Source organism: Lissotriton vulgaris, chromosome 2_1 (genome assembly GCF_964263255.1).
Source record: "Lissotriton vulgaris chromosome 2_1, aLisVul1.2, whole genome shotgun sequence".
NCBI classification, from domain to species: domain Eukaryota; kingdom Metazoa; phylum Chordata; class Amphibia; order Caudata; family Salamandridae; genus Lissotriton; species Lissotriton vulgaris.
The window spans coordinates 160534210-160606298 of NC_141687.1; the positions used below are offsets into that span (position 1 = coordinate 160534210).

The 72089-nt window shown below is 44.4% G+C and overlaps 2 protein-coding genes across 3 annotated transcripts; both read left to right on the forward strand.

Moving 5' to 3' along the window:
- Positions 1–12009: 12009 nt before the first annotated feature.
- Positions 12010–28224, forward strand: LOC147729748 (myeloperoxidase-like). Its single transcript, XM_086954638.1, has 6 exons — positions 12010–12049; positions 12841–12934; positions 15744–15919; positions 17352–17472; positions 26845–26974; positions 28144–28224. Exons 1-6 carry the CDS (start codon positions 12040–12042, stop codon positions 28186–28188), a joined length of 576 nt encoding a protein of 191 aa, XP_086810764.1. The 5' UTR covers positions 12010–12039; the 3' UTR covers positions 28189–28224.
- On the forward strand, positions 28173–56884 carry LOC147729749 (eosinophil peroxidase-like). 2 transcript variants are annotated; one of them, XM_086954637.1, is made up of 8 exons: positions 28173–28350; positions 31644–31959; positions 36866–37026; positions 38886–39144; positions 45732–45902; positions 51842–52079; positions 53887–54098; positions 55439–56884. In XM_086954637.1, exons 1-8 carry the CDS (start codon positions 28222–28224, stop codon positions 55459–55461), a joined length of 1509 nt encoding a protein of 502 aa, XP_086810763.1. In that variant the 5' UTR covers positions 28173–28221; the 3' UTR covers positions 55462–56884. The 2 variants fall into 2 exon arrangements, with proteins under 2 accessions (XP_086810763.1, XP_086810762.1); XM_086954636.1 differs by lacking the exon at positions 28173–28350 and having other exon boundaries at positions 31859–31959.
- Positions 56885–72089: the final 15205 nt, after the last annotated feature.

The window sequence follows — 72089 nt, forward strand, 5'->3', positions numbered from 1 at the left end:
GTACTAAAACAGTGGAAATGAGAACACCTGTCAACTGAAAAACGTGAGTTAAAAGTGGGAGGAGCATTATTTGATCCCTTAGAGTGTTAAGTAACCAAAAAGTATATAAACCACACCCGTGGGATGATTAGTTTCGTTTCAGAGAATCAATACGGGCGAAGAAACTACGAGCAAAGGTTGGGTCTGCGGAAGCATCTTGTGAATATCTTTCATTTCCTCAGAGGGAACATATTGTTAATGTATATTTAAAAATACATAAAATATTATGTCCCCTACAGAGGAGTTGGATGTATTTCGACGGAGGAAGGAAAGAATATCGAAGAGAGGTAAACTATGTGAATGGATATATGTTTGATATTTTTTAAAAAGAAAGCAAAAATATTTAAATGATTATAAAATGTAGTATGTTTAAGTTGAAATGGAATATAATAACGAGTTGACGAAAGAACCTTTACAAGAAATATAGGTTAATTAAGGAATTACTACGTGCAAGGTAATGATTAGGGACAATGGTATCATCTTGAGTTTATCTTTCATTTCACACAGAGGGATTATATTGTTAATGTATATTTTAATTTACATTCAACTTTATCATCCTTCAAGTGGAGTTGGATGACTTTCAACAGTGGATTTGAAAGAATAATAAATAATATTTTTATTAGTATGCAAGTATTTCTTAATGATTGAAAAATGTACTATAAATACACTATTGATGCAAAAAGGAAATACTTTTTAATAAACGAAAATACACTTTAGCTTCTACAGTGAAAATGGGATAAAAGTATTTATTAGGTTTCGAGCATTCCAAACCAGGCCCCACAAATCTGCGGTGGTTCATCCTTCACGGCCAGGCTGCGTGTTTAAAATCCAAACTTGTTTGCCCTGAAGCAAGGACGACATCAGCTGCAGACTGGTTCCAAGAAACCCTTTATTCGAAACCGGCGATTACACTCTGATATTCCTCTTAGTCCTGACGCGTTTCGGGGCTCTGCAAAGCCCCTTACTCATAGGATGACAATACGAAGTGCACTGTGATGCTTGTTCTGGTGCCATTAACTGCATGCTGCTAATTTGAATTTTCCCCAGTGAGCAAACAATGTCAAGCATGCTGGTACCAGTAGTTTCGTTCTCAAGCACAGTTTCTGCACAGATATTTATATACACTTCACTTGGCTTACCATATGTAAAGGTCCTTTCATATCAATAGCCAGTTTGGACCGAGCCTTATCCAGCACAGGGACTGAACTCACAGGACTAGAAACAGTAATCTCAGTTTTTATCTCTACCAACACAGGACCGACATTGCATAACAAATTGTTCTACTTACCTATCCATTCCTGGCTACCAAAAGAGTTCTCTCACTCTCCTTTTCATGGCTCACAAGCCAATAAGTCCTTCATGAACAAGCTCTACAAACCTGAACGTTATAGCCACAACCAAAGCATCCAATCAACGAGGTAATCCTTTGACAATAGACAATTCCAAAACAATATGATGGAAACAATCCAATTCAGCATTAGATATTTTACAAGTTGGCCATCCCTGATTCACATAATCCACAACCGTCCACTCTTGCTCTGAAATAGCATCATTGGTAATTGTCAAAATGGTGCTCACTCCTGCTTTCTCATCATCCATAATGACGCTCTCTTCACAGTCCTTCTAAGGCAATCTAGAAAGACAATCTGGCATTATATTCTTTATTCCAGGTGTGTATTCAATGCAGCTCCTGCAACCTAAATTGCTGCTTGGCAATTCTGGGCATGAACCTACTACCACCTTTTGGGGTAAACAAATCAACCAAAGGCTTGTTATCCATCCTAACAACCCACTCCAATATCCACAAAAACTGATGGAAATAGTCGACAACCCACCAGCAAACTAGGCCTCCATGTTCTAATACAGAATATGAGGGATCTGGCCCTTTAACCCTACGAATAGCAAAAGCAACTACTTCCTATGTAGATTCTCTTTGCAGTAACAGAACCACAGCTAATTCATGCTGACTGGCATCCATCATTATAATAATTCTAGCACACTTAGAAAGAGAAAAATGCCCAAAAGGATTGTTTATGTGCAGGAAGGTGTCCCTTCCCATGCAAAAGCAATCTTGCCTTTAATGCAGGCACCCTTGCTCTATGGAACAAGGGTGCCTGCGCTGGCGTTGGACTGCTAATTGCGTACCAGTGCAGGCAGATGCACACGAATGTGCCGTATCTTCTCAGATATGGCGCATTCCTGCCCTCCCTCTTTCACGCAGAGTATCAAGATGTCTTGCTGCGCTGCGTAAAAGTTTGAGAAATCTGTCCCTCATCATACAATGATTGATTTGTGCTACTGTCTCAGGCAGAGATTGGGGTTGTCCCTTTATGTTCCAGGACCTCTCGCAGCTGATCATCCAAAGCATTCCGCTCCATAAACCACTACTGGCCTGAGACTAGCATGTGTCCATGGGAGGGACACCCCTCAAGGTGCCTGACACCACTGCAAGTCCCTGCACCCTGCAAGAGGCCCCCTGTGAGATGGCCATCCTCATTATGGAACTGTCCACCCCACAGATGTGAGGCCTGTGTACGACCCTTGAAATGGCCCTCCTCTCACCACTCTGAGCCTCCTGCAACACGAGTCAAACTGGACTTAGGATCCGGCATCCCTCATGTGACTATTGCAAGCTACGATGAAGACCCGCCCATGGCCAACACTGACACAATGTGATTACTCTGTAAGATCCCTAGAGAGCTCTAGAGCGCATGTGCCTGGCTAAATCCAAGATTCAATTCATGTATGATTGGAGCCCTGGTTTAGGAGAAACTTAATCAAGGGGATATCGGAATTAATATAAGAGCCATAGAACTTCTTAAATTTACCAAGCCTGCTTAATATCAATAAACGTGACCTCCCTGCTTATAAAAGAAAGACCATTGCTGTAACAATCTGTTTATTATTGTGAGTGACGCATGTGCTGCTCGACCTTCCTCACACCACCCTCCAAGAGTGCACATTGACCTTGTTTCCCTTTGAGAGTCAAAGCCTATGAAGTGGGCCCTTTGCTCTCAGAGAGCTCCCAGCAGTATCTGCTTTCTGTGTATCTAGGATCAGTGCCAATGCTGCTTGCAAAAATATCCCTATCTGCCCTTTATTTGCACATGTTCTTAAAGTGGGTACCTTGTACCAGTCCACACAACCCTTATGATGTATGAGGTCAAAGATAACCTTTATTGAAAGCTATCCTAGTGGTAGCTATGGGGAGCAGCCTTCAGGCTTAATCTTGAAGGAATGAAAGCAGCTTTTTTTTTTAACCAGAATCTCACCTCCTAAATGACTAAATGAAAGGAGAACTACACAATGTTTATATAAAAAAATGTATTTATTAATATACCACTCTCTTCTAGTCTCTACACGAGACTAGGGCCCAAAGCACACAATACTGAATCAATAGAACATTTGTAATTTGCTCAATACAGTGCGGGCTCAAGGGGAGACCGAACCATATACTAAAAGAAATAGTATAACAACAACGGCTTATCCAGACACAGTACCTAGAGCACATAGAATTGCTGGGACCCCAAGGAACCACCCAGAGGATTGACACAGGGAGCCCCTGGAGGACGGTTGCAGTGAGGAAACAGGGACACGTGCTCCGTACAACTATACGGGAAATTCGAGGTTGGAAAATTACAAGTTAAGGACACTTCTAAGAGGACTTCAAACAAACCCTTTGGAACATAGGAGGTTCTAAGACCAACCCACCAGTGAGTTCTGAGGTACCCGTGTTACCTATCCCAGAGGAGCCAGGTGCATAGGTGTCAAGTGGTGTCGGAAACCTTGGTCATTTTCAATGGAGAGCTGCAAAGAAGTACTGCTGCCAGGATGGCGAAGAGTGTACGGTGGAATCCAAGCCTGGATCCAAGGTGAGAGGAACCTGAAAGCAGAGGGGACAGAGTCTGGATCACTTCTGGTGACCAGGGGCTCGGTAGTCGAATGCCCACCGATGTTATATGCTTCAGGTGCAAAGAAGGGTTGCTTGTCTCTGCAGCCACGAGGACCAGGAGACGTCTAGGATGACCAGAATCCGGAGGTGAGTTGTCCCATGAAGAATGTCGAGAGCTGAGAAGTCGATGTCTGGCTGGAGCACCAACAAGCTTTTGCAACTGCAACCCTTGCGGTCAGAGGAAACAGGTTACGGTGTGGACCAGCAAGGTCGAGGGGACTCTCCAAGCAATTATAGTCAGGGCCCATCTGGAGCAACCAGGTAGGCCCAAGAATTCACAAGGTAACCCTCGATTGGACCCACTTTCCAATGGATCAGGGATCGCGAGGAGACCTCAAGCATGTATACAAAGGACCAGCCCACAGGACACTCGGAGAGTTGAGGCCGGAAATCTTTGGTGCAAATACTACCTGGGGTCGGGACTACACAGAGTCTAAAGCACAGACTCAGGAATCATTACTATGCATATGCAACTGCAAAAATATGCTGTACACAGGGGTTTGGGTTGCACGGTCCCCACGAGGGATACTGGTCTCAGAATCACTGAGAGGGTAGATTGACCTCAGTGACATTCGGGAACCCACCTTCTGTGTTGCTGAAATCTTTGGAGTCCACTGGAGCTCCGGAGAAGCAAATCGGGTAGATGGGTTTAGGTGCCCGCTTTTGCAGGGAAGTAACTCCTTTACTCCAAGGGAGATTCTTCAGTCATGCAGCGTCATGCAGGCAGTCTAAGTACTTGGTCTCTTCTTAGCAGAATCGTGTCCAGGTAAAATCTAAAGTCCTGTGAGCAGGTAACCAACTTTTTACCCATGGGAAGGGGTTGGATAGATTCTGTGGACCCTCCTGTGGGAGGGGGAGGACAGAGGGGTGGTTACATCCATGTCCTTTATTCAGTTTTGGACCACAGCAGAAACAAATGGCTCGTAGAACTGGTTTGAGGCAGACTATGCACTGGGACACCAAATGTGCCCCCAGTGCAGACTTTCTGGCACTCAGAGAGTGCACCCACCCAGCCCCAAAACAGTAAATCATGTCTGGGAAATGGTTACACTTCCCTGTGACAGGATGACAATTGTCATGCCTTCCTCTGCGCGAGCTTGGCTCAGCAGCAGGAGGGCAGACCCGTGTCTGGGGCTGGCAGCATCCATTTTGTGCTGCCCTGGTCGAGAAGGCTGGTACCGGGTATACTGGTGACCCATATATATCCCTATAGAAGGTTGGAATCATACCTCCCACACCAGTCACTGGTGTGGAGGTATGATTCCAAAGTGTTTGACACCAAACACAACATGTTTCTAACCAGCCGTTTTAAAGATAGCATTTACCGTGAGGTTATACTGCACTTAACCCCTTCGATGCTGATGACGAGCTCAGCTCGTCATCAGCCACGGGTGACGTGTGCGGATGACGAGCTGAGCTCGTCATGTAACGCGGTTTTCAGAAAAAAGCTGCACAGCGCAAAAGTCACCGCAGCAGCGATGCGGTTAAACAAATATGTCTGGCTGCATCACAGACAACCCCGGAGAATAGTCTCCGAAGGCTGCAGAGGGGCTCTGCTCATGTAGGGGCACCGCCTCATGTAAAACCCAGCACCCTGCCTTCAGGATTGTTAAGGCCTGCCATAGGGGTGACGGATAGGTATTTAAGTGTAGTGATTTAGAGAGATATAGTGAACCTATATCTCAGTAGGTGGTGCAAGCATCATCTTACACAGTCTGCAGTAGCAGGCCTGTTGTGTCAATGTTGATGGCCTCTCATGGGTGCCATAATACATGCTGGAGCCCATTGTAGGTCTCTGGGGTACCTATGCCCTGGGTACATGGGGTTTTAAAGACGAGGGAACCCTCTAGGTAAGCAAGGACATGGGGTATCAATTATTAAAGAAACAAAGTTCCTTGACAAGGAGAATATCGATTATAATAATTATAGGCTACAATATGCACTATAATATACAAGAAAAGTCCAGCCGGACTTAAAGATTTATTCAATACTTAATTAAATTGATTTTGGAAAAAACAATGGAACAGTGGGACACAGTCCTGCATCCACAGAGCTACACGTACATTTAGACAATACAAACATATAAGGTATTTCAGGCATATAAGGAAAAGGGAGCAAAAAAGCAGTATTTACAGTGTATTTGCTTCACATCTGTGGGAAACACATCATTTTAGGCACATAATAGTGAACTGGTGTTTAGACCCACATATCATGTCGACGGCGTTTCGATCCAGTTAAAAATGGTGGATCATCATCAGGACAAGCATTGCCTGCCTGAATTTAAAGCCTGTATGGACAGGGAAAAAGGGGGACATATGACAGTACATTAATCATCTGTGTAACTCTTAGAATACCTCTAAAAATGAACTCATACCATGCTAAAGGTGCTATTTGGTCATTCTTGTGAGAGATGTGTCAGGCATCTAGTACTAGATCATCCACGGCGCATTGTGATTATTTCATGCCATGATGGGTATTAGTGTCAAGTCGTGACTATCATGTATCAATTTCAAGTGCCTAAAGCATGCCGGAGTGATGTATTGCCCATTATTTTATAGAGAGTAGTGAGTCGTCAAGGGGCCGGAAGGCGCATCAATCAATCAATCAATCAGTGACACTTATAAAGCGCGCTACATACCCGTGGGGTCTCAAGGCGCTGGGGGGGGGGGGGAGCCGCTACTGCTCGAACAGCCAGGTCTTCAGCTTCTTCCTGAAGGAGAGGTGGTCTTGGGTCAGGCGCAGGTCGGTCGGGAGGGAGTTCCAGGTCTTGGCGGCCAGGTGGGAGAAGGACCTTCCTCCTGTAGTCGCTCTTCGGATGCGGGGGACGGCGGCGAGGGCGTGGTTGGCTGATCGGAGGTGGCGTTTGGGAGCGTAGAAGTTGACTCGGCTGTTGAGGTAGCTCGGGCCTTGGTCGTGTAGGGCTTTGTGTGCGTGGGTGAGGAGGCGGAAGGTGATTCTTTTGTTGACGGGGAGCCAGTGAAGGTCTCGCAGATGTCCGGAGATGTGGCTGGTTCGTGGGATGTCGAGGATGAGTCTGGCTGAGGCGTTCTGGATCCGCTGGAGTCTCTTCTGGAGCTTGGCGGTGGTCCCGGCGTAGAGGGCGTTGCCGTAGTCCAGTCGGCTGGTGACGAGGGCCTGGGTGACGGTCTTCCTGGTCTCGGTGGGGATCCACCAGAAGATCTTCCGTAGCATGCGTAAGATGTTGAAGCATGCCGAGGAGACGTTGTTGACTTGCCTGGTCATGGAGAGGGAGGAGTCCAGGATGAAGCCCAGGTTGCGTGCATGGTCTGTCGGTTTGGGTGCGGTGCCCAGGGCGGGAGGCCACCAGGAGTCGTCCCAGGCGGAGGGAGAGGAGCCCAGGATGAGGACCTCCGTCTTGTCCGAGTTCAGTTTCAGGCGGCTGGTCGTCATCCACTCGGCTACCTCTTTCATCCCTTCGTGCAGGTTGGCTCTGGCGGCGGCGGGGTCGTTGGTCAGGGAGAGGATCAGCTGGGTGTCGTCGGCGTAGGAGATTATGCTGAGGTTGTGTTTGCGTACGATGGCCGCGAGGGGGCTCATGTAGACGTTGAAGAGGGTGGGGCTCAGAGATGATCCTTGGGGGACGCCGCAGATGACTTCGGTGGCCTCTGACTTGTACGGTGGTAGGCGGACTCTCTGTGTTCTCCCGTCGAGGAAGGAGGTGATCCACTCCAGCGCCTTGTCCTGGATTCCGACGTTGCTGAGGCGCCGTACTAGGGTGCATCGGAATAATTACATGAGCGCGAGGAGCGTGGAGTCTAATGCGCTATCCAGCTGTCACTGGTCGAGGATCTGGAGTTGATGTGGTGCCCATATTGGAAGTGGCAGGAACCTATTCGGGAAGTTGAATTGTTGGTTGGGTCATTGAGGGTCGATAGCATGGCGTTGAAGGGAAAGTGAATTGATTAGAGTGACGATATGATCGCGCAAGGCATGCAAGTGACTAAGGTGACTTCCTCACATTCCCTTATTTACAAGCATGGTTACATTTTCAATTATGGCAATGAAGAAGGAAGGAACCCAAAATTATGATCTGTAGGTTGCTAGTAACTGAGAGATAGCTAGTTATCATAAAGGTGGGTCAAGGTGGCATTAAATTCTGTGGTATACTCAATGTCTCGGAATCAAGGCGGCTGAATTTCATAGGAGTGAGGTCCAATCCTCATTTCGGTTCAAGCCGTTTTGAATACTGTCAAAGAGTAAAATCATTTTAAGTTCTTCTCTGTTGAGTAATAGTCCGATGTCACCTCCACGTGGTGGTACATGGTGTACCATATACTAGGGACTGATAAGGGCACACCAGAATCCAATCTAGAGTGTACCTAAAGTACATGCATTGCAATTTAAGGGAGAAAGCAGATAGCCTGGGCTCCTGGATAGCAGGAACCAAGTTAGACTAAGCCAAAAACAGTGTGACAAAAGCAAAAAGTGGGGGTAACCATAAGAAGCCGATACTACTTTAATACAGGAGTTACTTGGTAATCCACTCGGAGGGCAATGGTACCTGTGGGCCCAGAAGAAGAACTGTGGGAAACAACGGGGCAGAGGAGGGATACTGCCCAGGAACCAAGCGCTCCCTCCGACCCAGAGAAGATACCTCCGAGAAACAGATTTCCAATGTAAACTCATTGGAAGGGGGTGGAAACGGTATCGTTTTGCATTTTCCTTCTTTGCTGCCTCACCTCGATGTAATAATTATTTGCAACATTTCTATAGTACGATCATGAGAGTTCGGAACCTGCCACATAGCGCTGAGGCTTCAATGAGTTACAAATGCGTCATGGGCACTAGTTCAAGCAGGGAAATGCCACTCGAGCCCAAAGTGGATAGTAACAGACAGTCATAGTGCGTTCAATGGGCCCCTCACACTGGGTTCCTGTGCCACTGCACCTGCTGCACTAATGCTGACGCCACTCCTGTGAGGTGAATATGCCGTGTGCTGGGCCCACCTTGTCAGCGCGGGTGTGTTCACGTCGGCTTTGTAGTGTGTATTCACACACGTGTCGTGATCGTGTCACTAAGTCTGGTCAGTGTGTTCCTCTTTCTCTGGTCGTCGGTTTCAGGTGAAGGGGGAATGCGAGGGGGGGGGGGGGGGGGGGGCTCATCATTATGCAAGACCCCGGAAACACGGGAAAGGGGAAGGGCTGTGACCGCGGGGGTCTCTTGCCTGAGTCACGAGACACTGGGTCTATAAAAACGAAGGGAATCGTTGTCTCTGCACGGCGCCAGTCAGAGAGCACAGCAGCGGAGAGGCCACACACCGTATAGTCAACCTACCAGCAGGTAAGAGATTCGCCCTGTCTGTACCCTCCCTGTGTGAGCGAGAGCAACGGGGGTAGACTCCCCCTGTCCGTACCTTGTCCGAGAGAGGACTTAGACACGAGAGATGTAGCGCTCGTCCACCTCCACTATTGTATATTATGGTATAGACATATTTCTGTACAGCGCTGTATGCAACTCCAGCGCCGGTTCAAGGCGCCTAGGCCCTGTGCCAGGGCTGCACCAGGCTGGCACAGCATCTCTGTGGTTGGGGTGACGCGGTGCCCGCACACGCCCTGTGATTGGCACTGAATCCCGTTTTCTTCTGTGACCCTGGGTGCAGCATGCCAGCCCCTGTGTGTGCCCCCGGGGGTCAGGCTTCCCCCCCCCCCAGCTGATGGAACCAGGCCCTGTTCATCATCAGTAACGCCCATCACAGGCCACAAGTGACGGCAGGTAGGCTGCGTCACGGGAGGTCACGACCCTTCTTGGAAAGCAGCCGTGCCCCCTGCAGCGCGAGCCTTGCCAGGCACTGGGGTCAGGTGGAGCTGGTGGAGGCGGGGATGCTCGGGGTGCTGGGGACCGAGCGCCCCGCTCTTCCAGAGCCCTCCCTGTGGATGTTGATGCTGGGGGCTGCCCGGGTCGGGCAGGCCGTCTCTAACTCTGTCCCTTGTTGTCTTTCAGCCATGGGTCCCGTGAGAGCTGCCCTCCGGTTACTGCTGGCACTGGGCTTCTTGCAAACAGCAGCGTCTTCTTTCTACGGTAAGGCCTTGTCCTGCAGCCTCTGTCCCTCTTCCCTACTCGCCCCTGAGCGCTCATTCCTAAAACATGCTGGTAAAACTGTGCAGAATGAAAGGTGGAGTCGGCCCTGCCATGCTTTTAGCCTATAGTCTACAGGTTGTCCCCCGAGTTAGTGCACCCGCTTTGGAGAGTGCCCTGTGCGGCGGGTGTCAGGGGGTGAGACCGCTGCCGAGGACACTCTGGGCTCTCGACTGCTGGACGCGGGTGAGATCTGTGCGGACTGAGAGCCCCTGAGCGGAAAGGTGACAGAGTGTGAGGATAGAGGCCAGAGGCCGCTGTGACTTCGGGTAGGAGGGGACTGACTGTCAGTTACGATGAATGTTACAATGAATGTTTATTTATTCATGTATTTATTTATTTATTTATGCCTTTTTATATAGCGCGGACTTTACCCGAAGGTGTCAGTGCGCCAATGTCTCACGAGGCCGGCAGTGGCACGGTGAGATATGTCGGGTCTAGTAGTGGGTGACGCATGGGTACTAAAGGGATTGATAGTGCAGAGACAGACGGGTCAGGGTGAGATGTGGCTGCTATGAGTGGGTGGGATACGCCTGCTATGAGTGGGTGGGATACGCCTGCAATGAGTGGGTGAACTGTGGCTGCTATGAGTGGGTGAACTGTGGCTGCTATGAGTGGGTGAGCTGTGCCTGCTATGAGTGGGTGGGATACGCCTGCTATGAGTGGGTGAGCTGTGCCTGCTATGAGTGAATGAGATATGCCTGCTATGAGTGGGTGGGGTACGCCTGCTATGAGTGGGTGAGCTGTGCCTGCTATGAGTGGGTGGGATGTGTCTGCTATGAGTGGGTGAGCTGTGCCTGCTATGAGTGGGTGGGATACGCCTGCTATGAGTGGGTGAGCTGTGCCTGCTATGAGTGGGTGAGCTGTGCCTGCTATTAGTGGGTGGGATACGCCTGCTATGAGTGGGTGAGCTCTGCCTGCTATGAGTGGATGAGATATGCCTGCTATGAGTGGGTGCGATACGCCTGCTATGAGTGGGTGAGCTGTGCTTGCTATGAGTGGGTGAGCTGTGCCTGCTATGAGTGTGTGGGATACGCCTGCTATGAGTGGGTAAGCTGTGCCTGCTATGAGTGGGTGGGATACGCCTGCTATGAGTGAGTGGGATACGCCTGCTATGAGTGGGTGAACTGTGCCTGCTATGAGTGGATGAGATATGCCTGCTATGAGTGGGTGGGATACGCCTGCCATGAGTGGGTGAGCTGTGCCTGCTATCAGTGGGTGGGATACGCCTGCTATGAGTGGGTGAGCTGTGCCTGCTATGAGTGGGTGAGCTGTGCCTGCTGTGAGTGGGTGGGATATGCCTGCTGTGAGTCGGTGAGATGTGCCTGCTATGAGTGGGTGAGCTGTGCCTTCTTTGAGTGGGTGGGATACGCCTGCTATGAGAGGGTGAGCTGTGCCTGTCATGAGTGAGGGAGGTGTCTGTTATAAATGGGTGATATATGGCTGCCCTGATGTACATCAAGGGCTGATTACAACGTCTTTAATGGGACTCGCTCGACTGAGATCAAGTGGAATGGACGCGCTGCTCTTTGCATGACATTAAGTCACTCAGTTCCCAGATGCGCCTCTGAATAACGGCGCCCTGAGCTCAGCTCGCCCATGCCCTAGGCCGGCCCTGGCTGGGGCATCACGACTCATCAGTGCCCTGAGTCACGCCGAAGCGTGTACAGAGTGGCCACCGTTGACTGGTTCTCAGGTATTGCAGTCTACTCCAGAAAAGGGGGACTCTGGGAACCTCTAGTGGCGATCTGAGGTACTGCAAACTGCTACAGAAAACTTTTCGTGATGGATTCCAGAACCTATAGTAATAACATAAAATACTCCACCTGCCCCTGAAATGATTTGTTTCTGAGTCCAGGACCTCGGTTACTAACCCATGCTCCTGAAGTCTGATATTTTGTAAACACCTACAGTACTGCAGCCTGCTAGAGAAGTCCTGTTTCTTACTACAAATGACCAAAGGTACTCCAGTCTGAAACAGAAACAGGATTTGTTTTTGAATCCATGAAGACTACTGCAGTAAGAATGTATCTCTGACTCAAGTGACCACTAGTAACTACCTAAGATACTGCAGGATTCTACAGAAAGGTCTTACCTCAGATTGGAGACATCGCTAGTAACAAGCATTAGCAAAGCTAATTTTCAGTTACAAACATATGTATTGGCTTTTACAATTCTTGTTTAAAAAAACTGAGACCGGTGGGCTTTGTCAACACTTGTTACACATCTGCTGTCTGTGTCTCCTTTTCCCCTGGTTGTTTTCTTTTCTCTTTCCCATCGACCACATGTACCTTTGCCTACTTCTCACCTCACTTTTTTCCTTAAGCATTTTTTACCTTTCACTGTCTCCACACCGCCTTTTTCCTTCCAACTTCTTTTTGCTTTTTCTCCTGGCTTTGCTCTTTGCTTTGTTTCTTTAATTCTCTCTTTCTTGACCTGTCCTTTTTGATTTCAAGGAACTATGGATACATGTATTAATACACTGGAAAGGTTTACTCCCTCGAACTCTTCCCACGCCTTTGTGTATAGAATTCCACGGTAACTGTGAGAAAGCCGGTTGAAAATTGTATTCTCCTGAAAATAGCATGATACACTGGCGAATTAAAAGGCTGTACTTTGTTTTTTCATTACACAGGCTGAATTCGGGTAGGTACTGTTCGTTTCACAGCAGCACTTGCAGATAAGTGTCAGACTGTAGGCTCTTCTTATAACTGGCACCACTGTGTGTTTTAATCTGAATTTCCTCTTTGCAGATGGGCTGGAAGAGGTGGAGACTTCCTTCGTTCTCAGGTGTGCTGAAGAAGCCAAGCACCTGGTGGATGCCGCCTACAAGCACACGCGCCAAACGTGAGTCACGAAGGTTTGGGTAGTACCGGTCATATCTATAGGAACATTTCTCAAGTGTAGGAGTAACAGGGAGGTATCAAATCCCGCCATCAGGCGCAGAATGCCTGGCGGATTCCGACGTCTGACATGTCTCTTTAGGATTCTTTATTCAACTTCTGAACCTCCATCTTTCACCATCAAAGCTGACATCACTTCTGACCTGCACATTCAGCGCTGCCACTACTGCCCAAGATGCTCTTTCAGAGCTGCCACCATAACATGTTTTAGAACCTGCCCCTTCAAAATAGGCAACTACCGCTGTCTGGCCTTTAATCTCTCAACTCGTCCCTCTACAGCTGCCATCACTGTTGGAGTGAAGAGAGAATTCACCATAGATCACCACCAGACATCCTATCATTGTTGAATCTCTGAACTCTGACCTGCCCTTTCAGAGCAATCATAACTGCCAAATTCTAACTCAGCCCTTTGGAGCTTCCATCACTGCTGAATCTATCATTCCGCCATCGGAATTCCCATAAATCCACGAGATTCGCTCTATATACAACCGATTGAGATCCGCCACCTCTTATCGAGCACCACTTCCTCTTCGGCTCTCTAGTATCTGCTGGTGAAGCGTGCACCACCACTGTGTGTATGTGGGGTGGGTTTATCTACCCTGTATGTGTGTCACACCTCCCTCTCTCCGATGGTGAAGACCTCATTGCAGCTTGTGATACTACATCTGTTCTGTGTATGCGGGGTGGCTTAGTCTACCCTCCAGGTGTCACACCTCTCCTCTCTCCGATGGTGAAGCATTCATTGCTGCTGGTGATACTAAGTCTGTTCTGTGTATGCGGGGTGGGTTATACTACCCTCCCTGTGTGTCACACCTCTCCTCTCTCCGATGGTGAAGCATTCATTGCTGCTGGTGATACTAAGTCTGTTCTGTGTCTGTAGGGTGGCTTATACTACCCTGCCCTTGTGTGTCACACCTCTCCTCTCTCCGATTGTGAAGCATTCATTGCTACTGGTGATACCGTGGACCTAATCTAGTTTAGAGGACAGATTACTGTGTCACAAAGATGATTGCTATCACGTCCGCCTTATGACAAGTGTATATCCTAAGGTACTTGTAATAAGGTGGATGGGATATCCATCACATTTGTGATGGAGTACCCGCCTCCAACTCTACATCAGGACCTATGTTTGCTCTGTGTACGGGGGTAGCCATGTGTGTTGTGCCTCGTTTCTCTCTGCCGGTGAAGTATGCCACCCCTACTTTACTTCAGTTCTTGATACCCTGACGACTAACTCCACTCCTCATTCCTCACACCTAAAGAAAGAGATCATGCAGAAATTATGTAGGGACATCTTCTTCCTGAGGCCAGCTGTCCAAATTTGTAGGATTTAGTAACAGTGCACCCATTTATGACAAGACCTGCTTGCCCTCATTACGAGTGGGCACTTTGAACCAAATTTGTATTTTGAGTTTTACTGTGATTCTCCACATTATTGTTACCATGTCAAATCTGATGGAATTAGTGCCATCAAAGACACTGCACATGCAGAGTTTACAAACCACAGAGAAGGCAAAAATATGAAGTAGTACCAAATTAGCCCTCATTCCGAAGTGCGGAAATCAGAATAGTGAAGAACATAACCCCATGGTATTGATATTTTCTGGCACGACATTAGGATATGCAACACAAAAAGAGGGTCGACGGAATGCTGAACATTGTCAAACATTCACCCCTAGTCTCAGATATGAGTATAATCCATCATTATTTTGCTCACCACGCCATTCCAGTCTAGACCCAGCCATAAGCAAATCAGCATTGACCCTGCTCCTCATTGGAACAGTCCAGCCCGAACTGCCAGGCTAGAGCCTACCTGGACCGGAAAACAAGCATCCTGGAACCGGTTTTGGGTTATCACCCCTCATCAGCCAGGCTAGCTTGAAACTCAGCGCTTCGGCCTTTTTCTGGGGCTGCAAATTTGGAGTTTGATGGTATTACCCCCATAAATTCCACTGCGGTATAAGCTGCAAAAAATGATGCGGGCAAAAATAAGTCGGTGTTGTAATTATTGTAAAACTTGGCATCTTAATTCAGGCATGAACTCCTATGTGTGCACAAATCAGCATTTACAGGCCACATTACGTGGACCTTAGTATTGACTATTTCAATTTACTAAACAGGTATTGAGACGAATGGTGGTCTGTAGAAAACCAAGTAGACAAGTTATTTAGTGATACAGTCCTGTTACTACAATACACAGATGATCTACTCCCAATATTCATTCTATTGGAGGATTACTGGAGGACTGTTCAAGGGCTCTCAATGACATTCATCTTAAACTGGTTAAGAATGTGTAGACTCTTGCACATCAGAAATTCAAATTGTCAAGACTAGTCTAGAACACGTTACTCTTAGGCTAAAACTTTGTCTTTCTGTTTTGCCTGCAATAACCTCCTGTCCAAGCTCACAATTTGAAAATCTTTCCTAATGGGGAGCTGCAGCATGCGAGGAACACTGTTCTAGAGAAGTTAGTTTAATAAAACAAGAAAAAAGGGGTACACTCCGATTCAGATCTAGCAATGAAAAAAGTAACTGCACTACAGAGCTCACTTCTTTGATGAACATAAAAGTGAATCTGAACTTTAAGACATGTAGGTCCAGTCCTCAGACGCAAGGTTTGCACTGCTGCGGTGCTGCTTATGATCAGTGTGTAGCTCCAGGTCTTCATTTGCAGCACTGGCAATTGACACATTTCACTAAAAATTGAAGACACACCGAATTGACCAGACCCAAATTATATTTTCCCTTCCCAGTTTAAAGAACAAACTGAAGCAGGGGAGCCTCTCGCCCTCGGACATCATGGCTTTCTTCAAGCAGCCGGTGGCAGGCAGCAGGACCGCCATCCGGGCAGCGGATTATATGGAGACCACCTTCCAGTTGTTGAAGGAGAGAGTGGAGAACTCCTACCAGAGGCCCTTCAATATCACAGGTAAGAGACAGATGAATAACCATGGGAAGTGACTGTTCACTAACTAGCAACTAGCCAAGTGCTGCTCAGTCAAACCAACCAGAGAGGGCCCAGTGCAGCCACCGGCAGACTGTTTAGTGTAAGCACTAAAAGACTGTTTAGTATTATTTATCAGATATTATATATTATAGCTGGCAAGAGGCTGCGCTTTGCAACCAGTGAGAGACTCATCAGCGGGTTATCCAACTGTAGGACATCAGATACAACCACTGATAGTCAATCAATCAATGAATCAAGGGTTTGTTAGGTGCAACTACTCACCCGTAAGGGTCTCAAGGCGCTGGGGGTAGGGAGGGGGCAGGATCCATTGCATCAAGGAGGGGTTCGGTCGAAGAGCCAGGTTTTGAGGTTTCTTGCGAAGATTGGAACGATGTTGTCTGTCTGAGGTGGAGCGGCAGGGTGTTCCAGGCCTTGGACACGAGGAAGGAGAAGGAGTCTGTTCATTCTAAGTCTGGCCTTGATGGGCAGAGAGAGACTCAAGTCCTCTAAGTACGACCAAAGCCTATGACCAACAGAGCATGTCTCCTGAAAGCCACATTCCATTAATTCTCCATTCCCAGAGTTTAGGAAGGGGTGGTAGAGGAGGCTTTGTTGGTGGGTGGAAGTCACTCTCTCTGAAAAAGACTTTGCTTTTGAGAAGGGATCTGGGTCGCAGCCTTTATAGTCTAGTTTGGTGCGCTTGAGGCATAACAACACCAGTAAGGGCATATATTGTGTTGAGAAACCACTATTTCAATAGACAAAAGCTTTAAAATGAAGCATGTTCTGATGTTGTACTATATTTTTTAAAATTCTTTGTCAGTTGAAATCCTCACAATCTCCTCAGTAATTGTTTCTTGAAATGCACTAAAAACACATTTCTTTGGGTAGACTTTTGCCGGCTTGTTATCGTCCCGCGACCTCTTTCTTGAAATATCTATTCTACTGAAAATTAATAATTTCCATTGTGGTTGTATTTGTAATTTTCGGCATTTTTAAATTTGTAATAGATTTAAAATGTTCCCAAAGTTATTTATCCTTTTGTTTATCAGACATATATCCTTCCAATCTTATTTGGATTTTTTTTGTACAGTGCCATATTTCTCTTACATTTTCCAGAATGCACTTTGTACATTTTATACTTAAAGAAGACAAGACTATGCACAGATAAAGGAACAATTTGAGATGACCAGTAGAACAGCTCCCAATCTAACCAATTAAGGATTCTTTGGGAAAAATAATTTTGATAAAAGTGCCTGAATTAGGCAAGCATGGTAAAAAAAATTTTTTTAAACAAAATAGGATTGGAATGGTTTGGCAAATGTAGGGGGAGTTAAAAAGTATATATTCAGTAATATAGGGGTTGGGAGGATTAGTAACAATTCAATAATACTTTTGCTGTAACCGTTTGCAGATATACTCACTGCTGAACAGCTTCACTCCGTCTCCAAGGTCACTGGTTGTGCCTATCAATCAATGCCCACAGCTTGTCCGAACAGTCGATTCAGAACCATCACTGGCGAATGCAACAACAGGTAACTGTGCTCACCGTGGCTTCCTTTGACATATAATGCCTGTGGGTCACTCTGAGCTATAAGGGGCACTGGAGTTATGTAACTGTGCAGCTATGGTGTTTTTCCGCATAATTATGGATCTGCCACAACTGTTACATAATCCATCATCTGTTTCATAGTCCCAAGATTTTAACCCAAAAAATTGTTCTTAGCTCAGACAGTTCATACATTTGTGAAAATGCTGTGCCGTGTTTTTGCCGCGCAGTGTAAGGACCCTTTGCCAAAGTACACTGGTCAGCGTTCTGTTGTTAATAGCTATGTTTAGATGTACTAATGAGATGCACCCCATGCCCAGACAGTGTTAAGAAGTGTAAATATTACAAAATAATGAAGTAATACTATCCCAAAATGTACCCCATTACGCCACATAATTTGGTGTTTCTTGCCGCATAATTTCCTAAACCCAGCCATATGATTACGCCATCTTCTGCCGCATAATTCCAGCGACTCTAGATATGAGCACCTGGTCCTCAGTTGGAGACTGTCATACATTCATTCAAGTTGTGTTTAATATGCTGTAAATGGTTTGCCATACATCTAACTCTCCCCTCCAATGTAAATTAATATGACAAGAAATGAGGTGGTCACTACAGAGAATGGATTATCTGACTACTTAATTTTAAAAAGGTGCCTTTCTCAGAAATGGGAGGGTTCATATAATGTTCAGCACAATAAATTCCTTTGGACACCGAGAGCCTCCCCAAACAGGGAAGTTGCTATCAGTCCTTTCATGCAGTATAGTATAGTTAATATGTGCTTCAGGCAGGATGCTCTTAGTGGAACATGCACAGAACCAAATGTAGGCTGGAGGAATTGAGTACAGCCTGCGATAAGGTGGCACCTGTCTTCCTGAATGTCACTTGCCATTTCAGAGGAGGAGGTGTATCACCTGTTGTGTAGATTCTTAATGCTGTAAGGACATTTTTTTATATCACAAAGGCATCCTCTGAATGAATAGAAGTATCACTACATGAATGAATGCATCATTTACTGCATAGTAATTTTAAACCATTGCAACTCAAGCGGGGCTAAATATGTTTTCATCAACAGGACACATCATATTATAAAATACAGTTTAAAAAATTGTTTTTAGTAGAACATACACACAAAAGCTGGTGTCATGAAAATCATATTATATTATACACCTAAGCAGCTGCTACTTCTCACAAAATATGCACCACAAGGACGGAAGCTCCACTACAAGCTCCTGTAGCCTGGGATACATTAGGTGCACATTCTTCTCAGGGCATCCCATCCAGGAATGCAGCTGCAAGTTATGAGACCTGAATGAGAATCCAAAGAGGTTTTCAGTCCCACCGGCTCTCTGGTCACTTGTAATTGCATGAAAAGCCAATGGCTCCTTCGTCCCCATGGCCAAGCTGGATGTGAGATGAAATGCTACTGCCTTAAAGAGCCTGTGGTTCATGGAGGAAGGCTGAGGTGAGTGCTGGCACAGCCTCATGCTAAAGGAGCCGGTAGCAGGGAACAGAGCCAGTAGTGACTGGGAGAGGAGGCCTCTACTGCTCCTGCACTCACCCTGCTCCACCTACATCACTGGTGCAGCCCATCAAGAGTCAATGTTTGCCCACCTACTGCGTCTGTAATGCCGAGTTCTTAAACCTGAGCTCAAGCTTGACTGTCTCTACGACTGTCCCAAGCCGGGCACCCTCTGCCTCCTTTTAAGGGCGTGAGGCTGGACTTGATACGATTGACCTGTCTCTATTAAACCCACCATCTTGTTTTAAGTACTTCCCTCTGCTCGTCTCCTTCTGCACGTTTTCAAGCCATGAACCCATGAATCTCCCTCTGATGCTGGAAAAGAGTACCTCCAACAACCATATGAAAAATAATCTGTCCAGAAAAAAGACTACTTGTCACCTTTCCTCAAAAGAACTCAGTACTAACCCACACCAAATCTTGCAGTAAAACAGTATTTAATGAAACTGCCACACAGTGCCCTTCACTGCAATAGGGAACTATGAAATTAGCTAGAATATAGACCATGCTTTTGGACCTCATTTATTTCTAGCAGCAATAGTAAGCCCAACTGTACTCACCTTCAGCTTTATGGACATGAACGAATTCCAGCTCTTTTGCCTGGAAGCTGTGTTAGTATAAACCCTATAGTAAATTCCTCCCTCTCCCTACAACCTTACGGCCCCTCCAACGCTCTCTCTTCCCAAACCCCGTCTGATTATCTCCCAAATTCCTCCAATGCATCCTAACTCTCATGGTCCCCAAAATCCTTCTCCTCTGCTTATTCCTTAGGTAACACTCAGCCTACATTCATTTCTAGTGCACCAGTTTAATCCTGTAACCCATCAGGCCAGTCAAAGCCCCATCTCCCAGACTCAGCCCCCAGCCTGATAGGGCAATCCAAGTTTTATCTCCAAGAACTACACTTTTTCTCCCCCTTCAGATCTACAACCTCCTTTGAATTGAAGATTTAGCTCAGAGCCCACCTCATCTACCACCCCAACCAATGGCCCAGATAAATAATCCGGAAAGATAAACTATCAGTCAACCTTGCCTCAGGAGAAAACAATCCTCTCTCAATGATAGAGACATTTGAAAAGTTGTAGAAGTTTATATAGACTCTGTGAACATGCACCAATGCTAAACAGGTAAGTGACCAAACCCATTAAACTCCATCATCCCAGTTATCATAAACAATAGACCACCCCACACCTACCCGTAACCTGATTTCAATACTTAACAGTCAGCTGCACAACCCTGTGTTCATTACAAGATCAATCAATCAATCCATCAATCAATCAAGAAATTTGTATAGCGCGCTACTCACCCGGAGGGTCTCAAGGCGCTTGGGGGTGGGGGTTTCGCTACTGCTCGAACAGCCAGGTCTTGAGTTGCTTCTGAAGGAGAGGAGGTCTTGGGTAAGATGGAGGTGGATGGGGAGGGAGTTCCAAGTCTTGGCTGCCAGGTAGGAGAAGGATCTTCCTCCCATGGTGGCTCTTCGAATACGTGGAATGGCGGCGAGGGCGTGGCTGGTCGATCGTAGCTGGCGGGTGGGAGTGTAGAAGGTCAGGCGGTTGTTGAGGTACCTGGGGCCCGAGTCGTGGAGGGCCTTGTGTGCGTGGGTGAGGAGACGGAACGTGATTCTCTTGCTGACGGGGAGCCAGTGCAGGTCTCTCAGGTGTCCGGAGATGTGTCTGTGTCGGGGGATGTCCAGGACACTCTATTCTTTAATGCATGCTGCACATCTGTTGTAGTAAAGAACTGTATGTAGATTTCTAACACCATCTTGAATTTCAACCTTGAAAACCTAGTCATAACTGGAATAGGGCTCCCCGAGTCCTTCAACATCCTTTTCCCCTAGCAGTATTTCTCTAAACGGTGTAACTGAGAGCACAGGTATGGTGGTGGAGTAGTTATTATTCATAAGATCACATTAGGCTTCTGAAAACTTCCTGCTGTTTTGTATGACATCTTCCAATGCCCATCAAATGAGATCTTCACTCATAAGGCATTTACTCTCAGACAAAATGTCATCTACCACCCCCTAGTAAAGATAACACATTTATTGAAGAGTGCATAGACTTCATTATGTTTCAACTGTTGTTTCCTGAGGCCAGCATCTTCCTCTGTTATTTCATCTGTATTAGAGTGACATCCAAGACCAATCTGTCAATCTATTGCCTTCTTTCCTTGTTGACAGTATTTTCATACAAAGCTTTTAAAAATCCTCATAGCTTAAGGCCTACCTTCTTGATCTGCTCATCTCAAAGGATATACCTTTGTCTGCCAAAGACCTCATACTAGTGTACTGGTCTGACCATTTTCAGATTTAATTCACTCTGGCCTTTGGCCACCAGAAAAGCTAATGACAACCGGAACAAGAGACAATGTGGTTTCCTGACACCAAAACCATAAACATTACAGCTCTTGTCAAAAGCGCTAGATGGAATATTTCCTCATGTGGTTCTCAGAAAGACTTTAATAACATTACAGAGGAATACTGTGGCAACAATTGATGGACAGAATGCTGGCATGGTGAGCAAAAGAACAATGAATTTACTCCAGAACTGTGATTGGGGGTGAGTGTCTGAAAAGTTTCAGCACCCCATCCATCATCTCCTTGTGTTTGTTTTGTTCACCCTCACCGTACTGGGTATGCCCAGACATGGTTCCCGGGCTCACTGTGCCACTGGATTCAAGCTAGCCTGGTTGATTAAGAGTGATTTCTCTGTTAGAATTGGGGGTATATAGTTGGCAGAGGAAGATACCTTGGTCCAAGTAGGGACCTTGCTTCCTAGTCAGGGTAAGGGCGATACACTTCTAACATAAACCCTGCTCACCCCCTTGGTAGCTTGGCCAGAGCAGACCGGCTTATCTCAGAGGCAGTGGATGAAGCATTTTTGAATACATTGAGGAATACAGTGAAAACATTACAAATGGACAATACCAGTTTATAAAAATAAGTAATCTTTATCTCAATCAAAACAAGATCAAACAACAAAAATCCACCATACAATACTCTTAAAATTAGTTACTGTGTAAAATAACCTTCAAAAGGCAGGAAAAACATGAAAAAACAGTTCCTCCGACTTAGTAGCTCTGTGCGGGCTACCACGATACTAAATACAGCAAAGTCTAACAATTCCTGCCAACCACATCGACACAGGTTAGCAAAAGCGTCAACAGACTCGGAGATAGTACTTTTTGTTGTTGCGGCAGACACAATGGTACGAGCCATTCCTGGGCAACCATCCCAGTTGCGATGTGAGATGGAAGCGTTGCATTTTGTGATGTCCTCATGACTCGGTGCAGGCAATGACTCATTGATAGAGTCGGTGAGACCAATACTTACGTTGCAGGGTGAGGTGGTGGTGATGCAGTGTTGGCAGGTCATGATGCGGCGACAGAGCCGGTCAACGTTCGAGTCGGGCAGCGACTGAGTCAAAGATGTCAGTGCAGCGTGTAGCGAAGTGTTGCAGAGTGTGCTGCCCACAAGACGCGGTGCAAGCAGCGGCTCATTGACAGAGTCGGTGAGACCAGAGTTACATTGCGAAACGAGGCAGTGTTCTCTGCGGTGTCTTCAGGACACGGCTCCTGCGACAAACTTGGTGACATAGTCAGTTACCCTTTTCTTTTCCAGGGAACTGAAACCAGCGGTTCCTGAAATGGTCCCCTGAAGTTTGGTGAGGTCTTTGATGTTCCTGAGACCTCGTGAAAAAAGGGCAAGCTCAATCCAAGCCCTTGGAGATCTTTCTCAAGCATGGGACACAGCAAACAGCAAAGTCCTTTCTCATTTCCTTAGTAGCAAGCAGCCACTGCAGGCCAACCCCAGACAGCAAACAGCACAGGGACAATATTCCTCCTCAGCTTCTCCGGCTCTTCTCCTTTGCAAAGGTTCCTCTTGATTTCCAGAAGTAATCTCAAGTTCTGGGGTCTGGTCCCCAATATTTATACTACAAAATTCTTTGTTCTCAGTTGCAGAAAAGCCCTGTGCTTGGTCAAAACCGGTTCTGTCCTCTTTGGTGCAACTTCCTGGCAGGAGGTGTATACAGCATTGTCCTTGGCAGACCAGGCCTATTCAGATGAAAGGAAATCTCCTCCCCTTACTCTAAAGGCAGCCTAGCCCTGACTCATCAGGCTCTCTGGAGCCACTACTCCCCTCCAGCCCCTGTCATCCAAAAGCCAGACATGCAATACACAAACCTAGCAGAGACACACTGGATGGCTAAGCAAGAAAATGCCTACTTTCCAAAAGTGGTATTTTGAAACACAGAATGTAAAAATCACCCTAACTAAAAGATGCATTTTAATATTTCGAGTTCAGGCGTATCAAACTTTATATTCCCTCCTTGTTCCCAGGGGTAGTTATGTTTATAAGATGTTATAAACAAACTCCCCATTCTATCCTATGGAAACAGGTAGCCTTGCAACAGAGAAAAACAAAACTGGCAGTAATTCACTAAAAGGACAGGCCAAACACACCAAGGCATGTCCTACATTTTCCATACAGTGCACCCTAACAACAGGGGTACCGTGGGCCTACCTTGTGATTGACTAACATGTAGGAAAATGGAAGGTTAGGGCCTTGCAAGTGGGAACACTTTCTAAGTAGACAGGGCAGTACTAGACAATGGCTGGCCAGAGTTACATTTACAGGCTGCTTATGTGGGTGGCACAATCAGTGCTGCAGACCACTACCAGCATTTGATTTACAGGCCCCGGGTACACACAGTGCACTGTACTAGGGACTGACTAGTAAATCAAATCAGCCAATCATGGAAACACCAATCAATAACAACAATTTACAAAGGGAGCACTGGCACTTTGGCACTGAACAGCAGTGGCAAAGTGCCCTAAGCATCCAGACAAGCAAAAACAAATTCCAACATACTGCAAAAACACAGAAGGCAAAGGGAACAATTCAGGGGGTCCCACCCAATGGTGCCAGGTCTAACACTCCCAAAAGGTCTTAGGGTGCTTGTCTCTGGTCCAGTGAGGACCTGACTTGACAGTTTGAGCTGGACTGTTCCCATGAAAAGCAGGGTCAAGACTGATTTGCACATGGCTGGGTCTACACTGGGGTGGCATGGTGAGCAAAAGAACAGAGAATTTATGCCAGATCTCTTGACTGGGGGTGAATGTTTAATTTTTTCTACATTCCATCATTTGTGTGTCTTTTAGGGCTGGCACAAGAAGATGTGCATCTCTCATTTTCAGTTATAAGTCCCCTCTCATTAATTTTGTTTCTTAATGTTGTTATGTTCTTTAAGAAGAGATGAACAGAGGACATGGACCCAAGTATTTGGACTGATCTATACTTTATAGGGGATACCCTCTTTACTCCTGGGCGAGGTCGTGTGATCTTGTTCTCACCAAGCAAAGTCCCAAACTGAAATGCCCTGTTTTCCACACTTTCAACCCTTCTCCAATCCTCATGAAGGAAGTGGTGCCCATTGTCCATTTGGCAACCCCATGTGTCCTTCCAATATAACCGATGACTCCAAGAATCACTTAATGCTTCCCTTCCAAGTGATATAACAGTCAAAAACCCACCCTCCGTCCCCACTGCCCATGCTTCGAAAGACAAGTGTGAAGACTGTTTCCTTCTTTGCAAAGAAAATAAATTCTGTTGAGGTCTCTCTTTTACCCGGTCTGTTGACCGTGATGACCAAGACCAAAAGCTCACCTGTAAGGCACAACCTTGCTTGTCTGATGTTGATGCAATATCGATCTCAGAGCTACTCAAAACTAAACTGCCAAGTCACTTTAATGCTCTGTGCAAGGATCCATTAGTAATGATTTTGTCAAAGAGCTGCTACCCTTCTGGACGACTTTAGTGAATTTTTCAGCTATGCGAGATACCTTCCCAGATTGACTGAAAGTGGGATATACTCCTGCCTTCTGAAAAAGGCCTGTGCAGACTCCAGGAACTTGAACAACTACTGGCCTGCCATAAATGTTTCCTTTCTAGGCCATATGAGACAAGGCTGGGTAGTCTCACAACTTTCTTTTGATAGCCAGACAAACAACCTCCTGGACTACTTTCAATCAGGCAGGGCTGCATCCCATAGACCTTAATACAACAAGTACTTGACGACACACTCTGTTTCCTCAAATAGAGCAGCCCCTGCCATTATCTTCTTCTATACCTTTCAGATGCCTTTGATACAGGTAATATCCTGAAAGAATAAATGGGCACTAAGGCAACAATTCTAAATTGGATTACCTTTTATTTCTCCAACCCCTTCCAAGCAAATAAAACAGTGAGTTCCATATCATGTGAAGTTAACCTCAGGAATTAATATTGTCTCATACTTTGTTTATCTAGAGACTCTTCGAGAAATCCTCAGTAATGTTCGTATACTTTATCACCAATATGCTGATGATAATTAGAGCCTTATCAAAATTTCCTCCTCAACTAACACCTAGTTGCTTACCAACACCCTGTCCAGCATTCAAAAGCAGCTGTCCATCCACAACCTAAAACTCACCCAACTAAAACAGAATTTTTAAAAATCTTACCGCAAATATTCCTGTGTACCTGTCCAAGATCGGATTAAATCTTGTTCTTCCTAGGTTGCATACTAGTGATTGTGGACAGTGAAATGAATAGGATTCATATTTGACAATCGGCTTAATCTACAATCTCATATCTGGACGATGGCTACAAACTCACGCTACCACCTTAGATTACTTTGGGATATCAGACAGGGCATCCCTAACTAAGACTTTACGTCCCTAGTCAGGACACTAGTTCTCTCCAGATTGGACTTTGGGAACATCTTTCTAACTGATTTTCACTGAAGTTCACCTGGTCTCCCTCAGACCTATTCTTAACAGTGCCTCTTCGATTAGTTTAGGTTACAAAAACGGTGATCACATCTCTCTTATCCTTCTCACTTGTGAATGGTTCCACATTGGAGAAAGGGCACAATTTAAGACTGTCTGCCTTACTCAGAGAGTCCTTCACAACTCCAAAGCCTCCTATCAGGCTAAGAAACTAAACATCTCTAGTGTACAACTGTGGTCAAGGAATGTTGAATCCCTCCTACTCAAACTCCTGAAAAAGAAGAGTATTGCATGAGGCAGTCCTTCTTCAGTATTTCTACTAGCACTGCAACTCTCTCATCCAACTCAACACATAGCCCCCATGCAGGGTTACATTAAAAGAGGAACTTAAAACCCTTCTCCTCTTCCAAAGACACTTTGGTCACTGACTGCTCTTAACACCACCACCCAATGTCCATTGCCTCTTCTTGACTGTATTGTTCTCCGGTGTAAAAAGTTTCTATTGTTTGTCCACATTAGTTAGAATTCTCTTGTACAGCGCTCTAATTTCCTTGGGCCACATTTGCGCTATAGGATATTGCAAAATAAATAAAAAATTAATGTATAATCCATAAATTTAACAAAAGAACTTAACAGCGGTGCATCACTCTCTTTCAAACAATTATCCAAGGCCTCCTTAGAGCAATGGGTCTCGATCCCTAATAATAGTCGTTATAAATATTTTCTTCTGGAGTTCTAATGAAGACTTACTTTTTTAGTGTTTGTCTGTCCAGTTCCTTTTTTTCTTCTTTCTTTCTAACTTAGGATCCCATTTTGTGGTTACTAAGCGCTCAGTAATGGAATTGCAGTTGGTGTTCCCTGACATTCTGTTGCATTCTGTTCAATTAATTTCAACATAACACCATTTTATTGCTATGTCTCAAAACTTTCAGTTCAAAAACTGTTCTTCACAGCAGCATTTGATTGGTGGGTATTTCAATATGGTTGACCATGCAATGTTTAACACCAAGATTATTAGCAGAGCCTAATCCCAGCATTCGTTACATTTGTCTTGCATTTTCGTTGTAGGAGGAATCCGCTTCTCGGTGCTTCAAACAGGGGGTTTGCTCGTTGGCTTCCTGCGGAGTATGAAGATGGACGTTCCCTCCCCAAAGGATGGACAGAGAACAGAAGAATAAATGGATTCACACTCCCTCTGGTAGGGTATGAGAGGCTGAGAATATGGTGAAGTAGGAGGGGCTTCTGCTCTGTGATATGACTGATGGTAGAACCCGTGGCTAAGAAGGGAGTTGCCTATCTACCATACGATAGAAGGGCTGTACAAACCACGTTGTGTAGTAGGGTTCACCAATTCAGACAGATTACTTCTTGAATATATCAGGTGCCACATATGCTCCAAGGGAAAGTAGTCAGTAAAATGTAGATAGGACACCCAACTTTGAGCAAAGATTGTTTGTTAATGCTCCCGATCCTACTGACTCTCACAGCGTACATTCCACGCACAACACTCACATCATTCCACGTATGCATCATCACTTAAGCAGTGTACCTCCATGACAACGCACATACAAATATCAAGTGTCATTACTTTGCTGGTGATTATTGCTACATTTATATCCTGATTCATTACATGATTCATTACATTGGGTACATCTTTATTCCACATATCAGTACAAGTAAGTATGTATAAATAATGAAAACATAGTAAAAAGGTAAAAAGGAGATAAATAGTATTAATATTAAATGATTTAAATTTGATTAAATGTCAATTTAAGTGAATACATAAAATATTAAGTTGAAATAAAATGTTTTAAGACTCCAGCACACTTCCTGAAAACAAGGGAATGTTTTTAAAGGAGAGGATGGGTGTCCACACACCCAGCAGAGAAGGTAGTGTTCTCACTTTGAGAGCGTAACAGTTCTAGCCATGCTAGAAATTGGAAGGCGGTCTCACTTCCAAAGAATTAGAAAGTGGTCTTTTTCGCAGAAATAGAATGTTAAGTCTTATTGGTTGTGGAAGAATATGTCTCACTTCAAAAACATGTGTGTGGGGGCATCTCATTAGAGAAGGTGGCTCACTCTTCCAGAAGAAGAGATGATAATCAATTTTTCAGGAGAGGAGTTTGTCGTCTCACTTTCACAGAAAGTGTGGGGTCTCCAGTCTAAAGGAAGAAAGGAAAACGTCATTGCGATAGGAAATGACAATGATCTCTTTTCCGGATTAGGAAGGAGGGGCCTTTTAACTGTAGGCAGAGGGCTGATCTCATTTTTAGAGGAAGATGGGATAGTCTGAAGAATAAAGAATGTGTTTAAGCAAGTTGAGTGTATATAAGGAAGACCATCATCTTTCTCTGTTCTTTATTGCAGGCACGTGCAGTTTCAAACCAGATTGTCCAGTTTCCAAATAATTAAATCACACTGGATAATGAGCGGTCACTCACCTTCATGCAGTTTGGTCAGTGGACAGACCATGACCTGAGCCTTTATCCAGAGACTCCAGCCAGAACCACCTTTGTTGAGGGCCTGGACTGTGACCACACCTGTGTCAAGGCACCACCTTGCTTCCCACTGATGGTATTATGCAGACCCTTGTTTACTGTACCATATCTGTTCACATGATAGGAATCGGCTTCCTCTAGTGCATGGGTACTCACAAACCTTCTGTCGGGGTCAAAATTACAGTGTGGTTTGTGGCCGAGAGCCGCACCCGTAGGGGTTGGGTCAGTGGGGGCATGGTCAGTTGGGGTGAAGGGGGGGCTAGAGTAAAAAAATCAAACCTGTTTCAAAACATTAGACAATGAGACAATGCTGTATTTCAAAAGCAGATGTAACTACAAAGAGCACATTTTGATAATATATTTTTATTAGCAGACAATAGCAATCTTAAGAGCCATTGAACAGCTTCATATACACTTTGACCCCAATTCCATCACAGCCTCTCTCTCTGTCAGTCAGTCTACCTCTCTCTCTGTCAGTCAGTCTCTCTGTCTCAGTCAGTCAGTCTCTCTTTCAGTCAGTCTCTCTCTCTGTCAGTCTGTCTCTCTCTGTCAGTCAGTCTATCTCAGTCAGTTAGTCTCTCTCAGTCAGTCAGTCTCTCTCTCTCGCTCTCTCTCTCTCTCAGTCAGTCTCTCTCTCTCTCTCTCTCTCTCTCTCTCTCTGAGTCAGTCAGTTTAGTCAGTCAGTCAGTCTCTCTCTCAGTCAGTCTCTCTCTCAGTTACTCTCTGTCAGTTAGTCTCTCTCTCTCTCCCTATCAGTCTCTCTCTCTCCCAGTCAGTCTCTCTCTCTCTTCATGTCAGTCTCTCTCTCTCTCTCTGTCAGTCTCTCTCTCTATCAGTCTCCCTCTCGCTCTTAGTCAACCAGTCTGTCTCTCTCTTAGTCAGTCTCTCTCTCTCGTAGTTTGTCAGTCTTTCTCAGTCAGTCTCTCTGTCAGTCTCTCTGTGTCTCTCTCTCTTTCAGTCAGTCTTTCTCTCCCTCAGTCAGTCTGTCTATCCCTAAGTCAGTCAGTCTCTCTCCCTCAGTCAGTCTCTCTTGCTCTCTTTCAGTCAGTCAGTCTCTCTGTCAGTTAGTCTCTCTCTCTCTCTCTGTCAGTCAGTCTCTTAGTCAGCCAGTCAGTATGTCAGTCTCTCTCCCAGTCAGTCTCTCTCCCAGTCAGTCTCTCTCTCAGTCAGTCTCTCTCTTAGGCAGTCTCTCTGTCAGTCAGTCAGTCTCTCTATCTCTCTGTCAGCCAGTTTCTCTCTGTCAGTCAGGATCTCTCTCAGTAAGTCTCCCTCTCAGCCAGTCTGTCTCTAAGTCTCCCTCTCAGCCAATCTCTCTCACTGTTAGTCTCTCTCTCTCAACCAGCCAGTCTCTTGGTTAGTCAGTCAGTCAGTCTCAGTCAGTCAGTCTCTCTCTCTCTACTCTCTCCACTCTCTCTCTCCAATCCCACTCTCTCTCTCCACTTCCTCTCTCTCTTCACTCTCTCTCGCCCTCACTCTCTCTCCACTTTCTCTCTCTCTCTGGGGGGCCATGGGTACCGCGGGCCGTACGGTGAGTACCAGGTCTCTAGCTGCTCTCCTTCTATGCTTGATGCAATCAATTAACAATTGAATTAGTAAAGTAAATTATTCTATAAGCGAGCCAATAGTGCAGTGGTTGAATGAAACATTAAGGCCGTCATCTACAAGACAGCTGTAATAGAACAACCCCCAAACAAAATAGTTTTCAATCTGAAGAGGGTCAGGGTCTTGCACTTCATTCTCTCTCTCCAAATGGCTAAAATGAGGTCAAACAATTTCTCAGGATTTCTCAGAACCAGGTCCATAATTCTGTAGCGCTACTTGAAAAGTTCTGGATCTCCTTCACTCTGAATCTGTTGAGAGAATATGCAAACATTCTTCTTCTTAAAACATATTTAAGGTTATGACATACTAGGGTTCTAATGAATTGGTAATACATGATCTGGCTGCATAATCTTCACTGTTTTAATATGAACCCAATTGTTGCATTGTTCTTTAAAGCACTCCGATATCATCGCGGGAGATTGCTTACATTTACAAAGTGTTTGTAGAAAATACAAAATATTTATTAAGAGAGTCTAGATTTTATTTTGAAGTAAGAAAATGAAGATTCCCAGCCTTCAAATCGCAACCTGGCATGATAAATCATGAGTGCCCAACCTATAATCTGAGGGTGTGATTGTTGGTAGGTATTCACAAATATACATATAGTGACTGTAAACAGAACTAATTTACTTACTTTATAGATATCCTGAAAATGTGCACTGATCCAGCCATTCTGGATTTATTTCCGACAGTCCAGCTATAGTTTATCTGTCAGATACTTCCCGCTTGTAATTATAAGGGCCATCTGACCGTTTTTTCCAATGAGCAACAACAGTAACCACCACTATGTCCTCACCACCAGTAACATTCCAATGGTGCTCCATCAAAGGAACCTTGAGATGTGACTTTCCAATTGTCTATCAAAGACCTTCCAAACATTCAATGCCAATAACCGATCAATACAACCATCAGTATATTGCCACCTGGGACAACCTATCAGTAGACCCTGAAATGTCTCATACCATAATCAAAATCAAAAAATCTCTGAATCGCCCATTTAACAAAACAACATTTAAATGTAGCCTACGAGGCTAATAAAGATTTTTAAAAGATTGACTAAATACATAAATTAATACATAAATAAATGCTATCTAGGATGTCAATGTCTTCTTCTTTATTACTCAAACCATAGAACTACCTCAGAGCTTTCCGAGCTCTGCTTTTAATGTTTCTTACAAAAATTCCCATACAAGTTGTACATCAACTTTCTCTTACTGATGCCCCTATATCTCCTGTAGCCTAATCAAAAAACACCAGCCTACTATATCTCTGCCTTTTAAAATCCATCCATGGAGGTTTATGATCACCACATTCAAAGCTGTATCTATAGAACCCATACAAGATCTCTACCTCTTCTTTCCCATAGAGACATGTTTAAATAGTTCCCTGGAATAATATATACAAAGAACCAACACCCACACCTACGTATAAAAAGTATCCTCTGAGGTTCAGAGTCTTCTTATTCAATCCACGCAACCCAAAAAATACCTCTACCTTGTAAGACGTTTCTATATCTCCACTGACAATAACCACACTCCTATACCACTGCCCTATCTCTACCTCCAACAACTCATCAGGTAAGCTCTATCCTAGATAAACCATTCAAGTACCTACCAAATATCGGGTTCCTTCAAAGTGTCATTTATACCCAGATCGCAACTGACTTTGTGCATTTACCTTAAAATGTCAACTAGTCCTATGACAAATTGCCATCATATCATATATCAGAATAACAGACTATCTTCTCCTGTGATGTTTTTAATGCAGATTCCACCCAATGATCCAAGGATTGCAAACAGAAGTGACTGCATTCCTTTATTCCGCTCGGCTCCAGCTTGCAACGAAGGATCACCTGTCCGAGAACAGATTAACATTTTGACATCATTTATTGATGGAAGCCAAGTGTATGGAAGTGACATGGCATTGGCAACCAGACTTAGGGATACGACAAACCAGTTTGGTCTGTTGGCTATTAACCAGAGATTTACTGATAACGGACGCGAGCATCTTCCCTTTAACACCATGGGAGAAGACTTCTGCGTCCAAACCAACAGATCTTCGGGCATTCCATGTTTCTTGAGTGGTGAGTAGCATCGTTTCTGCCTATAGTGGATTTGTATACTCAATTTTACGTCCAAGATTTCTGAAAGCTTTAAAGTGTATCTTTATGTACTTGAAAATAGTGTACTGAATTTCAGAGAGCAACAAAGCACGATTGCCTGTTCTGACAATTGAACGTGTGTCGTTTTAATGTTATTGAGCACCAGAAATGCAAGGTCTCCTTACCAACTCTAATTCCCATTACTCAGAGGCATAAACTTTTCTGCCAGCTGCCATAAGCTTACCATATCTTGGGGCCTCCATGGGGTGATCAATGCACAATCAGTCCTGGATCTTCTTACTTATTTCATTCTTCGAGACTATTTGTCTTTATTTATTTCTTTGCTATTTTTAGATTGTCCAAAATTTCAACTGATGTTAGAGTGAGAGAAAAATAGAGAAGGTATAAATGTGAAATGAAGAAAATAAACAGGAGTGATGTGTGAGAATGCAAAAACAAAATGAGCTTTGGGAAACAGCCAACGTTTAGGAAAACCTTTGACTGTGGTAACAAGAGCTAACAGTTTCATGGCTGGCAATTCAAGAAGGAATCACTTTCTTTGCAATTTATTATCTACTGATATGAGAACAAACGGATGAATGAATACACTTACATATCATAAAGTACTAAAGTAAAAAAAAAAAAACTTTTTGAGTGTGGAGCCAACCATGTTGTTGCCAATAGTCAAATTTATTGTTGGCCAATTTGGTTTCCTGTTGCACTGTGGTTTCTTTATGAACTGCCCATGATAGATCAGTGGGCCCTGGAGAGGACTTTAACCTGCACTCTTCGGTGACTGTCGGCGACTGCAGAAATGTTATAATCTGTCTCATGTGTTTCTTTCTAACCAAACCTTGTAAAACTGGATAGACAGAAATAACTGGATCTTTCTGTTGGTGTTAACTGCCATAACTGTGATACCATGAAACTAGCACCTATAGTAATGATGACCTGCTCAACAATTACACAAAATCAGTAAATCAGTACTGACCTACAGTGACCTAGTCAATCCGATCAGTTAATGACAGCAATTAATCTTACTACCCACCAAGAAGTCAGAGGCTCTCAAACAAGACAGGTGGGGTCCACATGGAAAACTAAGGAACAGGTACTGTGATGCACAGCTTTTTGGCACCAATAAGGACGTTCACTTTCGCATGTTAGGCGATAACAACCTGCTTTCCAACCCAAGCCATACTAGCTCAGACATAAACCATACCCAGTGGGTCTAATATATCTTTAATCTCCCAGAGGGCGATTTAATAAGTAATAGTTAGTTATACAATGGCAAGCATATCCTATCTGTCAATACTGTCATGATACCGCTTTAGGAGCTGAATGTGTGCTCCTTTAATATACCTGTGATGCTTGAACTGTATGTAGTTGAGGATGGTGAGTACCCACCTCAAATAATTACCACAATCCTTGTCAAGGTGAACTCTTAAAGTCTCTAAACTAACCTTAGCTCAACCCCCTGCTAGCTAGAGCACAGAGCAGACAGGCTTAACATAGAGGCAATGTGTAAATTATGTGTGCAGTATTCAAACAGTAATTAAGTAAAAAACAACACAAAAGAAATCCCAAACTAATTTAGAAAAAGAGCGAATTTAATAAATAAAATGACACAGAATTGACAAAACCCAATAAATAGAACCAGAGTTAGTCATTTTTTAATTCAGAATTTTAAATTTGTGCTAAAAACAGTTATATGCCAACTGCAGTCATCTGGTTGCACATGTTCGGGTCAAGGGTAAGCTTTAAGGTTGAAAGTGATGGAAAACAGATGAGATACAAGGACCGAATTTGTCCCAATCAAAAAGTTACCTTCGCACTTTAATGGACCAAAACGGCTTCAGCAGGGCAAGTCAGCAGGCTGTGGCCGAAGCCCATAGTTTTTGTGAAAACTTTGACTAAGGAGGGAAAGTGAAGAGTGGGAAAAGTTCAGGTTTTGCATTGAAATAGCTCTTGAGGTCGATCGAATACTGGTGGCAGCTTGGTTCAGTGACTCTTTTTGCCTTTGAACATGCAAACATTTCTAGAGCTGGGATTTCCTCAGTGGGAAAAGCTGCAGGCTGTAGTTGCAGAGGATTGGACATCGGGCAATGTTGGCTCGACGGCGGTACCACTGAATCGCTGCTGCGGAGGAGAACACATCAGGACTGCAGCAAACTCACCCCAGCTGCAATGCACCCACTGTTGATCAGCTTGGCAGGTTGTTTCCAGTCCCACGCTGGTTCTCAGGGCAAAAAGATAGCAAAACGTTTCTTAGTCCCAGGTTTCAGCAAACCTTAGAAGGAGTACTCTTTGACACCAGCCAAGTGTCCAGGACCACAAGGATAGCACTTGCTGATCAATACTCACTTCAACAGAAGGGTCCAGGGTATGGTAATTTGGAACTGGTGAGCTGGATATGCAGGAAAAGGCATCTAGAAGCTTGTGTATTCCTATAGCCCAAACAGGAGGTCAGCTTTATGAACCTTGGAATCCGCTTCCTTGTTCTGGGTACATGAAATAGAGCAAGTTCAGCCTACAATGCTGCTCTATGGTCCCAGACGCAAGACCCAGTCCTCTTCTGTTCTTCCACAGGCTCAGAGGTGATCTGGGGAGGGTACTGTGGATGTCACATTTATGACTGGCACCAACCTGTGGTTGGGGCAACTCCTAGGCACTTCCTAAATAAAGGAGTAGTAGTTCCCAGGGGTGACCCTATCCAGTTTTGTCATAAGGAACAAAGGTCCCTAAACAGAAATAGAAAAATGTACCACATAGGGAATATATATATAATGCCTAGGAGCTGTCCAATCAACTTTTAAAATGTAATTTTTTTAATTCATGAAATAAAAAATAATCTGTACGGTTGGTTACCCCCACGGGGCGCACTTATACAGTTATAAAAAAACACACACACAGGCAAAAAAAGTGACTGACAAAAAATACGCAACTCTGTAAAACAGATCACTCCTTCTCTGTGTAGTGAGCAGATACAGCGAAGCCAAGGCGGGCCTTGAATTCACGGTATGTCCAGGGATTAATTTATTTATTGGCTATCAATCACGCTTACTGGTTCCAGTGATTCATACTGGTGTTTTCACATTCACAACAAATTACTTTCATGTAGATTTCCCGATATCAACCGTGTGGGAACTTAATTGGTGAAGGGGAGTACACTCTACTGGAATATCCCTGCAAGTCTGTATTGGCCGATGTGACGCCTTAGCATGCTGCCGATGTATGATACATAAGATCTTTCCTACGGTTCTCATATTGATTTATTTTCTTGTCATCTTGGTTTATGTATCCAGGCAAACAATGTATTGTCCTGGGGCTGATCCCTAGATTTGAGTGGTATGAAACGTTGTCGACCTAATCACTCTAACCAGCCTGATTATGAAGAATGAATTAATGGGTGCAGCAGCATTGTGTTTTATGGAGTTGTGTCTTTAATTCTTTTGTCTGCATTTGTGTTTTTGATACCTTTGAAAGTTCACCCTATAAAGGTAACTACCGCTCCAGATTATTTTTTATTTTATGTATTATTAAGATGATGTTTTAAAAGTTGTTTGGATGGTTCCTGCACATTATTTATAACTTCCTTGCATTATATTTTTGTATTTCTGTTTATGGACCTTTGTTCACTATAACATAATGCTACTCTTGGTCCTTACACTTGGTCCTTACACATCCTTCGGTTTTCATTTGTCTGCAAAACAACCTACCTACGACCTACCTATTTTTGTAGCACTTCCTTTCTGGTCTACTACAAACAATCCCACAGTGCCCTTATGCCCTAAATCAAACATGGCAGAACATTTCTTCCCCTGCTGAGAGCTACCTGTGCCCTCCTAGAGGTGTGGCTATGGAAATGGCCAACCCTTCCCCTGTGGTTCTGAGGCAGCTCCCTCTCCTGTAGGGATTGGGACCAGCCTTACTAGAGGACCAATCCAGGGTGGTCTGGCCTAGGTGTGATCTACATCTACCTTAGATAGGGTAGGTCGACCTTTAAGTCCACCAAGTGCCTGGGCACATTTTCCAAGCTATCCTGTCAAGGAGAGGAGAACGCCTACCCTCACCCAAACCACCGGTCTTTGTATTGGGATCAATTCACGGCTCACTGCCAGGGAGCCATCAGCAGCCAGGTGACAGTGGAATACTTACAGAGAGGCCTTAGATGCTTCAGTATAACTATTTAAAAGAGTCTATGGAATTGTTTTTTGCTGTTAGGAAACCAAAAATCAGCATTAAAATGTGTAATAATGTATCCCAGTGCTTCTCTATGGAAGGAGCTAGCATTGCCACAATGAAAATAGCTTTTAGGCTGTTTCACCATAAGGACATGTGGGACAGTAAACCTTTATCTGTCCTAATTTTAAATACCATGCATTATGTCTTTATGGGCACTAAGCCCTACCTCAGGGCTGACTTATTAGTATTTCAAATGAAGGTTTAGGTCCGTCCAAAGGGTATACGTTTATTGGTCGAATTGGCAGTTTTAAAACTGCTTTGCCAGAGCTAGGCCTGGGGTCGGGACTGCTGCAACACTGCCATGGGCAGCACAATAAGTGCTGCAGTACACCAGGGATATTTAACTTACAGGCTCTGGATAAATTTTGGAGGGACCAAAAGGTAAGTAAAATATGCAAATTAGGGGTATGCCACTATTATCATGTTGAAAGAGGTAACACAGGCACTTTATTCCACTGGTTAGCCAGGGCAAAGTGCACAGAGTTCTGTAGCCAGCAAAAACAGCCAATGCAACAATCTGAGGGAATACCCAAAGGATGGGTATCCACATGCAGCCTTAGATGTGAAAATAATACTTTGCTCTGAATTATAGTTGTTAAATGACAGGACTGCTAATCTTGTCTGTAATGCTTTTCTTTACATCAAGGTGATCCCAGGACGAGTGAGCAGCCAGGCCTCACAGCCTTCCACACAATTTTCATGCGAGAACACAACCGTGTGGCCAGGGAGCTGCGGGGGATGAACCCTCGATGGACAGGAGAAACTCTCTATCAGGAAGCCAGAAAAGTTGTAGGAGGCATTCTCCAGGTATTCCAGAAAGTACATTTGTATGACTAAATTTGAAACCGTTAAATGTGTGTTGTTAAGACCAAAAACAATCACCTATGCAGAAGTAGCACATATAATGTGCCTGAAAGTAGCATGAAAACCATGGCCTGACTATGCCTAATAGTAGTGTCTGGCAGTTTTATGCACCCACATTGTCAGTCCCCACCAGAGAAGGATTTTATGATACTTTGTATAGTCCATTGTACTGACCACAGTGTTAGCTGCACCAGCTTTAGTGTCAACCTCAGCAGATATATTTCACAGTACGATGTGACAAAATGTACTTCTGCAAAAGGTGTAAGGGAGAAGAATGGAAGCGTTTTATGTATTAACTGGTGCATTTGTAGTGTAGTATCCCGGATGAGTTATTCGTAATTGTGCAAAAGCAGGACTGACCAACACGGAAAGCTAAACCGTACTACATGGTACATCCACCTTTAAAGCCTGTTGAAGTGTAGTTTTCTTGTTGGACAGTCCTATTTGTGACGGAGTCAAAGAGCGAATTAAATCCTTTCCAAGCGGGATGGAAGCCTCCTCGTACAAACACAAGTGCAACAATGGGAATGATCTAGTATTGAGTACATTGACCTGGGTAACAATGTTAGTGAAACAGTGCAGGGTAAACTCTACACACTGTGAAGCAGTCAGAGTACATTGTAACACAGAGTGATCTATTCCTGGTGAAACTATACTATAGTTTACAAGAGTGAGAGTGATCCACTGCTGGTGATACAGTATTGACTGTCTAATTTTCAGAGTTATCTGTCTAACAGTGAGAGTGGTTCTGGCTTTAGATACCATCCTGGATTGAGTCGCAGTGAAAGTGATCTTGTGCTCGTGATACTATATTAAGTAACACTGAGAGGCATCATATGGTGTTGATATTGTACTGTGGAACAGCTGCCGATGCTGCACCCTATATTAGTGAGAGGTCCTGTGCTAGTTACACTATACTATGTAAAAATGAGAGTGAACCTGTGCTGGTGATACTACACTGTGTAACAATGAGAGTGAACCTGCGCTGGTGATACTACACTGTGTGACAATGAGAGTGAAACTGTGGTAGTGAGAATATAGTGTATAACAATGAGACTGAACCTGTGCTGGTGATACAATACTGTGTAACAATGAGAGTGAACCTGTGCTGGTGATACAATACTGTGTAACAATGAGAGTGAACCTGTGCTGGTGATACTACACTGTGTAACAATGAGAGTGAAACTGTGGTAGTGAGAATATAGTGTATAACAATAAGAGTGAACCTGTGCTGGGGATACAATACTGTGTAACAATGAGAGTGAACCTGTGCTGGTGATAGTATTCCGTGTAACAATGTTACTGAACCTATACTGGTGATACTACACTGTGTAACAATGAGAGTGAAACTGTGATAGTGAGAATATAGTGTATATCAATGAGAGTAAGCCTGTGCTGGTGATACTATCCTGTGCAATAGGGAGAGTGATTCTGTGCTGATGACACTATGCTGTGTAACATTGTGAGTGCACAAAGCACGCCAGACCACGAGAACACAAAAGTTGATTCTCAATTAGCTTGTCCTCATTGGACAGCAGCGGCTGTCAATAACCTAGGCACTCTGACTCTGTACCAAAGGCCTAAAGGGTTCAGTTATAGCTACCCTAATGCATAAACTACCACAGCATCTTTCTATTTTTATGCAGAAAAAGATCACCAGACCCTTCTAGTCTTTCCATGTGTATATTTCTGCAACACTGTAGGCACAATACAGTCTCAGATTAGTTAAAAGCCTCGCATCCCCTATTGGCTGTTTGTTTTTATAAATTTAAAATATCCTTGTAATGTTTTTTTTCTTCCAGAAAATAACCTATAAAGATTACATCCCCCTTTTGATGGGCAATGAAGCAGCTGCACGAATTATTGGTACCTACCGGGGATACAACGAGTCCGTGGACCCACGAGTAGCAAATGTGTTCACCCTCGCCTACCGCTTTGCTCATGCCTCCATCCAGCCCACGATCTACCGCCTGGAGGATGGGTACCGCCCGCTGACTGGGGCAGCTTCTGAAGTTCCACTCCACATGACTTTCTTCAACAGCTGGAGGATCGTGAGAGAAGGTAAGACAGTACCCCTTCTTTCTTGCCAAAACAGCACGTGCAACTCCTCCATATGCACAGCATACTGCAAGGAGGTAAAGGACAGAGGGTTGCACAGAAAATCTACTTGAAGGCTGCCCACCATATGTCCATGGAGAGTCATGAACAGGCAGTGATGTGTTATTTTGCTGGGGCTACACCTATCAATTATAAGTCATTACCAACTTAGTAATGTTGACAAAAACAGTAGCGGAGGCACAGCACTGAAACTGAGGTTTCTAAACAAAAACAGCCACAGGAATAAAATGTGTGATAAAGCATCTAGTAGGGTGGGAAGGAAACTCTTAGACTCATCTTACATGGACACTCCCTGTTACAATAGTCTTCAATGAGGGGTGGCCATCTCTGGATATGATCTTACAAACACAATGAGCCAAATGTACAGGACAGTGACAATGAAGGCTCTGTCCAATTGGCGTCAGGAGCTTAGCTGCTCAATTTAGAGCTCAGTTTACGGCACATCCACTTCCATCCCCACCACTGAGCCAGTCAAGCTAACTCTGTCAAAAATTGTCATAGTTCAGCGCCCTTGACAGATCAGATGCACCACTAAGTGTTGCAGAGCCAGCATCATGAAGGATTGCTCTTTAAAAGGCTAGTGAACTATCATGAAAAGATAATTAAACTGTTGAAAACATTCATGGAAATTTACCTGAATGTTAGGGAGACAACGTGTCTGGGCACTGACTCCTTGCCTTACTTTTGTGGGGTAAATTTCCAGAATCCATATCAAAATACCATCATCCTAGAAAGGTATTGATGCAAAGTCCACCAGTCATTTACTCCCAAATATGCCTCATCCTGATAGAATGTCTAAATATTGGGTATTATGTTATGAATATCAATTACTAACATATTGTAACATAGCGTAAAGGTGAGCATATATATGGAAGAATAGATTTACTATTTGTTTTTAACTGAGTTTTTCATAGTTAAGGAAGACGTAAAAATCTAGTCACAGCTCAACAGGTGATCTGCAAAATAGAATGTTTAACAGACATTTCTTGCGTGCAACCAAGGGTTCAGTCAATACATCAGAGATGTTACGTAACTGTGTAACTCATGAGCGCACCCTATTATTTAGGATTCTCAATGTGTTGACTAACAACATTATCATTGCTAAGCGGGTCTAAGTCTTCATGCAAATTTTTCCATGTTTCTAAGTTTTCCCTCACCAGGGGGTCTGTGCTTACTGCAATCATGCATATTTTTCTCACTAATGACTACTCACTAACATGCTTCTGCCACTCTTTAAATCTCAGTCCCCCAGCCTGTTTCCGAAGGATCACCATTCACATTTTAGTAAGAATTAATCCTAGAGTCATCAAGCAGAACTGCATGTGCATAATTCTTGGTTGTGGTTGTGGGTGTAGGCCCAGAATGCAGTGTTTAAGTTCTAATTTAACTAGTTAACCATTAGTCCTCTAAAGAGCTGGACTACCCCATTCCAAAGTATCTATATCAGTTTTCATTTCCAAATCATGTGGAGTAGGTCTGTGGGTTGAAATAGGTTCTATGCAGGTACCTAATGTGGGTGAGCCTGAACCATGGGTTTCTGGATACTATATGAAAATAACCAAACACCCTAAACCACTGGTGGTCAGTGTGTAGTCCCTGTCCCATTTAACCCTTATCTGTAGATCCTGATTTGGTCAGTTAGGATATACCACCCTGTAATGTGTGAAAAGGGGACAACCATCCAGTCTCAGTGTCAGTAAGGGCTTAAGGGTGCTAGATTCTGGTGATTATCTGGAAATCACCTCCAATTTGGTGGGTGTGGTTTTTGACAATCGTGAGTATAAGTGGAAATGACCCAACTTCATCCCCTATAGTAGTCAAGCTCCTTCAAAAATGAATACCACTACACCGTTATACAAGTCCCCCTTCATGTCACACTCACCTTTGGTCCTTTACACTGCCCTTACCGCTGAGAATGGGCGGAAAATTTGTTCCGCTCGTGGAATTTGCGAAATTTGGGCAATTTCACGATCCGCGAATAGCGAGAAATTGCCCCAAAAATCCGCAATTCACGAGTTGGCGGATTTTATTTTCTTGTTCGCGCTTCAAAAATAAAATCTTGCGCGCGAGGCATTGACTTACCATGATTCTGCGTTCGCTGATGAGTTTTCCTCCCTGTTCGCGTGTGCGGCGAGGTTTTGGTAGCTGGCCGAGCGACGTCGCGATCGCAAACACGTCATTGTGACCCAAAACAGGAAATTGCAAACGCGAACACGTCAATGCGACCTGAAACAGGAAATTGCAAACACAAACACGTCATTGGGACCCGAAACAGGATAAAGGCATCGCGAGCAGGCTGGTTAAATGAAAACAACATGTTTGCGACCGTTGCGACCGCATGCGCATGTTCTCGTTCCCTAACTGGTAAAAACAATCTTGTGAACTCGCAAAAAAAAAATTTTGCAAGCTCGCGGAATTTGTGAATCGCGATTACGAATTCGCAAATTCCGCCAATGCTTACTTACCACCGTGTAGAGCTTGCAGAACTTTAGAGACCTCCATAATGGGACTAGGTGAGAACGCAGTGTTTTCTAAATTGCTAATCAGGACAACCCATCCCAAATGTTTGAAAAGAGTCTGATCACTGGATCTCTTGCCAATAGGGGAGAAAAACTGATATTTAAGGGGTCTGTCTCTGAGATGTTTGTCTAATAACCTGCTTTGTCTTTCCTGTATTTCTGTTAGCGAATCGGGAAGTTGTTGTAAATGGGAAGCTAATCAATAACTGTCAATCACGTTTGTTTAGGCTCTGACTCTCATATGGCAGGTTTAGGGTAGCCAGTTTGATTATGGGGCACTTTCACAGCCAGAGCATAGATGGAATAATACTATTCAGCTCTTGGAATATTTTCCTAGAGAACAGAGTAAAGCTTCTTGAAATACACACGAGCAGGTAGATAGTACTACCATCTCCACCAACCAAGGCCACCCTACTCAACAAAGACTGGGAATTTTGACCAGAATGCCACCAAGTTTCGAGTCTCTGGATTTACTCAGCCCTTGTTTGCTTCAATGCAGCATTCCTGGTCTTGCGAAAATGATGCCTAAGTATTTAAAAGAAGGGTTCTGCCACATGAGACCCAGTTCATGGTAAACTAAACTTCTTCTGTGTGCCATGTGGCCAGAGTACATAATTTAGCCTTATGCCAACTGGTGTGCAAACAGTCGTGTTGCTGAATATATAAAGTATATGGAGCATTCAGAGGACCTTCACTGCTTGATCTTTCAAGAAAATCAATATATTGCCAAAATATTGTGGATTATGTGTAGGGGGGTCTCTTACACAATCCTCCACTGCACCACCTTACTTCCCTAACATACGCTAACAGTTCCATTACAGGTTCCAAAAGAAAAGTAATAATATCTTTATTTGGATATAAAACAACATCCTTAAAAGAACATCAATGTTATTCCTCTTTGCATAATTTGGAACTCTCTTTAATGATCAGGATTAGGACTGGTCACTTTTTGATTTCTCTTTGAACAACCAGCTAAACACCCTCCCAGACCTTCCACCCCATGCACATTGTCATTTGGAATGTTAATCATTGCAGTTTAGATTGTCATCTTTCAGGTGTTCATGTATTTATAGCCTTTGCACTACTTCTTTCTCAAGGGTGGTCGTCTTCCTCTTGGTCTCTTTTATATCTACCTACAGATATTCGCTGACCCCATACATGTTCCTATACATGCTGTCCGCAGTAGTGCTTTCATTGCATTCTACTCTATTACCCTGTTAGAGGCTGTTCCCTAATTGTAAAATATTCATCAAGTGTCTGTGGTGTGTCTTAATGAAAATGCACATCTTATATGGCCTCCACCCTTAACTTTCAGTTTGGCACTCTTGTGTTAACATTATACCAGGTGTACATGAGGCAATGTGGAAAATGGTCAAACAACAGTCTTTACAGGTAATAGGAGTCAGAACAGTGATCTGCAATCAAAGACGTCACAAAGATATAAATAATTCTACTGTATCAACTTTACGCATGAGAGAAAAGCATATCTTTTCTTGGGGGAAATGTTCCAACCACACATCTGCTAAGTCCTGTCTGCCTATCGCAGGGGTCTCCAACCTTTTCTGTAGTGAGAGCTACTTCTGATCATGGAAAATCATTGTGAGCTTCTGAAGGCTAAACAACTCCTGCATTGATACCAGACATCACCAAGCCTAGCTTCATAGACTTTAAGCCTAATGTCTATAGAGTCAGATACTATGGTTTGAACAAGCTACTCTGACTAGGGATACTACGACAGGGTTGCCATGTGTGTCAGTGGGAGTGTGGTCTTTGGGGATGTATGAACATGTGCGTATGAGTGGAATATATTTATGTGTAGGGGTGACTGACAGTCTGTGTCGTATGTACTCACAGCCCAGGGCATACCTCTTTGACATATTTGGCACTGTTACTAGTATCACACAAACATATCTTTTTAAAATGGGAGACATTTAAAGTGCCGAAATATATTCTTCAAAACATTTCATAATATGGATAAAAATCTGCATTTTAAATCTGTCTCATTAAAAACATGGCCGTACTTTTCAGTTACACTTATGGCACGGTATCTCCTTGCCACTGGCCCGCTTTTTGTAAGTGCAACAGTTTGAAATGGGGGAAAATTAAAATGAAGGGTTACCTTAATCATTAGGGGAGGGTTTCATTTGAATTTTATGCAATTTAAAAGCATTCAGAAACATCATTTTGTTCACAGCTGCTGAGATCACAAGGAATTGTAACAGTTAAATACCTCAGTGCTTAAGTTGTTCGCCTCGGTACCCCCGTCCCAGCCATAAATCTGATGCCCACTGCTATCTAAAGCTGGAAGATAATAATGTCAAATAAACACAGCCTTCCCTTAACATTGTGCTTATTTAAAAATTAACTCAAGGTTGTGAGCTACTCTAAAGGTGTCTGGGAGCTAAGTTTAGCGCCCAATTGACTGGTTGGAGACACCTGGCCTATCATCTCTCTCAACTGACTAGACTTCCTAGTGGCAGCAGAATATGCTGCACTATATTGTATCCGCCCATACCAAGGAAAGGAATCCTTGTCTGGGACGCAAGGGACATCATCATTGGCTAGGCCAAAAGGCAAAGGTTAAGTGGCACTCCGGGTTCTGTACTACTTGCGTTTCTCTGAACCAGTTCCATACAAAAAAGTAAGGTTCTCCCTTCTATTTCTTCACTAGTTTGCCATGCTCTACAGCACTGAGGTGTGTATCCTCCGCGAGTGCAATAAGGACACAGTTTCATTTTCTCTAATTTTTTAAGCCCATCCCGTTCCATATCATGCCTCTCACCCTCCCTGCCATCTAATGGGCGTGTTAAGATAATACAACCAATGCCTATTCATAGTGCCTCATAGTAATGCGTTGCTGTCGTATCTGTTCAACTCCCTCATGTTTTTACAGACTAGTACACCTCTGTGGGTAAATCGAATATCATGTATAGTACCTCCCACCCACGGAACAGTAATCTTTCAAATTACTTGAGACTCAGTCATTATCGTTTGCAAACAGATCCAGCTCTTTAAACCAACCCTATATACTTGCATCTTATTCCAATTCCAATTTAAAATCCACCCAAAACCAAAAAACGTCCTTAAGAGGAAAGGGGGGAGGGGGCCTCAGAGTGCACTGGCGTGGTGCTCAGCACTGTCTTAAAAAACAGCCGAGGGGTACCTTCAGCTCTCTTTTCCCTCTGGCCACTGAAAACAGGAAATCAGTACCTTCCATGTGGCATGTTTATTTTTCAACTTGCAGTGTTCCATCAGCATTCACCACCACTCTACCAGTCGCAATATGAACATCTCCTATGGGTGAGTTGTCAGTCAAGACCATTCCCTTCGTCAGCAGCTTCACGAAGATGGTGAGGGATATCTTAGCTAACTATTAAATCCCAACTTGGGGTTGTGAAGAATTCAACTCCATCATCTTTAAGTACTTTCAGCTTGGTGGGAAAGAACATGGATGGAAACATCTTTTACATGCTTCGCGGAGACATCTTTTTACCTGCTTCAAAGAAGCTGTGATGTGGCAGTGGTTGGATGTAGTCAAGAAGAAACTGTTTTTTCATCTCTTTCCATTGTGCATGTTCGATGTGAAGGGCCACTGAATAGTGGCATCCCATACCAAAATTCCAGATGCGATCTTGTGGCCAGGTTTTTGGCATGCTGCCAGTGCCCTCTGAGCCCGTCGAATTCAAAACAGTTTAGATAATCCTCTCAGTTTCAAAGTTTCCAGCAACCATTTCCCATGAAAAGTTTAGCAGTTGATCCGTCTACAAGTTCCATGAATCTGAGGAAGTGGAGGCTTTTGCCTCCGTGTCTACCTGCAGCATCTTCTACCCTTGCCTCCAGAAAGAGGTGGTCCCCTCTAATTTACTGTTGTAGCTCACATTTCTAGTAGTTTTCTGGGATGATTTTGTAAACTGATGGATTTTCTAAAACTTCCTTGCTCTTTCAATATAGCCACATAGTCACAGTCACGGTACAGATGTAATAATCCTTATTGATAATTTTGTTTTGCAGGTGGCATTGACCCTCTCCTCCGTGGCCTCATGTCAAATCGTGCAAAACTGAACAGGCAGAATCAGATGGTGGTGGATGAACTGCGAGACCGTCTCTTCAAACTATTCAAGAGGATTGGACTTGATCTCGCGGCTATCAACATGCAACGAGGCCGAGATCACGCCATCCCAGGTATTGACCCTTTTAGGTTGGGATAAATGAGCATAGTGGGTAAACCCTGGTATCCCAGGTAAGGAACCAGATGGAAGAGAATAAAGCTTCACAGACAAGTGACTAGGAGAAAAAGAGAACATGAATTCTAGGTAAAAAAGACAAAGGGGAGAGAGAACAAGGCTTCACAGGTAAGAAACCTGGGAAGGAGGGAAAGAGAGATGCCTTAACTCAAGCCATCAGCTATTAAACCATATCAAAGAGAGCTGAACCTTCCAGGTAAGTAGCCTATGGGGCAACAACATAGTTTTCAGATAAGAAACTCTGGTACAGCTCTGTTTTCCAGAGTAAGAGAACATAATTGTAGATGTGCAATAAATAGACTTGTTCAGTTGAAAGCAAAGGCTTTTACCTAAAAATGTTCTTGTGGCGACTGGTGACATTTCGGGTAGGTTGTGCTGCAAAACTGCTACTTATACTGGCCTCATACTGTGTCAAGCAAGCAAAGTAGACCATCATCAGTGCAGTTTTTTTCTTAGTAGGTTTAAATAACAATCTGCGTGAACAGTACATTTTTGCAGCACCATTTTTGAAAATAAAACTGTGCCTATTAGAACATTGCTATATGCCCAGCAGTAATACTGGCTACCCAGCTCACCATTATTTATGCCAGAAGTAAAACCGTGCTTTTCAGAAAGTGTGTTGCTGCTCATCACAATGTGAGCATCAAAACATAAAATATAACAGAATCTACCAGGATATTTATATTGATACATACTTGAGTATTGCCCTAATGTCGGAGGTTTAAGCCAATAACTTTAGAGTTCTACTCTAATATTCTCAGCACTTTTTTCAAATGATGCTTGTTATGTCAGCCTACCCGAGGTACTGGTAAAAAATCCCAGTGTGATGCACAAATATACCAGAAGGTTGGGCAAGTACTGCAAGTGACTACTTAAGCTTGTCAGTTTTCTGCTAAATGTGCCAGCCTGCCTTGGGTGAGACTGAAATTAGCATGGAGGCTCAGTTCTGCATTAGTGTTTCTTAAACATGTCCTGGCTGTTCAACGTGCCACATAGTGTTTATGGTACATATGTTTTCTTTCTTCCCTTTACATTTAACTCTCACTGCAGTAGGCACAGCCCACCACTTAACCGTACAATCAAAGCATAAACGTCCTGTGCAATTACACATATGTTTGAAATAAAACCCACAAACTGTTATTAACAAATTGGAACTGCCCAGGTACCAGATTTCAACCTCCTCTCACGCTAGTTCTATATGGCTTGTAAATTTTGGAAAGGAACTACTACCTTTACTGATTTCAAAAAAGGAAACGAGTGGGAACATTTACAGATGTCATAAGTCAAACTGTTTTTCCACCATAAAGTCTTTTCATATCAGAAAAAAACAGCCCAAAAAGGGGTTAAAGTCATTAAGTTTAAAAAGCAGGCTGAGGTCCCTGGCCTTTAGTGATCTCATGAAAGATGGTTTTAAGAAGTTTAGTGTAATATCTAGTGTTGCTGGTAAACCGCAGGAGACAAGGGTGGGTGAAGAAAGAGGCTTTATTAAATGAACATCATAGCAAACACCTCAGCCACAGCTGTCAATATCAATGTTCTCCAAAGACTTATGCAGGAGCCTCAAATAGAATCCTGGCCACAACAACATTCTAACCGCATAAGCAAGGGTGTGGGAAAATAACATTCTGTTGTGGGGAGGAAAGGAAAGATGCAAACCAGCGTGAGTCTCCTCCCCTTATTCGGAGGATACCATAAATCCCCCTTCTATACAAACATTAAGTTCACACGAAAAGAAAAAGACCCAGGAACTCTGGGGTGAGAACGAGGACAAAGAGAACCAAGTATGGTAGGAGAGAGACCAATAGAACATGAAAACATGTGAAACTATAATGAGCTTATGGTACAACAATTAATCTTTGAGGAAACTTGGACGGCATATCTTTCTTGCACTTGACCTGGGGTGAACTTTGGTTTTCTCAGTGTCAGCTGCAGTGGGTGCACTTGCTACAACAGGGATCTCACTCTCGCCTTCTCCCAGTACGGCAAGGTTTGTGAGGGGGATAGTGTACTTCACTACCCTCCCTAGGTTCCAAATTCTCCCGTCTTGAGTCTTAACTGCATTCCTGAATAATTTTATAATTAACATAGGTCCTGTAAATTTGGACCACTTTGCCCTACCCATGTGAGCTTTGAAGAAATCACCCACCATGAGACCTATGCCTTTGACTGCATGTGTTCTGTCATACCTTGCTTTTTTATCAGTCATGACTCTGTTACCTGTCACTCAAATAAATATTCTTAGAGAGATCTTACTGCCCTTTGTGTCACTTCATCCACTCTAGTACCAACCTAGAGTTGGGCTTCCTAGCTTTCATTAGTTCAAAAGGTGTCAGGTTTGTAGTTTGATGTGGCGTTAGCCTATATGCCTCCTAACGCTTCATCACCTCTTCCCTTGAGCACATCCCATTGACTCTTGCTAACTGGATGCTCCTCTTGTTGGGTTTGTTCAGTCTTTCCACGATCCCACTAGCCTCTGGGGGATACAGAGCACAGAACTTGTGTTTCATTCGTTTGCACTCTAAAAACTCCTTCCTTTTATGGGAGCAGAATTGAACCCTGTTGTCCATCTGAATGGTACTGGGTAACCCCTCCCTAAGGAACACTTCCAGCAGGAACTCAATGACTGATTTTGTGGTGATCTCTGAGACAAACTTCAACTCAGGCCACTGGGTACAAGTCTACCTGCACGAATATATACAGTGACCTGTTCTCTCCTGTTAATGGGCCAATTATGTCTAGGGCTACAACCACCCACGGGCCAACTGGTGGTGATCTACAGTGCAAGGGCAGCGTATGCAACTTGAGTATCTTATCAATAGAGGAGCACGGTACACACTCCCGCATCTTCCTCTCTATGTCCAAATCCATGTTTGGACACAAAAAGTCTAAACATAGCCTCTGTTTAGTCTTGGTAATACCAAGATGTCCCTTGTGGGCCAAGTTAATCAGAATGTCCCTTAAGGTTCCGGGCAAAATTAGCTTCATGCCACGGAAAAGGCACTGATCCACTATGGACAGTTAATCTCTAACCATCCAGAATGGTTTGAGTGACTCTATTGTTTGTCCTGGACTGAGCATTCACACTGTGTCCTTTCACATACCCTCTGCAAGAGTGGGTCAGTCTTCAAACCTTCCTTTCACTTTGCTTATTCTACCACACTTTCTCATTTTGTAGGCCCAAAATGTCATCCTCCTGTTTGCTAGCATAATTTTTCTCCTCCCATTGGTACCCTACAATGTGTGAGAGACAATCTGCAGCATGGTACATCTCCACCTCGAATGTATATTCGTTTAGATACACCCCCTACCTCCTGATCCTACTCAAGATAGAGTCTAGTCCTTTTTTTATCAAAACTTCAACGAGAGGTTTATGGTTGGTCCTCAAGTTGAACTTGGTTCCCTATACAAAATTTCTAAATGTGTTAATGACCAAATGTGCAGTTAAAGCGTCCTTCTCAATCACAGAGTAGTTCATCTCTGCCTGATGCAGCGATCAAGACGCAAATACTTTTGTCTCCTCCCCCTTTTCACCCTCTTGAGTCATGACAGCTCCTTGGCCTTTGAAGCTAGCATATGCTGTTATAACCGTACTCCTGCCTGTTAAGAATGTCTTCAGGTTGGGAGCATCTGCCAACGCTGCTTAGGAATCCTCAAACTCTTTCTGACACTCCTAACTCCAATCAAACATTACCCCTTTCTTCAAAAGATTGTGAATCTGGTATGTTCGCCTAGCAAAATTCTGAACAAACGTATTATAAAACTCAACCATACCCACAAAGGATTTGACTTCCTCTTTGTTTTTAGGTGGTGTAAGGTTTAGTATGGTGTCTTGCAGTTCTGTTTTAGGTAGTATGCCCTCTGCTGTCACTTTGTCCCAGAAACTCTATTTCAAAGCAACCTATTCTGCACTTTTCCTTTTATACCATATGTTCCTGCTCCTGGAAACTCATCAGAACTTGTTTGAGCTTTTGGTCATGTTGTACTTCATTCTCCCCAAATATCAGTACATCATCCTGGTAGCATAGCACCCCAGGATCCCTTGGAGTAGATTGGACCTAATTCTATAGAAAACTGCATCCGCTGACACAAGTCCAAACGGCATACGTGTGAACTTAAAGCCCCCATGGGCATGATAAACGCCCACAGTTCTCGTTACTTAGGGTGCAGCTTGACTTGGTAGTATGCAGGAGTCAAGTCAAGAGTTGAGAATACCTTGGCTCCAGCTACCCTACTCATCATTTGAGTGATGTTCGGCAGCGGATATTTATCTACTATAACCTCTCTGTTCAGTGCTCTGTGGTCTATGCACAATCATACTGTCCGTCACTTTTCTTGGCCACTACTATATGTACCAGCCATTCTGTGGCTTCCACAGGCTCAATCACTTTCAAACTGCCGTTTCTCCAACTTCTCGCTTATCGCCTGCTACATGGATATGGGCAAGTTCCTCACCTTGGCTGAGACCGGCTGTGAGTTTTCTTTACGTTTTATTCAATGAACATAGTGTTTATGACACCTCAACTGTTCTGAAAAAACTTCAGGGAATTCTTCTTCAATCTTCACTTTGAATTTGCCCTCTGAACCAGAATTTGAGGGTCTTTATTGGGGTTGAGATTGATCCCAAGATCCTTTTGGGCTTGCTACCCTAGAATTATTATCACCTGTAGGATACATATATCTTAGAAACAGCATATCTGTCTTTGTATACCACCGCTCATGTTTATAGGTTGTCCCCCATAGCCTCCCGGATTTACATCTATTCTTTGTAGTTTTGTCTTACTCTTGAACATTTTGTCATACACATCTGCTGAGATTATTGTTAACTTGGAGCATGAAACAAGCATTGCTTCAATCTTTTGTTCTTCAATACTTTTGAAGTCCCTGGGGTTACCCACACCTCTTCCTTCTATTTGCAAATCAATCTCATCACACACTTGTGTATTTTCCCGTCTAGCATCCTTCTGTAATTCATGTAACTCGTGCAACTGATCTTAAAATGAACTTTCCTCCCACACTTGTTGCAAGTCACTTTTAATGCTGGGCACTCTTTGCTGTTAGTCAAATGTCCCACCTTCCCACACCTATAACAGTTTCCTCTGAAACTCCAATTATTCTGACTCTCCTTTGGCTCTTTTTTGGCTCCTTTAACAACCAGACATTGCTCAGATCATCTACAATCTCATTCACTTTTGTTTTCCCTACACAGTCATGTTTTATCTTGCCCACACACGGCATCATGCGTTCCACCTGTTTGTCTACAATTACCGCAGTTAGCACCAAGATATCTAACAAACAGCCTGACATATGCAAAGGAAAGAGCCACAATATCAATGAAAAAACTTTGAGATTCTGATACATGGGCAAGAAGAATCAACAATTGAAGTGAAAGTATTAGGAAAATGTACCCGGATGGGTAATTGGTCAGTAAGCCATTTTGTGCTATGGGCTTCAAAATGGGCATATTACAACACATGAGATCTTAGATTCCACATCTGAGCTCCTTTATTATGGAATCCTGTCCCAGTCCCATAAGCCACTTTAGGCTTGTAACCATATGCACCTTTCATCCTGGGATGGTGGTGTTACTTTTAAAACTGTAAAGTATGAAATTAAAAACAGCAGAATTTGTGTTTGCTAAGAAGCCAAATCAGACTAAAGGTGTCATACATGACATGAGTACAATTCACTGCTGTGCCCTTAGATATCTTTAAGTGACGCCAATGCCATGGTACATTGACCCTCACTTATGATTTTGGAAGTTGCTTTCAACCTTACACCTTCTCACCACCCAATGCAAATTTAACTGATTGCTCATTCTGGGTATAAATTTGAAAATTACTTTAATCTCACCACTGTTCTGTCTAACTCTCTCAATAGATTATGGTGCATGGCGGCGTTTTTGTGGACTCTCTGAGCCACAAAATCTGGCAGAACTCCGAAGAGTCCTGAATAATGGTGACCTGGCCAGAAATTTGATGTCTCTCTATGGGACTCCCAGAAATATTGATATCTGGCTTGGAGGAGTGGCAGAACCTTTTGTTCCTGGTGGAAAAATTGGACCTCTTCTAGCCTGCATTATTGGAAACCAGTTCCGAGTGGCCCGGGATGGTGATAGGTAAGTGCATCATTTTTTTGTTTTGAATATTTCTTATATTTGTGTAAGGAGATATGATATTAAACTGTAAACAAAAAACCCCTATGTCTTTCTCAGAAAGTAGTAGCTCTTGATTTGTGGTGAGAGACCTCTGAGGACAGTTCAGAAATGGCTAGGTGTCTTTATGGAGAGATTGTGTACCTATATATGAAGAAGACACTATGTCTGTGGGAATATAGCCTAGATCTGTGTCTGTTGGACTACACCCCTTAAGTTTGTATCTGTATAGAGAATTCCCTATCAGTCGTATGTCTGTTGGGATAGACCTCTTTAGATATATATAAATAAAAGAACTACTTTCACTCAAACCAACTTGGATTATTGTGTTGTGTCTTAAAAAAGAAATGATCCTTCTGTTCAAAAAAAGACCGCCTTGGAAGAGAGGAACACATGCTTACACCTTCCCTTCTACTTGTTCAATACAAGGCTGGAAAGGTTCAGGGCCTGAAGCAAAAGTTTGTCTAGCATTTTAGGAATCAATATTCAGTACCAGGACCTCTGGACGATTTGTTTCCCTTAGAAATTCAATGTGTACAAAGAGTCCCCTTCTGGCTTATGTCTGTTGGGTTAGATCTCTTTATGTAAATATGTATACAGAAAATTCCCTTCAAGTTTATATCTGTTAGTACAGACACTCCTTAAATTTGTCTGTGTACCTTACAGACCTGTGGGTGACCATTGATTGGTAATGACAAAGGAGAAGTAACAATGTTTACAAAATTACGTAGCAGTTAAACATTGTTCATATCAGATTCTGAATGACAATTATTGTATTCCTAATCTCTGTTTGCGTGTCAGTTCAAATGAAACTTCCAGCTGCAGCCAACATGTTTCATTGCTCAGATTTCTCACAATTTAATGAGCTGTATGAAAATTCATGCAGACAACACAAAAGGTTATATTTCTGTAAATGAATGATGAAAGTCCTAATTTTGATTTAAGTAGATGTAATATGTAAACGTTCGGAAGCCTAATCAGTGTGGGCATATTTTGAGTGCAGCAATCACTCTGGACAAGTATGAAAGGCACATGGTGAGGCAGCACAGGTGTGGTATCCTCTATGGCCTAATCGAAAAAATCAGTCACTTCTTGTTAAGATTACCAGATGCCTCCATCAGAGAGGCAATTGTCCAACCCTAGACTTTCCTTTATCAATCTATTGCATTCTAAAAGGGGCACTAACCCATTGGACTATATATCTAAAAATAGTGATTTGGAAAAGAAAACCCACATCTCAAACATGGGCTCCATGATGCAGGGGACTCATCTTTTATGCTTCTCTCCAGTCCACAATTGAAATGGGTTCATGAAGCAAGACTCTGCTGAGAACTTTACCCTTTAATCTGACATTTCCCAGCTGTACAATAGTGCTAGGTGGTGATAGCAGGCGCAGACCACTCACTCTGCAAAAGGGATTTACTCAAGTGCAATATTACACACTTATGGGTAATACTGTGCATGAGTCAGGGCGTTAATGTTGCAAGGTCATTTTGAGAATTGCTTGCAGCAATAAATCTGGCTATGTGCATGTGCAAGTCACACTTACATGTGCAAGTTGTTTTTTGGATCGAGCGTTGTCTATCTGGATGTGCATTTCATCATGCAGTGCAAATTTTAGGTTTGGGGTTTAATTCGTGTATACCTCAGGGGCTAGAAGGAATGTGATATTGGCAGTTGTAGCCAATAATGCTGGGGTGAAATGTCTCTGAAATTTGCGTTGTATGGCTAGCAGACCTTCACCATGTGTGCTTCTTTCTTTCCAACACAGGTTTTATTATGAGAATCCTGGTGTTTTCAGCAGTGCCCAACGACGCTCTCTGGAAAGGGCCACACTGGCGCGAGTCATTTGTGACAACACAGCAATCACTGAAGTGCCGAGAAATGTCTTCATGGCAAACAGTTACCCGCAAGATTTTGTGCGTTGCAACCAGATTCCTCCCCTCGATTTAAGTCCCTGGAGGAGCCGAGGCTCTGAGCCTGGTAAGTTCAGGACGATACATAATCTTTGGATTTTCCTTTCCAGGGGTGTGCAAGTACTGTCCCTGAAATAGTGGATTCTTGCAGATTCTCTGTCTGGTGCTGCCTGGTACTGGCAACAGAATCCCAGATTGTCCCATTTTGGTGGTGATGGTTTTCTAACTAAGTGAAAGATATGCCTAGTATTACTAGAGTGTCCCTGGGTGCACAAGAGTTAGGGCCACACACCCCTTCCAATGTTGTTGAGATGGTTCACTGTAATTCCTCAAAGTCATACAAATGCCTGAAAACTCCATTACCCCTTTGCCTGTCCTCCTTGTCCCAGTTCAAACTACTAGTGAAGGGGCCCCATACCAGAGTTTCCACACACTCTGTAAAAACATACTATGCACAACAGTCCTTTATCTAATTTACATTGCTATGATGTATAAATACCCTCCTCTTTCCAAGATTTCCAGTTCCATTTTAGACGCTTTTTCTGTTTTCATTTATATGCTTCCATTTCGTCTCGCTCTGCTGACAAATATTCAGTGCAGTGGTCCTAGATACCATTCCCGCTCACAGACTGGGCTTGGGCATGGACCTAGTTCTGGTCTCAGAATGTGTTGCATGGAAGCCACTGGGGTCAGCATTCGCATCACTTAGTGGTGTATTGAAAGAGTAGCACAAGGTTCCTTTGTTCCATTTTCTCATTTCGCGATATGAGAGTTGGTAACTGGCAACCCATATATACAGAACTATTCTGCTAGTCCGATTGTTCTTCTGTTTGCAGCTATGTAGGTCAGAAAGGTAAGTTTCTATACATTGTCTGCACCTAATTCCACATATACGTTACTTGGTGATATATATCTTCACAGTACGTAGATGTGGAGTTTAGATTAGTAAATACTTACATCTCTTTATGAACTAACCTTTTGCTTTTTTGTCCCTGGATATTGTTTTAAAAATATTATGTCCCATCCATTTCGGCATTCAATATTCACATCCCCAGTCGTATTTTCCAGTACCAATAAGTAATCTAGACTTATTGTTTTCTACCACTCACATTTCTGTTCACACCCAATCCCTACCCCTCATCTGGATTCAGTTTCACACACGCTATCTTCCTCGTACATACCCACTTTTTAAAATTCACGCAATAGAGCGTCCTACTTGTGCTTGCCTTCCTTCCCACATCAGACTTCTATCCTACTCATATACAGAGTATGTAAATCATGCTTAACTTACACTCACTCACACCCACCTCATTTCCTAACCCTACCTACCACCCTCTATTCATTTAGCACTGGTTGAATTTTCCCTCATTTTATTTTGCTCCAGTAACACATGTTTATCTTCCACAGAGGATGAAGATACCACTCTGTAGGATCCATCGATATCCAGACCGAAGCTCACAAGAAATTGAGCTTTCACTCCGAGCAAGGCAATCTTACCTTTGATCCTACATGGTCCTTTAATTGGGGCTGCTCTATCACCGTTGGTTGACAGTTTTTTAATTACTTCTGGGGAAACTTCAATCTTGTAATCTTCCTACCAGTGATCCTCCACTTCACGCCAGTGTCTGGGAAGATATTTTTCTTGAGAGGCACAGTCACTTTAATGTATCGTGAGACCTTCGACAAGATCCCACAAATGTATGGAATGATTTTTAATACTGCAGTTCCACCCTCAGTCCCAGCATATAGGGCGTTATCATATGTTCTTGCACTCCATTGTAGTGGATAGAGAAACCTTTTACCTGAGATTCTACACCTGACCTAGTACATGGAGAGACCTTCTTCCCCAAATCCAACACCTAGTTCTAGTGCCTGGAGGGACTTTCATCCTGAGATCCTACACCTAATACTAGTGTTTGTAAAGCCCTCCATTCTGAGATCCTAAACCCAATCCTGGAGGGTGGCAAGCTCTTCTTTCTGAGACTGTACACTTAATGGTACTGCATGGTGAATCCGTCATCCTCAAATCCTACACCTTATCCTAGTTTTGAATAAATCTTCCCCCTGAGATCCTACACCAAATCCTAGACAGTGGAGAGACCTTCATCGTGAAATCCTGCACACAATCGTAGTGTTTGAGTGATATTCATCATTAAAACCTGCACCCCATCAAAGTGTCTGTATGGAATTTCATCCTGTGGGCCTGAATGGAGTCATGGATACTAGAACCTGCCATTCTACACTCACCATACTCTAGTTAGAAATGTCAAGCCTAAGATTTTATGCTCCGCCCTAGTCACTGGAAAGACCTTAATAATGAGATACACCACTAGACTGTAGTATTCAATTGAAATACCTTTGCCATGAGAGCCTATGCTAAGTCCTTTTCTATTTCAAGACTGCCGTGTATCAATCCTAGGCATCAATCTGTTCATGAGTGTCATAATCCATTCAGCAGCAAGATTCCTCTTCTCAGTTCAACCTGAGAACCTCTGCATCGCTTGTGTGAGTGGTAGATCACAGTGTTTCGTTAATTGTAGAATCTAAAAGGATATGAATAATGAAGTTTATCTGATTTGATTCCTAATTCTAGGACAAAAGGGCACATAAAAGACCCTAAGGTATGCTATGGAAAAAAAAGTCTCTTTAGATGGTTTTTCACATATCATGAAGTCAGCAGATCATGCAAGCCTGTCTCTACTACTGTGTTCATGAAAGTCATATGTTTTCCTGAAGTATATATTGTTCCCCTTCCTTTCAATTGTCTATTATGAGTTATTTGCACAAGATAAAGCTGGAAGCAGACTTTCCTGTAATTCTAGTTTGTATGCTCATCCAATTGTTTTGCAGCGTATTCAGGGTCAACTATCGAAATGCTGTCATTATTCCAAGACTCTGAATTTAACATGTTATTTTTGTTATTAATAAATATGTTTATTGAGACCTATTCTTTTCTATGTATGTTTTTAACACCTTCTTCTCCATGGCATTAATTCTAAGGAGGAAACATTTTCTATGGGACTTGGGAACATGTAAGGATCATTGCTTGTTTGATGGCGTGCTTGTCAATAGATTGGCAGGGGAAGATTTCTTTGCTTATTGGCTGTTGGCCTTCAAAGAGTGTACTGAATCATGGGAGTTTCAAGGGAATGCTTACTAGTTGCTCTTTAGCTGTGTTCCTTTGGAAAGAGCACATTATTGCCTACCGAACGCTTGGGTTAATTTGCCAGGCCAGGCAATGAACCTACACCTGTGCCTGAAGCAGCCAGAATATAGTTGCTCTTGAGTAGGCTCTTCACTAAGGCTGAATGTGCTACTCCTTTGCCCTGTAGACACCACTTCTGTGATGCCATTCACAAGAGAGCAACACAGCATGTACCCATGTTACAAGTATATCACCTTCTGACGCCCTCTCCTTTCCATGCTACATTGCACGACCCTCTAAGCTCCAGTGCAACAAGTGTACTCGGGTCTCACACCAGCAGTTTCTTTAATACTCCTGCTGCCCACTCCAGACAGCAACAAAGTTGAAGAGTGTGAGGTGTGGGACTGCTCACTCTTCATGCAACACTGCCCCTCCTCCCACCTGGGTCTAATGACTTTACAGTGCTGTCTATACTGAGCCACTTGCAAGGCTGCTTCATGTCTCTCACAGGACAGTAGGGGTGCCTCTTTTGTGCAGCGTTGCTAGCCATGTAGCTCTAGTAGGGTTCACCACCCTCTCATGCCTACTCTCCGGTTTAGCATTGTGTTTGATGATGAAATGTAAGAGATAGACATACATTTTTATGGTTTTCAGTATGCAGTTAGCTTTGAACAGCTCTGAAGGTCCCTTTATGTTATTTCTTACAATATAGTCTGCTTATCTCGATACTGAACTGGGCTATAAAATCTGAAATTCTCTGTAAAGTTGTGGTCCTGAGCTGGTATGGTTAGAAGGAGAACAAAGTGAAAGGATCTGAAAACTAAGGCCATTTGTATCCTCCCATAATTGAGTGTAGATGTAAAGAAGCGGTCAGATTGTTTATCTATTTTGACCTGCATTGAATGGACTGTAATAAACTTCTCCAAAACTGTCCAGTGAAGTGTGACAGATCTCTTCATTTATTCCATGCCTGTTCATTTGCTGATGTTTTTTTTGTCTGTACAGTGCTGGATGCCCTCATAGCAGGTCAGGGCAAGTATGTATTAGGCTAATTTGATAGGTAAAAGTTGCAAGTTGTTGACAACTGTGTATTATGAGTCATCAATGATTTTCCATTCCTGTGAATCCGGCTTTCCACCAAAACATTCAACTGAGACTGCGTAACTTGAGATGTCAGATACCATTAAATTTATAACGGATAATGGCAAGAAGGCAGTCCTGATCCTTTTGGACTTGTCTGCCGCTTTTGATTCCATTTCACACAACATCTTGTTAGCCAGACTGAGATCTTGTGGCATATCCAATTCCGCGCTGGCATTGATTACATCTTTCCTGTCAAATAGGAAGCAGGTGATCTTGTTGGGATCTTTTCTTACACCTGCACAGGCCGTGTCCACTGGTGTGCCACAGGGGGTGTCACTCAGTCCACTTTTGTTCAATATATATATGGCCCCTCTCATCTCATTGATTTCATCCTATGGGATTGATACCACGTCATACGCAGACGAGTCTCAGTTAATTTTGTCCCTGGATAAGAATTCCACCGATGCTGAAGAAAACTTCAAATCTTGCTTTGCAGCAGTTATTAAGTGGATGAAAGATAATCATCTTTGCTTTAACACCGATAAAACTGAGATCTTACCTATCGGTAAAAATAATTGTTTTCAACCAAAGGACTGGTGGCCTGACGACATTACAGCCCCTCCCCATCGACGGTGGAGGTAGCAAAAAAATCTGGATGTTTGGTTCGACTCTTCTCTTTCCTTTAAGCCCTATGTCCTGAAGACAACCCGGACCTGCTTTGGGCTTATAAAAACGTTAAGAAAGTACTTCAACCTGATCCCGTTAGCCGCCAAGAAAACAGTAGCAGTGGCTCTCATACTATCGCGCCTGGACTACTGTAATAGCCTCCTTGTAGGAATTAATAACACCATCCTGAGGAGACTACAGGTAGACCAGCACGCAGCAGCCAGATTGGTCCTAGGGCTCCCGCTCAGGGCATCGGCCTCGGCCGCCCTGAAGACCCTCCACTGGCTTCCAGTTCATAAGAGGATTTTGTTAAACTACTACTGACGACTTTTAGAGCACATCATCAAGTGGACCCAACTTATCTCCAAGCACGATTTAAGCCTTATATCACAGCAAGAACACTAAGATCTAGTGCTGCAAGCTTGCTTAAAGTGCAGAGCTTTAAATTAGTAACCAGAGGTGGGAAATCAGCCACTGTACTGGGAACAAAGGCCTGGAACTGCATGCCAAAGGAACTTAGAGTAATCGAACAGGAGGGGCAGTTCAGATCTTTGGGATATCTGATGCCTGCTGCTTAGACCTAATTTAGGTCCCATTCTATGTAATTTGAACTTTGTCATTTTCAGCGCCAGGAGACTGCTATATAAGCAGAACTTTTAATTTAATTTAATTTAATTAAATTTATTTTCATTATGGTTTTAGTATTATTGTGGGACATGGCAGTTATATATATGGAATTACATAACTACAAAATGTCATGGCGAACCATAGTTCAGCCTTTTTTTGCTTACCTGCATAATGAAAGCAATGCAGTTTGCTGGTGAGTTGTTTGGAATTTGTCGGTTGGAAGCGGAGGTCTGACAGTGAAGGAGAGACTGTTTTCTGGGCTGTGCTGTCTGTCTGCAAGTGGTGCAATTATCTAAAAAATAGACACCTTTTAAACTGTCTTTGGGAGGGTATATGGTTGAGGGTGCTACTAGTGCTGGCTGGTAGTGAGTTCTATACCTTGGCAGCTTGTTCTGAGAAAGCAGTGCCTCCTACGGATTTCTTATGGTAAAGTAATACGATTAGAAGCGGTGGAAGCCTGGAGAGCACTGCTGTTTGTGGTTTGTATTACTTGATTATCATTTAACTTGTCGGTATAGCAGTACTTTTCCTTGGGAGGGTCTGTAGATACTGCAGAGTGCCTTGAACATTGCCTTTATAGCTATAGAAGCCTGTGCAGAAATTGCAGGACTGGGGGCATGCGTTCTCTTGGGTGAAGGCAGAGAAGAACCATTAAGACTGCATTTTGGATGAGTTGTAGTGTGCATATAATGTATGTGGGTGCACCAAGGTATAGGCTGTTGGCAGGGGTGGACTGGGAACCAAAACTGCCCCAGTCAAAGTGCGTGGCTGGACACCTGAGAGTGTTGGGGGTGCGGCAAGCTGTTTGCCAGGGCCAGTTTTGGCAGATTTTTTTAAAGGGGTCGATATTGCAGCTATGCTGCAAAAATGGCCCTGTAACAAAAACGGCCCCCCAGGTACCCAAAACCGGATTTCTCGCCACAACTTATGGAACTAATTGCCCCACATATTATCTCCACTTAACACTTATTACTTTTAGGAGACTTCAATATTCGGTCCGGAAGAAAAGCACGCTATCAAGTAAAGACTTGACTACACTACTCCATTCCTATGAACCACTGGTTTCCCCCCTTAATACTGCACACTCTGATAACTTGCATAAACCTTCCGTAATCTCCTCCTTTCCCCCCAATACACATAGAGTCACAAGACACATCTCTAGAGGTATAATGGAAAACAACCTCATGGGAGTTCTCATCATAGATAAACCCACCACAACATCCATCAAAACGCAGCTAAAATGTATTCTTCTAAAATGTAGGTCAGCATGGAGACATGCAGCCAACATAGCGGACCTTATTCTCACCAATGAACCGGACATACTAATTTTGACAAAAATATCATGGCTTAACGAAACTTCCACGCCCATCCTAGATATGCTAGTTCCCCCAAATCACAACATCGCAAGACTTGATAGATCGGATAGACCAGGTGAAGGTATTGCCTGCGTGCATCGTAACATTATCTCAGGGAACCGCTCCCAATCACCAGTACTATCCTCCGGTGAATACTTCTGTTCAGACATCACTAGCAGTAATAAACCAATATGTTCACTGCAGGCCTTCTAGCACCAGGGGATAACCTCACCTTCATCGAACATCTCATGGATATAATAATTACAAATGACGGTCAACCTAATACGCAAATATTCCTTGGTGACCTCATTCTCCACTGGGATGACCTAGATGATCCAGGAGTCAACAGCCTAAAAGCTTTCCTTGCTGACCTTTAACTTACCCGAATCTGTGACAGCCCCACCCATGATGAAGGCTCAACCCTCGATCTAATAATTTCCAAAGTGGACTCCACTCAGCTTGAATGGATTCTCCCCTGCGACTGGTCCGACCACTACATCATTACATTCCACATTAATGTAACAATTAAATTACCTTCTATCCAACCCACAAGAACAAAAATTTGGAAGAGGAACTTAAAAAATGTTGATTCCGACTTACTCACAACCTCCACTCAAACATCCTGCTTCCACCCATAGGCTTATTCGATGTACAAGATCTAACTAATCACTACTTCCACTCCATGAATACAGTACTAGACAAACTAGCTCCCTTAAAACTGAAAAGTGTCACCACAAAAGACTCAAAACCCTGGTTTGATGGTAGTCTAAATGAATACAGGCGATCTCTAAGACTAATTGAACGATGATGGAGATTGTCACTATCATCTGACCACCTCAAGCTATTAAGAAGTACAAGAAATGCCTACCACAGTAAGATCAGACGTTCAAAAGCAGACTTCTTCAGCTAGCAATTAAACCATACCAAGAACTGCCCCAAAAAGCTATTCAAATTAATCAATCTAAGGCTGCATCCCACCGCCCACAAGCTAACCCAGACTCACTTCCCAATTGCGAGGTATTTGCTATCTTCTTCACTATGAAGACAGAAAACATAAAGACGAATCTACTCAACGACTTAAAATCTGATACTCACATGGACACTTCACGACTCCTGCTAGGAGCCCCATCCACATGCTCCACAAAGTTCGACCTCAAAAACCAAGCATCCTGGTCCTCCTTCCCCACCTACAGTGAAGAATCAATATTAAAAGCGCTCACAGGCCTGAACTCTTCCAGCCACGTCATTGACCGTCTGCCCGCAAACTACATAAAAGACTTCACCCCACTGCTATTGCCTCAATGGACCAAGATTATCAATTTCTGTCTCCATCAAGGAACCATCCCAGAAATCTTGAAAGCAGGGCAGGTAACCCCTATCTCAAAGAAGCCGTTAGCGGACCCCTCTGACTTAAGTAACCCCAATATCCAACATCCCCACTCTGGCCAAAATTTTAGAAAAATGTGTCCATACACAGCTTAGCAAACACATAGACCTATTCAACCTACTCGACCAATACCAATCCGGCTTCCATGTAGGGCACAGCACTGAATCAGCCATGACCCACATAATATATGACGCATTAAAAATCCTTGACAAAAACAAAGCCTGTCTACTAATCTTGCTTGGCCTTTGACACCGTTAAACACAACAACTAGATTGATCTCTTAAAATACAGAAAGGGATTATCTGGATCCATGCTCAATTGGTTCACCTCCTTCCTACAGAATAGATCACAGAGGTTCAAGGTTAATCAATCCTTATCCAAGCCCATCCCAGTCTATTGGTTTTTATCCCTGTTCAACCCTGCCGTCCAGTGCCCTCTGCCGCCCTGCTGACCTCCTACGCCCGCCTGCAATCACATGGTGGTAACTGGGATCCCGCATCACTGCTCAGACCATCCCCTGCGGACTTCTTACCTCGGCTCAGACGGCGGCCATTGTCCCGGTCGTTGGCTCTTTCCCGCTGACTCCTGCCATCCAGTGCTCGGATCCGCCGCCTGACATTCAGTGCCCTCCACCGCCCTTGCGCTTGCTTGCAATCACTTGGTGCTATCTGGGATCCAGCACCGCGGCTCAGGCAATCTCCTATGGACCTCGCTTGCACGGCTGGATGTCGGCCATTGTCCCACCTGATTCCTGCTGCCGCAGTTGGACGGAGCCCCCCAGTCGAGTGCTCTCCGGACCCAGCTGGCAGTGACAGAGGACGGTGCTGCGGGAGACCCATCGCCCGACCGGATCCGCCGACTTCGGTGAGTCTGGCCAGCCCCTTCCATCCCCGTGTGCCTTGCTGAGACCTGTTAAGACTGTGCCGGACCTCAGGCGGGTGTCTCCGGATCACAGTGTGGCTGCCTGCGAGCGGTGTCACTCACCCTCAGCCCCTCAGAACTGGTGAGCCGCAGCGGCCCGGCGCAGCACATCCGGCCGGTCCCTCGCTCACTCTGGCTGCAAACGCCGGGCTTGCATGACTCCAGCCAAAGCTCCGGGGAGCTGCCTGGCTGTCTCAATTCTGGACTCCTGTTGCTCTCCTCGGCGATTGCGCTTCAGGCAGCCTGGTGATTAAGTGGCTGCGAGGCGAAGTGCCGGAGAGCTGGAGCATGAAGGGAGTTTTTCCTCTGCCTCACCCCCATTTTGGCCGCACGTATTGAGACTGCAGACACACCCAGTGTTAAGAACTCTCAAAGTCAGTGAGAAGAAAACGAGTTCTTCATTTCATGAACACCAGCACAGGGACACAAGTAATGAACACAACATCCGGCTCTTCACAGCCGAACCCCCGGTGAGCTGCTGACTGCCTCGACCCTCTGATTTGCATTTGTAGAGCTGTGGCAAAATTGCTCTATTGCCTCCAGCCATTTTGGACCTTCTCCCCCTAAAATGGCAGCTCCTGATAGTGTCCACAGAAAGAGGACTGCTACCTGAAAAAAACAAGTACCCTTAATTGGACCCCAAAAAGGCTTGTTCCTCTATCAGTTGCAACAGAAAGAGGACTGCACCACCACTACAAACTAGGGTGTTTCTCTCTCGCTCAGGTGACGGCCATCTTGCAGTGGGCCAAACTCATACACCCTGGTTTACCCCCCCAAAACTCCCAAAAAACGCTACAAAAGCCCTCAAACACCTCACATTGAAAAACCATCCGGAGTCACTGATCTCGGACCTAAGGTTCTGTGCGGACAAAGGCACTATCATCAACGACCTCGTTTTCTATTCCAGAAGAATCCACTCTTGGCGCAATACCCTTTTGCTACTCCTCAATGTATGCTCAATTAGGAACATTCCCTACGGCACTAAGCTCTCAATAGTGCCCTCAGCAACCCTGCGAGCCGACCTCACCATCACCCGCTACAAAAGTGACATTGCATAGATCCAAGCCACAACCAAAAACCTTAAGAAATTTGCAGAGCTCTTCACCACCCTCCATAAACGTACACAACACTGGGAAGACGACCAATACCCGGCCTGACGTTAATCTGACCCCCCTGCCCAACACGACTATTTTCCCCCAAGCCACCTCTCTAAGAGTCTCCAATGCTGTTCCTCCCAACCGTCCCAACTCATCTACAGGCCTGGTCATAGAGAAGATGACCAATTCCTGTCCTGGCGATCCTCTGACCCTCTTGCCCAACATGACTAACTTCCCACAAGGCACCTCTCTAAGAGCCTCCAACTCGTTTCCTCCTAACCCCCCGCAGCACACCTAACGGCCTTGCTAACACGTTCACCACGAGACCTCGGGTCTTCTCCCCGCTATCTTCCCCCTTGGTCCCCAATGTTTCCAACACAGCACACCCCAATCCCCGCAATCCTGCTACCAGCCTCCCCAACGCAATTGACCCGAGGCCCTTGATCCCCTCCCCTCACGCTCCCGACTCGGACTCCACGGTCTCTAACACAGCACACCGTAACCCCCTCAGACCTCCTACCACCCTCCCATATGAAATCGACCTGGGACCCTTGGTCTCCTCCATTCATGCTCCCCACTCTTACTCTAAGACCAGTACGCCTCCAACGACTCTTGCGGATGCAGGTCTAGCTAGCCCCGCTAACACTCAATCCACCCCTTCTAAGACCCCTAACACAGTCCACCCTAATCCTCCCACCCACCTCCACTGATATCCACACTCTGCACTTCAGAGCCACTAAAATAATTCAGAGCAACTACTTCTCCATCCTTGATCTAACAAACCTCCTTCACCTAGCCAAACTCTCCCTCATCAGCCTCAAGCCTCAGCTGAATTCCTCTTCGCCTCCTACCCCAAACACCCACTACCGACATCCTTGAGGCACTTTCGCCCTCGTAAGCACCCTAGCTGCCTATCAGAGGAGGAAACCCTTCCCCTCACCCTCTCCTACAACCTTTCCCTCATCACTACAAAGCCGCTAGACCTCACTGAAAAAGAAATCCATGACATTCTCCAGGACCATAATGCAGCTTCATTCATTCCTTGTCTATCAGACGTGATTGCTGCACACCCCATCTGCACGGTCGCTATTAACCCCTGCAGATCAGCTCCCCTCTGCAACAGAAGGGTGATCAGCAGCAATCTAGCGCCTGTACACCTGTCTGCCCAATTCCCGACACCACCTCCCTCCCCTCCCTGACTGGTCTCTTAATTAACTGCAGATCCGCAGTAAAGCATGCCACCGATGTCGCTGCCCTCATTCTGAACAACAACTCCGACTTAGCTATTCTAACAGAATCATGGCTCAATGATTCCTCATCCCCATGCCTTGACCTCTTAGTCCCCCCCAACTTTAACATTACTAGGCTAGCCCGACCACATAACAAGAAAGGTGGCGGCATCGCCTGCATCTATCGCTCTAACTACCTTGTCACTGAGCTTCTGGCGGATACTACTGATGCCTGCGAATATCTAGCCCTCTCAATCTGCAGTAACACCACCCATCTATGCAACCTGCACATCTTTTACCACCCCCCAGGCATGAGCAACCCCTTCCTTTATCACCTCATGGAAATTATCACAGCTAAGAGCTCCCTCAACACCAAAGACATTTTCCTCAGAGATTTCAACCTGCACTCGAACAATCTCAAGGATCCTCATGTCAACGCCATTAAAGACCTCCTGGCCGATCAAGCCCTGACCCAAGCTTGCTCACTCCCAACACACTTGAAAGGGGCCACTCTTGACTGGATCATCTCTAAGGAGGCAACCGACAAGCTTATCTCTAAAGACCCCTGTGACTGGTCTGACCACCACGCCATCACCTTCCTTGTACCTGGCACCCACAAGATAAAAACACCACAACCGGTGCATCCTAAACGCTGGGTCAGAGACACCAAGAACCTGGACCACAAGGAACTTGAGATCCGCTGCAAATCCGACCCTCCCACACCCCCACATATCACATCGGTCAGTGAACTCAATGATCACTACTCTACAACTATGTCAAACATTCTGGATGAGCTAGCCCCTCTTAAACTAAAAAGAACTCTGGTCAAAGATAGAAACCCTTGGTTCACAGGTTTCCTCAATGACGAGAGGAGATCCCTCCGACAAGCCGAAAGAATCTGGAGACAGCACCCCTCGGCCGCTCACCTGAAACTTCTCCACCAGGCCAGAAATGCATACAACAAGAACATCCTCAACTCAAAAAAAGAGTTCTTCAGAGTGGAACTAGGAAATGCCCAGAACAGACCACGCAAACTCTTTGAGCTGGTCAAACATCAATCGAACAAACTGACCAAAACAGTGAAAGAAAACCCCAAGTCTCTCATCTCATCCAAGTAATTCTCCTCGTTTTTCGCAAACAAAATCAAAACCCTAGGTAACGAACTTAGTGCTGCCTCACTATCTCTACCGACCCCTGACCTTCCCCTTCCTCCCCTCCTGCCTCCACAGTCCTCAGCTAAGAATCTAGCACATTGCCCCAACTTCTCACTCTACGACGAAGACTCTGTTGCCAAAATCCTTTCCACCTTAAATTCGAACAACCATTTCAACAACCCGCTCCCTTCTAACTGTCTTGAACCGCTGCCCAATCCATTATTCCTAGCTGGACTGTGATAATCAACGGCTCTCTCCAGCAGGGATCAATCCCGGACTCTCTGAAAGTAGGCCAAGTCCTCCCCATTCTGAAAAAGCTGGGGGAAACAGCAGCAGAGCTGAGAGTTGTGCAGATTACCTTTTTTAAACTGCGGGGGCCACGACACGGACGAGGACTACACTCCCTGACTCTAAAGCGGCCACAGCGGCTTCTTTTTCATTACTTCTCGCGTTTCCCGCTTTGCGGGAAACGCTCGCTGTTGGGGGCATTGAGTGGCTGTGCGGGAGGCTGAACTGCATAGCCCACAAGTCACCTGGGCAAGAAGACACCTTCCTGCCACGCCCTCCACAGGTGCTTTAAATCCAGCATCATCACGCGCATCGCGGGACGTGCGCGGGACGAGCCAGGCGAAGCCTGGGCCAAGGGCGGGCTTGTTTAAGCCCGTTCAAGACCGGCCAAGGACGGGACGGGCCACCCCCCTAATATCCACATTTTTAGCCTTTGAAAAGAGGTTAGTGGCTCTTTGCATTCACCCTTTTTGTTCCTGTGATTTAGTGTGGGCCGGAACGAGAGTCATCTTGGCGCAGACACCTTTGCAAGTTAGCTCACTATGGTTATATCACCACCCATAGGAGTAAATGGCAGAAGAAGCACAGGGGGTACATTGATGGGCACCCTGGACAACTTCCTGATCAGAGTGTCTAGCGCCTTGGCCAAAGACATTGAATTGACCGAAAAGAGGTTATCCCTTGACAATTTATCGGATAAACGGTCATCACTGGGAACTCTGGCAAGGGTAAAATCGCCTGTTACCCGCGCGACTGACCCCCAGGACACACTGCTCCTCAGTGAGGGGGATGAGGGAAGCCGTATTTTTCATCTAGAAGAGTCCCATGCAATCCCGGATTTAGTTGAAAACACCATAGTAGCTGGGCCACAGAGAAGTAATGTTTCAAAAAGACACCCGTCACCAAATATAAAGACTTAGGGCCAGATGTAGGAGCCGAAATACCGGTCGGTAACAGCCGATTTCGGCCGTTACCGACCGGTATTTAGTAATTGGCATGTAGGGGCCCTATTTTACCGATTCGGTAAATTTACCGAATCGGTAAATTTACCGAATCGGTAAAATACTGAATCGGTATTTTTACCGATTCGGTAAGTTCCTGATGTAGGTGGGACTCTTCTGAGTCCCAATGGCCTTACAGATTCGGTATTTTACCACCCAATCCAATTGGACTGGGTGCAACCCTTGCTGGAATCGGTATTTACCGAATCGGTAAATACCAATTCGGTAATGCCCATTGATTCCTATGGGCTTCAATGCCCATAGGAATCAATGGGCATTACCGAATCGGTATTTACCGATTCGGTAAATACCGATTTTTACAGAATCAGTAATTCTATTACCGATTTTCCCTATATCTCCCCCCTTCTATTTTACCGATTCATAAATACCGAATCGGTAAAATTCGGTATTTATGAATCAGTAAAATATACTTACCTACATGTGGCCCCAGATCTGCTAGAAGTGCCAAAACTGGGTTGGTACAGTCACCGCAGGGGCCGCTAACGCTAAAAAGGAAACGCACAGGTGCACAAATGAAAGCTGCAGATAGAAAGGCAAAAAAAGCTAAAGAGGCGATGCCCATAGAGAGCCTGACAGCTAGCACTTCACTAAGCCCACACGACTTGGTAAAGGCAAATGAAGGAGACAATGGATTGAGAAACAAGGAGGGTCCAGTAGTGGATGAGCCAGACCCCTCCTTCTGGAAAAGACTGGAAAATATCGTGAAAAAGGCTATTCATCCGACTCACGACAGACTTGACCAGATTGAATCGAGATTGGTGTGCGTGGAACTTTTGCTCGCATCAGCACAAACAAGGGGCAACCAGGGCAGCGAGCAAAATTGTGCAGAGACAGAAGTGGCAGGATCAAGTATTGAGCGTACTAGTACTAACATTACTGCTAATGCTCCCTTAAACTCTGATGTTCTTACAATAGGCAGTCCCCCGTCTGTAGTAAATAGTCAGGTGACAGCCAGTGCTATGGGACCCCTGACCTATTTGGCAGGGGTTACCCAAACAGAACAATTAGGTAGGGAAGGTGTTGGGGGGCTAGTAACCCTGTATTACAACAACCACTTGCAGTCCAACCCCTGCTAGTGTCAAAACCGCCTATAACCTGTCCTGTATCCAACCTGCAAACAATAGATCTACCCCCAGACTCAGCCCCCTATGTGGTAATTTTAACAGGGGTGCCATCGCTTGAGCAAGGAAAGAGGGAAACATATATGGAGTTAAAAATCAAGTGTATTTTCTGGCTCAATGAAAATCGTCCTTTACCACTCCATATGTGTGCAGAGATATTGTTCGCTAGAAGAGTCAATTGGGTGGGTAGGCGGGCCAAGTCACTATGGGGGGGACTGTGTTATCATCAATTTCAGGGACACAAGATGTGTAGAATACATTTGTAATAGGGCACAGAAAAATGTAATGTCCCGAATCCAACCACTCCCTCTCAGGCACTTTTATGCGCCAATACAGACCCCACAATGGGGATAGCCAGTAGGGAATGAGGCACAGAATCATTACATCCCACGAAATATAAGACTACATATTAGGTTTGAGGCCCCGTCTGGGTTGTCGGACTGTGATTGACAGCAAACTCAGAATGGTGGTAATAGGGCGGGCATCGCTCCATCAGTAGCAACACCTATACCAGAATCAGTTAGTGGATCCCAGTTAGTTAAAGAACCACTAACACTAAGTGAGTGGAACACATTAGAACTGCTGACCTGGAATGTGGCGGGTCTTTCAGCCTAATTCAAAAATAAAGAATGGTTGGATTATGTAAATAAATACAAGTAATTTGTGCCCCGGAAACCTGGGAAGTGACTCCAACTAATTTCAATCTGGATGGTTATAAGTTGCTTGGCATCTCAGCAGTTAGCTCAAGAGCAGGGAGATCGAGAGGGGGTCTATTACTGTGGGTCCGCTTGACGTTAGAAGGAGTATGGAAGGACTTTAAATGGAAGTCAGATTGTATGTTGGCGGTACAGTTGAAAACGAGGGACCTTAATCTAATTATTGTACATTTTTATAATGTAGGGGGGAGTAGACTGGAGGAATTGGAAGAACGGTTAGGCACACAGTAAAAAAAGTTGACGGATGTCCCAGCCTCCAAAATTTTAATTGCAGGGGATTTTAATTGCCATTTATGTCCGCAATTGATACCCTTTACGGATGATTGGTCCTCCTGTAATGTTGAGGAGGGAGCTCACTTTGAGCATTCAATAGAGAGTACCAAACTGAACACAATGGTGACAAATCTTGAGCTGGTACGCTCAATGGACCTCATACTATTAGATTCAGTAAGGGGAGTGAATCCCACCTTTAAAGGAAGAGGGTGTTGCTCTTACATCGATTTTGTAATTGTGTCCCGCTCTATAAAACAAAGAATAGTAGAATTCAATATTGAGTGTAGCAGTTTCAGTGACCATAATCCCCTTACAATGAGAATGTTACTGTCGCAAGGGAACAAGGAATTGAGGAGAAGAGCAACGGACGCCAGGGAGATGATCACTGATCAGGGTAGACGTTTAGAATGGGCAAAAATGGATGGGGAAAGTTTTAATAATTCACTAGTGATTAAGGGCACGGTGTATCTGGAAGTGTTTTTTAACTTGGATGTAAGTGGGCCCCCACTGGTTGAGGCATTTGAGAATTTAGGACGGTTAGTGGATAGTCTATTGTTTACGAAGGGGAAGGGCAAGGTATTAACCGAGCCCAAATTGTTCGATAGAGGTTGTTCCCGTGCTCAGCGCAATCTTAGAGCAGCACTTAAGCAAAAACCAAGGGATGGGCTAAGAATTATACGTTGCAGATTAAATTATAAACAAGAAGTTAAGCGCCATAAAAAAGCCCTCCAAACTGAGATATGGGAAGATTTGCGCGAGGCAGCAGAAAAAGGGGACCTCTCTGGGTTTTGGTCAATAATCAACAGACCCTGTTTCCAAGATCAAGCCCTGATCTTTGGACTGGGTAAGAGTGGTCTGCTCAATTCAGACACTCTGTTCATCACCACCCCCTTTTGTAAATCGATTTTGGCCACTATAGGTGTGGCAGGGTATACTCAGACATGAGTCCCTTTCTCACTGCTCCATCAGGATTCAAGCAAGCCGGGCCGAAGAGGCTGAAATGCCAGAAACCGGTCCCCGGTAGCTTGTCTCCTTTCTGGTAAAGAATTGGCTTGGTAGTTTAGTCTGCCCTGTTCCCATGATGCACTGGGCCAGGGACAGACTGATTTGCATATAGCCAGATTCTGAGCTGGGATGGGGCAGTGAGATAAATAACGGTGATGGATCAAGCCCTGATCTTTGGACTGGGTAAGAGTGGTCTGCTCAATTCAGACACTCTGTTCATCACCACCCCCTTTTGTAAATCGATTTTGGCCACTATAGGTGTGGCAGGGTATACTCAGACATGAGTCCCTTTCTCACTGCTCCATCAGGATTCAAGCAAGCCGGGCCGAAGAGGCTGAAATGCCAGAAACCGGTCCCCGGTAGCTTGTCTCCTTTCTGGTAAAGAATTGGCTTGGTAGTTTAGTCTGCCCTGTTCCCATGATGCACTGGGCCAGGGACAGACTGATTTGCATATAGCCAGATTCTGAGCTGGGATGGGGCAGTGAGATAAATAACGGTGATGGATCAAGCCCTGATCTTTGGACTGGGTAAGAGTGGTCTGCTCAATTCAGACACTCTGTTCATCACCACCCCCTTTTGTAAATCCCCACTGGTTGAGGCATTTGAGAATTTAGGACGGTTAGTGGATAGTCTATTGTTTACGAAGGGGAAGGGCAAGGTATTAACCGAGCCCAAATTGTTCGATAGAGGTTGTTCCCGTGCTCAGCGCAATCTTAGAGCAGCACTTAAGCAAAAACCAAGGGATGGGCTAAGAATTATACGTTGCAGATTAAATTATAAACAAGAAGTTAAGCGCCATAAAAAAGCCCTCCAAACTGAGATATGGGAAGATTTGCGCGAGGCAGCAGAAAAAGGGGACCTCTCTGGGTTTTGGTCAATAATCAACAGACCCTGTTTCCAAGAAGAGAACAGCCCGTGTATAGGGTCAACCGTACTCCCCGAACAATTTGTGGAGCATTTTGGTGGCTT

Excerpts from the sequence above, each read along its gene's own strand:
- LOC147729749 (XM_086954637.1), top strand. The coding sequence starts at position 28,222 with ATGCAGTTTGGTCAGTGGACAGACCATGACCTGAGCCTTTATCCAGAG. Across the intron at positions 31,960-36,865 it reads CATTCCATGTTTCTTGAGTG|GTGATCCCAGGACGAGTGAG; the intron begins GTGAGTAGCATC and ends CTTTACATCAAG. Across the intron at positions 45,903-51,841 it reads CCGAGATCACGCCATCCCAG|ATTATGGTGCATGGCGGCGT; the intron begins GTATTGACCCTT and ends CTCTCTCAATAG.
- LOC147729748 (XM_086954638.1), top strand. Across the intron at positions 12,935-15,743 it reads TACAAGCACACGCGCCAAAC|TTTAAAGAACAAACTGAAGC; the intron begins GTGAGTCACGAA and ends TTCCCTTCCCAG. Across the intron at positions 26,975-28,143 it reads ATGGATTCACACTCCCTCTG|GCACGTGCAGTTTCAAACCA; the intron begins GTAGGGTATGAG and ends TCTTTATTGCAG.